Source organism: Equus asinus, chromosome 15 (assembly GCF_041296235.1).
Source record: "Equus asinus isolate D_3611 breed Donkey chromosome 15, EquAss-T2T_v2, whole genome shotgun sequence".
NCBI lineage: Eukaryota > Metazoa > Chordata > Mammalia > Perissodactyla > Equidae > Equus > Equus asinus.
In genome coordinates, this window is record NC_091804.1 from 2251858 (window position 1) to 2322925 (window position 71068).

A 71068-nucleotide genomic window follows, 5' to 3' on the forward strand; every position below is an offset into this window, starting at 1 on the left:
GGGAGCGTTGCAGACGCTGTTTTGTCCCTGGCCTACTTTGAAGTTGCAACAATCAGACTTTGTGTCAGCTCAAGAATAAAGTGACCATAGAACTAACATTTTTCTACTTTTTGGTGGGACAAGGTCTACAGTGAGCAAGTAGGAGGAGGCAACAGAAGCAAGGACTCAGACCTTGCCACCTCTACCATCTGTCCCCAAGGCTGTTGCCCTGGCCTGACTCCACCAGTGACTCACAAATGTAAGTGTCCAAACAGATCCATGGCCAAGACAGGGAATAATCACCCAGCCCCCACATAAAGTGTGTTGCAGCTGACCCAGCACGTGCTCCTCTATGCCCTGCCCTGGTTCCCAAGAAGCCATCTGAGATAGGCAGGCATGTTCTCCCAAGCTGAAGATGAGCTGACCGAGGGCCTTAAAACTAGGAAATGGCAGAGTTGGGATAAGAATTCCTGTCATCTGAGCTGGCCTGTGGGCTGCACCCCTGTCCTTGCAAGTGTCAGTGGCCTGGGCCTCAGAGATAATGGTGTCCATGTGGTGACCACAGAGTTGACCCTGCTTCTGACTTCACTTCCCACTGGCCAGTGGGGCTCCCGTGGCTCAGCCGAGACTTTGAAACTTACTTTCCTCTGCTCAACACGGCTGAGAAGGAAATCTATTAGCTGGGATGGGTCACAGGTAGCCAGGCATTCCCTGCCAGCAGAAGTGGTAAAACATGGAGGGAAGGGGCCTTCCTCCACTCACCCTCTGCTTCCCACCCCAATCCCAGCCCCACAGCCAAGGGCGGCAACCCAGACCACACAGCTCCCCTATTCATGCCCCACTGTCCCAGCTCCCTCTGTCCTCCATTCCTTGTGGCTTCCTGGGCTCCTGTCCTTCTGTTACCAAACCAGATTTGTTTTTGCCCACTGCCCAGAAAGCCAAACACTGAGACAATGAGATTGCAGCAGAGAGAGGGTTTACTCACAAGGCAGCCATGCAAGGAAGCGAGAGCATGAGTCTCAAATTTGCTTCTCAGAAAAAAGGGCCTCAGGGATATTTCTGGGATGGGGGAGCAAGGTGGTCTGAAGTGTGGAGGTAGGTGATTGGAGGTGAGGAGAGGTAAGGTCATTGAAGATCTGCACAAGAGTAGTCAGACTCCACGCCTCTTCACAGGATGCCTGTGCACACAATGGCGCTGTTAGCGTGATCTGAAGGTGGAGTTTTTAGCCTCTTGATGTCAAAAGGTCGCCTATCGGACATCTGCGGACATCTGCACGGGCCCATTGATGGGTTGGTGGTCTCAACCAGCCTGAAGCGGACAAGGATTCTAATTCCTGAAAAACAGCTCAAAACACCCATTTCCATGGTGATCCAGGCTCTGGGCAGGTGTTATCTATAGGAACCTAGGGGGAGTCAGACAGCATGTTGCCTTAACAGCACAGTTAACAGTGGGTGGATTAAACAGCTAAAAGCTGTAATCAGTAATTGCAAAAAGGAAAAAAACTTTAATTCCTAGCTAGCTAATCATCAGTAGCTGTTTGAATTTCATTTCCATGGTCCAGACTGGGCCCCCGGGGATGTGGCTAAGGAGTTCAGAGGCTGTCAGTCACTGGCCGGTGGCCCTGACTAAGAGCAGGGACACCACCAAGGGGGTATGAACCCCAGGATGGAGGTGCTTCCTGTGTGACTGGGTCATGGTGTGGAGCAGAGGAGGACCTCGTGGGAGAAAGTAAAATGGCTCTGGGCAGGGGCGGGAGTACAAAAGGCACTGCCCACTCCCTACCTCCAGCAGCATTGCCAGGCCTGTTGAGGGCCTGTTCAGGCACCAAAGTCACCTCTTCTTCCCAACATGGCCACCGGTCAGTCCACAGGAGAGGACTGCCCCTCAGGGAGGATCTGAAGAGCCGGCCTCATCGGCCCTGGGCGAGGTCGACGGCAGTGAGTTGACTCAGGCCCGGCATGTCCAGCAGAGAGCTAGTGAACAGGGGCAAAAACAGACTTTTATCATTTCCGTTTTGCTCTACAGAAATCAACAACCAATATCGAAAGTGAGGAAAATGCACTAAGTAACCAAAGCAATTGTACCAGTTATGCTCAAGTGCTCGTTATGGCCCATTGATTCTTTGAGAAAGGGGTGGGTTTTGTGGCAATAATCACACAGTTAGCACTGGCTGGAACAGGGAGGCCGGGGGAAGCTGGGAAGCGTTCTGAACACACCACATTGAGCAGCCGGTCTCAGTCCAGGAAATCGGGGCAGACTCCACCAGAGACATGAGGGGAGCTGACAGAAGTGCTATTTACCAAGGAAAACCAACACGGGGTGGAAAGGACCCAAGGTCAGCAGAAAGGTCACGTTTCCCACCCCTCAAGGTGGGGCATCCCAGTGTGGTCTTGGGTCTGCTGCCGGCCAGTCCTCAGGCCGCAGTCCCAGGCTTCTCCTGCTCTCCTTCTCTCTTCCCACGTTGATGGCCTCCCTCTCAGGGAGCCAAATCGTTACTTGCACGTACCTGGGAAACAAAATGGCTCCCTTATTTTATTCACCTCATCTAGTTCCTTAATTTATTTTCCTACTTGATTTGTCAGCTTTGGAAAGAGATTTCTCAGTCTTCTCCTCTATTTGTAACTTGGTCGTTTCCATAATGTTTGGATTAGGTGTCATTCAGTGCCATCTTATTTGTATTTTCTTGGTGTCTTAGAACAGGTTTTCTAGGGAGAGAGTTCTCCTTCACTCCAACACTCTGTGCCTAAATCCCATTATGCCTGATGTTGATGCTCTCTCTCCTGCTTTAACACATCTTTGTCCATCAGCAGGTTTTCAACACGCAGAATTAGATTGTGCTATATGTGTCTCTTACGAATATCCTATGAGTTTGATAATTGTTAACAAACAAAATCAACTGAGTAAATTTTAAAGATCTTAGTGACTTTTTTCAAGGGTTCATGAATTGGGCCACATCCAATCTAGAAGATAGAAAGGAGCTGCGAGGAGTTGGACAAAATGAAAGATGTTTATAGGCAGAAGGGAGCAGGAACAAGGCGTAGGCAAAATGTCAGTATGTTGTTGGAAGCCCCTTTCCTTTAGGAGACGGCTGGAGTCTGTCGGGCAGATCACCTACCTGGTGCTGATCAGGCACTTTCTGATTGAGTCCATTTCTGGGAGAGCCCAAAGTGCCATTAGACTAAGTCTTAGTTTGGTGACATGGGGCTTAGCATAAGCAACCCATCTTGGGCGTGTTGTCTTGTTTTTAACATTATCTTGTAAAATATAAGAGTTTTCATTTTATCAGTTTACAAAATCCAACCGTATTTTGACTTTCTTGGTTTGCTGTTTCTGTGTACCATCCTTTATTTCCTGGGTTTGTCTGGGGCGAATTGTTGTCCTTCCTACGGATTTCCCTCCCAAGGGTTTGTAAGTGCTACTGATTTTTCTGTTCTACTAACACTGCTAAAGTTGGTAGATTATGTATTTACTCTGATTTTTTTCAATGCATAAATCAGCATCTGCCCAACCAGAAATGCCTTTTAGCCAGTTTGACATCTGCCACGGGAAACTGCTTTTTCTCCTCTCTCTGTGATGTTTCCCTTTTTTTCCCACAAAAGCTAATTTATCTCTTTTTCTTTTTCTTTTTCTGAAAGCAATTTGTTATTAAAGTAGGAGCCAAACCATGGGTTGGTAAATTCTCCATCATGAAAAAAAACCACCGTAACGGAATCTAATAGTTTACTAGTACGTACCACCACCAAGCTTTCTGTTTAATTTTGTTTTTAAAATGGTAATGACATGTGCAAAGGCTATTTTTAATGGATCTGCTCTGATCGAATCTCCGGCCTGGCTTGGTGTCCTGGCCACATTCTGGAACGAGTGTTGGCTTTCGGGCGGCTTACTTGGATAGTAGTGTTGGTTTTATTCAAAACCAAAGTCAAGGGCTAATTTCACAATTAGACATGGCTTTTATGGGGGTCCTGAGGTTTTGTCACTTTATCTGTGGCACAGGGCCTAGCCCCTAAGCCTTGAAGGGTCAGATTTAGAGTCTTATCAGCTTCACCTGGCGGTCCAGCTCCAGCTAAGGTGCAGCTGACAAAATCCCCAGGGAACCTGGTCAGCAAGGCACAAAGCCAGCTTGTCCAGGCCAATGGGAGATGCAATTGGTGACCGCAGCTGCTCGCTCAGAATGTCTCTTTGTTAGGGATGCAGAAGTGTGATTAAAAACAACGAACTCTGAAGAGTTTGGAGCCAGAAAACAGGAAAGTTGATGCTCCAAGGACAGGTTGTCATTTTACTGCCTTCGGGCACCACAAGTTCAGAACCCAAATGCTCCCATCTGGTGATGGGTAGCAGTCAACAGTCTGAGTACTCACTCTTCCCAGGGCAAGGGCCAAACACGGCCTTCCCAGTGCCACTTTCTCTGGATGCCCAGCTGACCTGGGTGCTCCTGACAGCTTCCAGGCCCCTGAACAGAGCCGATGTTTGTATCCGTCAAAGACAATCTTTGACCCGCTAATATTTTTGTGTTTAGCTCTTGTACTCTTGACGCCCTCCCCTCCATAGCAAGTGACAGGCCTGTGAGGATGCCCATCCCAGAGTCTCCCCGAGTTAACCTGGTGAGGGCGGGGGCACAGTGAGGGAGGGCAGAAGTCCTGAATCCCATGGGACATACCTGGTGCCTTGGAGGGTAGAGAACTCTAGGGGAGTCACATGGAAACTGTCAAAGGATAATTTTCAGAAAGTTACAAATCAGATCCACTTACATAGAATGAGCATCTGATTTATTCAACTCTGTAAAGAAAGACCCAACAGGGAGACGATGCCAGCTCAAAGGAGAATTGAGGAATAGCATTACCGGGCTTGGAGAAAGAATGTCGAGGGGAAATTCCTAGGTTAACTACAAAATTGATTCATTTTTCTAGAAAGTAGTAAACCCGTAAGCTCTGGGGCGACCTTTTCTACTAGACAGGAATCGTTTGCACCTCTGTTGGACAAAAAGACCCACAAGTTAACACATAACTTTAGAGTCTGGCCTTCAATCAGTAATAAAGAACGCACCAAATAGAAGAACATTTCCCGGATAATTCAATAATCCTTGTTAGCCCTGTTGAACAATGTCCAAAATGGCATGAAAATCACATGTTGACTTCTCTGTGCTTTTTTCCAAGTTTCAGGTAATTTTTTTCTTAACAGAGATACAGAGGAGAGCAAGGAGTGAAGAACATGGCGCTGGGGGAGGGAGAGTGGAGCAGCCCCCTTCACTGAGCCCCGGCTTCACTCCCAGAGCTCGCCCACCATGGCCCCCACTGCAGAGGGTGGAGATGGAGCCCATGGCCACTCCGCACACTTCCTGCACTTTCATGGGCCGCCCCCTGTCCCAGGTCTGACCCTCTGTCCCTGATGCCTTTGAAGACACTAGACATGCATCTACTGGGTCTAAATATACCAATCTCACAGAGGGGGAAATATCCCCTCCTAGGGCCCATGAGAAATGACTGCATGTCCACCCCTAGTACCTCCCATTCCAGCAGGCCCCCAGGAGCCAGGCAGTCCTGACGCTCTCCCAGGCATGGGGAGCAGACCGGACTATGAGTAAGTTCGGTGGTGAAGGCACCACAAGCAGGAGCGGGCAGAGCTGGGACAGCACTCACGTCTTCTGGGACCAGGGCCAGGTTCTACTCTCCACTCAGCCCACCTGGTCCTATCCCAGGTCCGATGCCCTGAACTCCCTGCCGCTGCTGTGCACGTGGTGCCGGGTGCCCGGCCCTGGTCCTGGCAGGCCCTGCCTCTGACCTCGTTTCCCACTAGCCTGTAGGGTCTCCATGGCCCAACCCAGGATTGTGCTAAATGGACTCCTTGTCCTCACATAGCATGGCCATGACTGGTCACCAAGTGGATAGGCCATGTGTCCCTGCAAGAATGAGGGCAGGGCAGAGGGCACGGACTCCTCATACCAGTCCTGAGCCTGGACAGCATCTGAGGCTACCCAGTGCGTCTGGTCATGCCCCATTTCCTTGAGCTCCATGACCTCCCCTGTCCGCAGTGCTCCTGTGTCCCAGACGGAGACAGCCAGTGCTTGGCCTCCAGGGTCTGTGGACAGGGAATGGGAAGAACCTAAGGGAGACTGCAGGTCTCGTGGCGGGGGCTCCTCTCTGGAAAAGGCGAGAAAGGTTGTGTACCTGCGAGAAGCTGTGTGTGTTCCTGTAACACCTTAGCAAAAAAGACACGAAATCCAGCAAGGGGAAAGTGAGACCTGCCTTGTATTTTATTTCATGTTTACAGAGAGAAAATAAAGGAGAAGAGATTTGGAGAGACAGTTGAAAGGAGACGAGGTTAAATTAAGTTTTAATATAAGTTAAAAGATAGTTAGACTTCTGCACATTGAGGCACATATACCACATGCCTCTGGGCCCATGCAGGAAGCCAACCTGCACAGAGCACGGGTGGGTAGCCACCTCCACCCCCAGCGCGCCCAGGCTGGTCTCGCACCGCCCGATGCCTGCCTGCTCCAGACGTTGATTCCTTGTCATTCCCCCCCAGCTGTCCTTCCAGCTGTCCACGAGGAAGGACAATTCTAAGATGCTGGTCCAAAACTGTGATCTTTCCTAAGGCGCTTACATTGTCCCACAAACAGAAGAGACCCATGGAGCTGTAAACGACCAGCTCCCGGAAGGCCCTGGAAGCCGGGTTTGCTGTCTGGGGCTCCCACGTGGGGCACTCCCTCAGTGTGTCCGGGCCCCAGGGAGAGGGCGGGGGTATTTTTGATGGAGCCCTCCTGGCCTACAGGAAAGAATAGTTTTTAATCAGGCTAAGCAATTAGGCCCAAGTAACATAAAAATCTGTTTGAGATCCAAGTCCTGGGTCCCTTCAGTGAGGATCTTGAGAGAGAAAGAGGAAGCAGAGCAGGGGTTCATTGGAGGAAAGCAGGGTGTGGAGGTGGGTGGGCCAGAAGGGACAGTCAAGTTGGGGCTGAGGAGGGGAGCAGACAGAGCCAGAGGAGAAGCAAAGGCTTTGCAAGGTGAATGCTGCCTGTCCTCCACCACCTCGAGTGGTGTGGTGTTCCCAACGGTGAAACACCAGCTCGCTAACTCTGAGAAAGCAGACAAAAGGATGGCCTTTGAGTTTCACGGCCTCCTTCTGTCTGGGGCAGAAACACTGCAATCTCTCCCGTGCACCAGGCCCTGCGAGGTAAACCTGGCCCATTTCCCGACACTTGAAACACAACTGGCCTCCTGAATCGTCCCAGCACCCCTTTCGAAACAGACACATCTATCGATTTTTTAAATTTTTAACTGTGGTAAAATACATATAAAATTTACCATTTTAACCATTTTTAAGTGTACAGTTCAGTAGGTGTTGAGTGTATTCACGTTGTTGTGCCACTAATCTCCAGAACTTTCTCACCATCTGAAACTCTCTATCCTTTAAATAATTTCCCATAAGACACATCTATTTTCTTTTTTTTTTTTTTAACAAAAATGTTGATTGCTAACATTTCTTTTTGGTGAGGAAGATTGGCCCAAGCTAACATCTGTTGCCAACCTTCCTCTTTTTTCTTTTTTTCTCCCCAGAGCCCCAGAATATAGTTGTATATCCTAGCTGTAGGTCCAGACACATCTGTTTTTAACGACTACTTTCTTCAAGAGAATTTTATCTCCTACTATGGTCTATGTTTGCCTACTTCTTTCTCCATCTCTCCTGTCTCACACCACACACATGAGTGTACACATGCACACATGTACACACACAGACACACGCAAGCAACACAGCTCACTCATAAGGCTGTATCGCCCTCAGCCCTCTCTCTGTGACTATTGTTGACAACGACATACGAAGAAACACCAACTCCACCAATTCAAAGAGACCTCGCAGAGGAGGACTGCTGCTTCTGCCAAGGGGTCTCCAGGCCCAGGGACCCATCCACCTAGGACTCTCAGGCAGGAAGAAGTCTTAAGCCAAAGGAAGCTTCCAGAAGGAAGCTAAGTTAGCAACTACTGGGTTTAAACCTCTAGAAGTGGTTGTTACCCAATGAAAAAAGGATTCCTCCTTGGATTTGCAGTGGGAAATGGAGCCAGACGTCACCCCATCCTTTGTACTCAGTGATAAACTCATTCCTGGTGGGGAGCCATCAAGCTGACCAAAGGCGAGGAGTCTCCCTTGAAGCCAGGAAGGAGGAATTGGACATGCCCATCTTTCACCATCACCTAATATGAAACTAGAAACCAAACTGGCAAGCAGAAAGGCATGCATGAGGAAACGTGTTGGTGCACCATTGTCTCTTCATAGAGAAAGGCAGACACAGCGGTGAGTGTGCTCCAGAACCCCCTAGGCATCCGCACACTCCTTCTTCATCACGACGAATTCACCATTCCAGGGGAGCGCTCCCACCACAAAGCTGCACATTACTCTCTGAAAAAGACCACCACCACAACAAAAATTAGTAGTGTGACAAAAGAAAAAGAAAAAATTGTTCTGTTGCTAGGTATCAGCTCAGGAATATGCTGGAAGATGGGTCATCACTCATCAAGGAAAACTCCCAGAAATCTGCTAGCTAGAGGCTGCAGACTGTTCCATCAGCAGTTACCCATGGGAGTCTCTGTGCCCACATCATCCGCAGATAGACAGCAAATTCTAACAATTTCATATTTTGGTGGGAGATCACCTTGTAAACTTGATTTTATTTTTAATTATCTTTAATATTTTCTATAATGTAAATGAAGCAATTCTATGTAGATATAAACTAACGTATGTTATCTTAATAATTAAATCATTCCTTTTGTTCTAATAACAAGTCAGGGTAAGAACAATTTAGAGGGTTCTAGAGCCTAACACACCTTTAATTTCAAAGATTTCTTCTCTCTCTTTCAAAACATCATTGAAATGACAAATGGAATATTTTATGTGTGTGTGACAGATGGATGAATGGGTGGATGGCTGTTGTGTAGATGGGTGGATGGATGAGTGGGAGGATGGGTGGATGGGTGAGTGAATGAATGGCTGGCTGGATGAATGGATGGGTGGGTAGATAGAGAGATGGGTGGATGGATGCTTGGATGAGTGGATGGATGAATGGGTGGATGGATCATTAAATAGGTGGAAAGATGCATGAATGGATGGATAGATAATGGATGGATGGATGGATAGATAGATAGATAGATAAGCAGGCAGATAGTAGTCCTGGAAAAACAGCAGAAGATATCTTAAATAATTGACTGGAAATATTGAGGTACTTCCAGGAACGATGAGGCAAATGGAGTCAGAGAGAAGGAAGTTTGGTCTCTGATGAGTATTGAACACATGCAAAGGGGGACTATGGAGGCCTCCTTTCCCCACAAACCCACAAAAAAAATCCCAAATTAAGATGGTTTTATGGGTAAATTACATCAAACCTTGGGAACCAAAGGCTCCTTTGGTTTTTAAACTGATCCAGAACACAGCAAAAGATGGAAAGCCCCCATCCATGGAGTGGGCTCCAAGAAGCATGCCCCCCAGGCACTCAGAGAGAGCAGAAATTTGCTGTTAAAGAGATGGGAATGTCAGGTGTGCACATGGACACCAGGTTCAACAAAGCAGTCCAGCCAAAGGAATAAGGAATGTTCTATGCTGTATCCATGTGGGGTTGCCCAGACAACTTGATAAAGATGAACATTCACCAAACAAGCTTACACACTTGTTATCTACGTACCTGTCATCACTTTCAAAAACCTACAATCTGCTAATGTGGTTGAGAACTAACCACTGCCAATCAAATAAAGTTATAAAACCACACATACACAAAGACAAGTGTACCATATTCCAAACATCTAAGAATGGCTCAACATTAGGGAATCTATTATTTTAATTAACCACACTATGGGTCAAAGAAGAAAAGATATTCAATATACTTAGTAGAAGTTGAAAGAATATTGGATAGAAGAAAACCTTCTGAATTTTAAAAATAACTCCAGATAAGAGAGAATTGGGGGAAGTTCAGAAATCAGTACTTGATGCAATAATTAATAGTAGGATATAAATACTGAAAACATTCCCGTTAAATCCAGGAATAAGAAAAACAGTCCAGCATTCTTACTTTTCAACATTATTCCAAAGGCTCAGAAAGAAAGAAACAAAGTTTTCATTATTGATAAATTTGTGCTTAAAAACATACGCCATAAAACCAGGGTGTCCCTGGAAAACTTACATACAATCAACGAGCTCCTTGAGAATAATTCTCCTCAATTCTCTTTAATATTTCCTACAGACAGGTAAAAAGCAACAACTTTCCCATAATCCCAAAAAGCCTAGTAGAAAATATAAATTTAAACCAACCATGCTTTTACCAACGGTAAAAGATAAAACCGCTTAAGCGTTTGTCCCGGCAGGTATCTACTATTAACTGGACCTGATGAGACTCGCTCAGTTTGAGCACACAGAGGTGGCGTGAGTCAGACATCACGGGAGCGCACTTCACTAATGGTCCCTTGCGATCTCCTGTGCTATGGCTCTGTAAAGCAGTGGTGCTCAAAGGAGGGTCCCGTGGCCAGCAGCAGCATCACCTGGGAACTTGATAAGAATGCAGATCCTTGGATTTCACTCTGGACCTATGAATCAGAACCTCTGCAGATAGGACCCCGCTGTCTGGGTTTATCAAGGCCTCCACGTGATTCTGCTGCTCACTCACGTTGGAGAAGCACTGGTGTAAACAAAGGGGCAATGCCTTTTGGTCAAACCTGCAGAAAGCCTGGGGCCGAAGCACTTGGATGGACAATCCGAGGCTCTCACTACCTCTACCTCTGAGGTCAGAAATACAGGGTTGAGGCCAAAAGTCCCTGGACCAAGCCAGCCCTTTGGTTGGGAGACTTTGGGCTGTTCCCTGACCTTCATGGAAACTGGGCTGAGCCCGGCAAGAATCAGCTGTCAGCCTGGGAGGATGGCGACACAGTCTGGCCTAGACACTGCTTATTCTCCAGCACCCAGAATAGCACCTGGGGCAAAGTAAGCTTTGATGGGCCGTGAGTGAATGAATTTCCTTTTGTGCCTTCATAAGGATGAGCAACTGTGGGGTCAGAAACAGCTGTGTTGTTCATCCAGGTCTAAGAGGGCAGATTTTCAGTGACTACGTGTTAGCAGATTTTCCTGCACCAAGAGGCCAGTGTTGATGGAGCCCTTGCAATAGGAGTGACCTTGTCAGCATCTTGTCCCCAGAACAAGAGGTGAGGAAAGACTCAGAGGGTCCGCCACATTCTGCTGCCCTGCACCCTCTGCTCCAAAAACCACAGGGTTGACCACTTCTGGCGCTAAACACTGGGAGTAACCCAGACCTCAAAGAGTGAGTCTGGACACTCTGTTCTCTCTGGGGTTCAGAGCAGCCAAGACCATCACAGACAGTCGGTTTGTCACCTACCTTTTCCAGCTTGATGTTTTCTTGAACGATACAGTTTTCGTTATTATCCGAAAGCTTTCTGCAATTGCTGCGGGCAATTTCAACATCGATAAAGTATACCAAACGATCTGTGACCTGTCAATTAGCAATCAGGCAATTTTATTCAAAAAAGTTTTATTTTACTTTAAAAAGTTTTAGCAAACACTAAAAGAATCGCTCTCACTCTCATCCTCTCTCCCTTTCTCCTCCTCCGTCTAAACATACTTTTAGGAAAAGGCCTCTGACATCCGCTGCCTGGGTTCCTTTGCACACTCACACCGATACCAGCTGCAGCCACTACCTAAAGCTGGATACGCAGGGAAAAGGCTCCTTCAGGGTGTGCGGCCTCCTTGAAGGCAAAACCTTCTAAGTCCATTTTCTGTCCCAAAGTCCAGGGCACGTGCTCAGTGTGGTTGGGAGGAGGATGAGGCCACCAGAACCATCGGCTCTCCTGGGCCCCAGACGTCACAGGTCCACATGCACCAGGAGGGAGGGCAGACCCCTCGGCCACATAGGACTCTCCTCTCTGATTCCTTTCCCACCTCCCCTTTCAGATCCTGTCATCTGGTGACATCTCTTGCCCTTCGGGGCTACCCCCCAAAGCCCTGCCCACCACCTCCACAAGCAGTCTTCGAGGAATCCGTCTTCTGTTCTCCATGGAGCATGTAGTAAGCAGAGCAGCAGTGGGTTTACATCAAGGCATCCGTGTTCACTGATTCGTTCATGGTCAAACACAGGTAAGGCTACTCAGGACGTCCATTTACGCCTGTATTCATCGATTGTGAAAGATTACAGCAGGAGATGAAAGCAATGTCTGCAAGCGGGGTCCAGGCCACCTGGGCTCACCTGTTTCTATCAGGCCTTTCCCCAGTGCTTTCTCCAGGTCTGAATGAAGTTGTATTACATTTTAGCTGTGTTCCAAGGAATAACCAGGGACACTCTGGCCTGTGTTGTGGGGAGAAGCTGGTTAGAAGACATCAAGAAGTGACCAATAGAAGCTCCCCTTGGATTAGAGCCAGGTTTGTACTTAGGGAACCTCGAAACCCCATGGAGGTGAACCTGGTCACCAATAGAGCTTCCTGTGGTCGTGATACTTGCTCACCTTCACCAGGCACTGTTCACCGGGCTTTGCACGCGATATCTCCCCAGCCAGCACACCAGCCCTCTGGAGACAGGCTGTCACTCTTGATCTTTATCAAGTGAGGAAACTGAGGCACGGAGGAGCTAAATAACTATCCATCCAGTACGCAGCTAACCCAGAGCTCAAACCAAGGCGTTCCTGCACTAGAACTTGCATCCTAACCTCCATGCTTCACTCCCCTCCCTGCTAATCCAGCCAAGGGAAGGCCGAGGACTGCTCTGTGTTGATTCCTGGTAAACGCGAACCAGAGCTGTGCGAAGCTGGAGGCCATGTGGTTACATGGACATCTGCACTGGATCCTCACAACCCCTTTCTAAAAACAAGTCAACCAGAGTGATAGTTTTAAAACCCAAATCTGATCACCTTGATGCTAAGAACTCCCAGACCTGGTATTTTTTTGGCTTTTCAGTGCTCTAAGAGAGAGCCAAAGTCTTGCCCAGCCCCACGAGGCACTGCATGGTCGGGTCCCTGGCCAGTCACATTGGCTCCTTAGAGTTGCTGAAATGGGCCATGTGCCTTCCCACTAGCAACTTGCTGTGCCTGACTGCTCTTCCCCACCCCCATGCACCCCCAGAATCTTCCCTGGTCCCCTCCTGTAGCAGAGGCTGTGAGTGGTATGCCCCATGCTGTTCTCAAACACATTGCCAGTTCTGGGGGTCCCTGCCCAAGGGACTTCTTGCCACCAGTAGGAGTCAAGGGCTCCCAGAGCAGCTCTTAACCAATGACGGATGGCAGTTTGTGGATAAGGAGCCCAGCTCCTCACCTGCAGGGGGGACAACTCCATGGCGGGCTCTGCACCCTTCTCCCTGAGGCCCCAAGGTACACGGAACCCAGCTGCCCATGGTGGTCACCTGGTCAGTAACTCACCCTGCTCTGGCTGCCTCCCTGTCCTCTCTTACTTCCCCTCTGGCCTCCCGATGCTTCCGGGATGGCCTCCCGATGCTTCCGGGGATAGCCTCCCAAATAAACTACTTTCACCTGAATCCGAGCACAAGGGCTTGCTTCTGCGGAAACCCAAACACAAGCATTTCCCGCCTCCTTCACCTGTTTAACCCGTCCCTCTTCAGGTTGCATCCTCAATATCACCCCCTGGAGAGGTTGTTCTCAGCCTTGACTGCATATTGGGATCACCTGGAAGGTTTTAATGCCTACTGAGACGTGGGTCCCAACCAGAGACCATTTATTGGTGGCAGTGCAGCCAGTGGCGGTGAGAAACACTCTCTGAGGAGACCTCCCCCAATGCCCGGGCGCCGCACACCGTGCACCACAATAACACCAGAGCACACCTTCCTGGGTTAGCAGTTTTTCCTTCTAATTGAACTGCCGGCTCCCTAAGGTCTGTGATCACTTCTGTCCACCACGTTGCCCCATCTACAGCTGCTAGCATGGAAGGGTTTGTGAGAAATTTGCTACATGCATGTGCTACTTGGTACCAAAGAAAGCAAGCTGTGAACAGGACTAGGGATGTTACAAGAGCCAGAATCTGTTCCTTTATTTCAAAGGGCCAAGGGAGCATGCCTCCAGGTGGACTGTGGAGGGCACCCAATCCATAAAGGGTGCTGCGCCATCCACATAAGGCACTGGAAATACGGTGCTGACGGCTCACGTTTTCCCAGAGACATGGTCATAAGCGTCAACACGTAAACCGGCCTAGCCCCTGCTGACAGAGGCAGCGTTGAGAGGGTAAACGCTGAAGTGAGCTCTGCCGACAATGACTGACTGTTGAGTGTCTTTACAACTCATTCCTATGTGTTTCATGATGTAATTACCAGCCACACCACAACTAACTGACTGAGGCTGGGACAGGCAGCGGAATTCCAAAACCCAAGGCCTTTGCTCAGACATGGCAGTCAGGGCCTCATGCTGCCAACTCCAGGGGGCGTCACCCACACTGGAATCCAAGTAAGCAATGCTTCCCAGCAGCGGGCAACTCATGGCCCATGAGGAATGTGATATTTCTATAAACAGAAAATCACAATGCCTCCACTTCCCCTAAAGAAAGGTTGAATTCAAAGAATTAAAGAATATTGGAGGAGGCACCTTATTAGCTTATACATTAAATAGCACCTCGTGTTGATTTTCAATCTCACATTCCACATTATGTGGCTAGATTGAGATGTTGCCCATGGCAGCAGTATTACAAAATATTCATGGCGCTTAATTGGTCCCCCAACCTTAGCAAATACAAATCATGAACATTTGATTTGCAGTTTGGGGTTTAAATGAGTTAATATACGTAAAGTACTTGGAACAACAGTCCAAGCAGATATAGAAGGTGCACTGACGTTGCGGTCACATGCAAGTACACAAAGTACCTATCCACTTGAGCACTCCCATATTCAGGATTTCTGTCTGTCAATGTTTTTCTCAAATGCCCACTCTTTCAGCCTGGCTTCAGTCGGAGGCACCATATGCAAATATGCATATTTGGAGAGAACACCTTTACCTGCATCTTGACTTGCCCAATCTTGACCACCTGGAAGACGTACTTGTCCTCACTCTCTTTGTTGTACTCTTGCAGGGCAAACCACAGACATTGCCTCACGTTGGCATTTGAGGCACTGATGATGTTTAATTCCCTCCATGCCTTAAGCCTATTCTTTTCTGGGTCTGTGCTGGCCACCAGGGCCACCAGAATGGTGAACAGGAGCAGGCTGGACCCATGGGGTCTGGTCATGGTCCCTCCGTCCAGGGGCACAGGCACGCCTCCTCTGTTCTCAGGGCTGGAGCTGCGGGTGGCATGGGGTGACCACTGCTGCTGCTGCCGTAGGTTCAAAGATCTTACCACTATGGCATCAGCGCAGCCAGATTCAAGACAGAGCCATAAGGGTCACCCTATAGGGCTACCCCTGTCCTCCAATGAGACCCACCCATGAGAAGCCAGCTAAGGAGTCTCTGCTCTCAGCCTCCCACCCTCGTCATCCTGTGTCGTGGCTGCAGCTGCAGGTCCAGGGAGAGCGCTTAGAGCCAGATGCGCCGACACCTACCCTGTGTGCCTCACGGCCCACTCCTGTCTCTGCGCCTCAGGCCTGAGAGATGTGGCTGGGAAAAGTGCCGCAGCCCCAAGGTTTCCTGGCTCTGGTCCTCTGTGGACTTCCAACCTGCCCCACCCCCCGGCTACTCCTTCCTCCTCGTGGAGTTGGGCTCTGACCCACACGCAGCCAGTGGGTCTCCCAGCTCTCCAGCACTTTCAGCCAGTGCCTATGCCATGGTCCAAGGGCCCCCTTGCCTCTGATCTCCGGTCTGTCTTCACCCTCTGAGTCCTCGCCCCTGCAGTGAGGTCATACTTTGTGATGTAACCCAACACCTGTGACCCTGCCTCAGTGAGGCCACCACTCACCTGCTGGCCACTGGCCTTCAGTCCAGGCAGCTCACACACAGCAGGTAAGTGCCTCCTGCTTCTGCCCTCAGAGTGGAGGGCCCCTCAGAGGCCGCCTGTGTTGTGACTCTGGCTTCCTAAATGTCTGGCTTCTGGAGTCCCTCTGTTTGGGCTAATAGCACCTCCCTTCAATGTCCTGCCAGGATGTAGGCCACATAAGCCACCCTGATGCCTGGGCCTATACCTGAGTGGGAGGGCGTACATGCACCCCTGGGCTCTCAGACATTCTGCGTCTCTGTGAACATCCCAAGTGGGTGTCCAGCAAGTTCCTGGAGGGGCAGAGAGGTGGGCATTTGTCCCAGAGTGCAAAGATTGATGGATGGGCTCTTGACCATGAGGAGAGATAATGTACAGGAAACAACAGATGGTCATAAATCTGCCAGGCAGGTTGTAAAACATGGCAGGGTATGAACACACCACATTGTATTTGAACTGTCTGCCTATCGATAGATTTTTTTTTAGTTGTTTCTCATTTTCAGCTGTTATAAACTGTACTGTAGTGGCCAATACTTTTCCAATACCTTTGCAAAATTACACAGATATTTCTGTATAATAAAAGACTAGATGGAAAATTGATGCAAAGGCTTTATACAAATTTAAATCTAGTATATATTGCCAAATTGCTAGTCACTTACTAGTAATGTATTCATGATCTTAAAATTTTGCTGCATGTTAAAAGCACTTGGGGAGTTTTAAAAATGCCAGGGTCACTCTCACCAGCAGAGTGAATTTCTGGGAGAGGGTCCCAGAAGTCAGCATATTTCAAAGTTTTAAAGTTCCTGCAGGTTCCCACGCACAGCCAAGTTAGAGAACCAGTGTACTGTATCTGTGTTTTCTGAATGTTAATGTGCATGTGAACCGCTTGGAATCTTGTTAAAATGTAGATTCTGATTCCATGGGTCTGGGGCAGGGCCGCAGATTCTGTATTTCTAACCAGCAACTCAGACCACAACTTGACAGTCCTTTCTTCTCCATATCTTTGCTTCAGCCGAGTTACTGTTTCTTAATTGGATAGGAGAACAATTATGTTTCCTTGATTTGTATTATTGGTCAAAGTTAAGCATCTTTCCATGTAGACTCAGTAGTTTTCCTTCCATTACTGTCCTGCCCACTCTTCCTAGGGCACAGTCTTTTCTTATCAGTGTCCAGGGCTGTGGGGATGCGTTAGCGAGATTAACGTTCCATTTTACATATGTTCAGCAAGACTTTTTCCCAATTTATCTTCCATCTTTGGAATTTATTCATAGTTGATTTTTGTTTTTAATATTTTCCATAAAAGAATTTTAAATTTTTATATAGATAAATATATCCACATTTTCCTTCATAGCTTCTAGCTTTTACGACAACTTTTATTTTAAAAAAGCCTTCTTGACTTAAAAAAATTAACCCATTTATTTTATTTATATTTTCATAATTTGTAAAATAATCAAATACCCCTCACTTCTGGTGAGCGTGTAAACTGGTACTATCTTTTTGGAAAGCAAGTTGACAAAGCACATTAAAACCCTTAAAAGTAGCCATGTTCTTTGACCCAGCAATGCCACTTTAAGTTATCTCAAAGCTATAATAGAAGTTAAATTTTTTCACTGAAAGATGTTGACTGCAGCCTTACTTAAAAGAGCTAAAACCTGTTAACATTTAAATAGCCACCTTTAGTAAAATATATAAATGCGTTACAGTATGAATAAAATGAGCCTCTTACATTACCTTAAAAACTGTGTATTTGAGGAATTCTCAATGGTGTCAGAAAATGCTCATGAAAAAATAAATTAGATACAAGATGCAAAACACTAAATATGATCCAATTTTTTGTAAATAAAAATATTTTATTAAAAAATGCAGGAGAATCTTGACCATACTTGGACTGCGTGAGCACATCTCCAGCAGCCTCTCCCCCCTCACCAAGCACCACCTCAGGGCCTCGCCTCCCCCGCCAGGCGGGGCCTCCCCTTGGGGGCTGGCTGTTGCCTCTTCTGGTGTTCCTCCCTCCTCTCCACGCAGTGGCTCACGCCACCCTGTTTGTCAACACAAATGTCATTTCCACAGAGCCCCCGCCAACCCAAATCTATAACACCTCTACCAGCTATTCTTCCAGCTACTCCCAACGACTCTTCTAGCTGCTGGCCTGGCAGCTCTTGTTTTCACCTCCCTGTTTATTCCCTCCACATCATTTATCCTAACCTGCAGTACTTTATTGGTGAATTTCTTTATCCTATGTCTTTCCTCTCAAGAAATAAAATGGGCTTTCTAGGGACAGGGAACCCTTTCAACTGCTCATCACTATGCCACCAGAGCCTGGAACAAGGCCCAGCATGGAGTATATGTGAACATTTTTTGAGTGAATGAACAATGGTTTTGCTTTGATGAAAGAAAGAAATATTAATTTCTGATTTTTCTTTATATTTGTATTTCTTCAAATTTCTATATTATATATGCATTACTTCAATAATTAGGGGAAAACATCCTTAGCATGGTTACGATGGTATGTAAATAAAAATGGGATTAGATTAAAGAGCAGTTCATGTGCTTAAGACAGAAGGTTGAGGAGGAGCTAGGGGTGTGAGGGCCATGAATGGGCTGCACATGACTTTGATCATTTGTCACCTCTAGGGAGTCAGCCGCATGGGCTCCTCCATCCCTTTTGCCTCCCAATCCCTCTGCCACTGGGGTCAGGATGCTTCAGGCACTATCCACACAAGGCTTGACTCAGGGGAGACCCTGGTTCCGGGAAGCAGATCCAGCTCTAGAGACTGCAGCAGCCTCTTCCTAGGGGCCTGTGTTCCCATAGAGATCAGGGCATGTAGGTCCCGGTTCCAATTCTATTGTAGCCAAGGGTGGCCCTTAGGCCAGGGACCTAATCACTTAGGAAGCCAATATCCATATCTGTAAAACGAAGACAAGCCTTCTCTGACCCCCGATGGTTCCCATGACCCAACGAAATCTGGGTGATTGGGACCCCTCAGGAGGGGTACCCATGTAGATTGGGACATGACCTGAGCCTTCACTGGGTTTCATGATACGAGTCATTCATTGCCCCTTAGGCCAAGGGGCTCATGACGGACAAGCCACAAGACAAGCCACAAGACACAGCCCAGCAGACATGGAGCCTGCTTCAGAGGGTCTTCAGTGCCAGGAGCCCCACCACTCCGGGGCCCACTGAGTCTGGACTGCTGGAGTAACTCCACCACCTGCCCCTCACCCTTTCCTAATTAACTACCAAGACCAAAACACCTGTTGGACTTTCTCTGACTCCAGGGTGCATTTGAGTCTTTTGTTCGCTTGCTTTTTTCTTTTCTTATGAACCCTAGCTGCCCAGAGTTTGGCTTAAATGTCATGCTTTCCTTTGTTCGTGACACTCCCAGCACTGGTCTATGCATGGCTGTACAACACAATGAACACCCATGAATCCATCACGCAAACAAGAGCTAGAATATTATCATATCTGACACTGTGTGCTCCTTCACTGTCCAGGGTGCCACCAGAGGCAACAGGAAAATGCAGGAGTGTCTCTGTTCTGATAAAACTATTTACAGAAACAGGCAGCGGGCCAGATCTGGTCTTTGGGCCATAGTTTTATCATTCCCACTTAGGGTAGTAAGTTGAACCACAGGGAATTACCAATATTGGACTGGTATGGATCTACAAAAATAGTGACTTCAAATGGTTCAGCCTAATTGTACTCCTCAGGGATTTAGTTATTTTGGCCGCTAAGTCCACATTCCTCCAAGATGTCTCAGGTGCTCTGTCTGGAATTGTGACCTGGACTAAGGCTCTATATGGGATGAATTTAAGGAAGAGAAAGGTGATGCACCCCACAGTATAAAGGCTAAAGGTACCCTGAACCCTTGTAAATCACCTCCTTTGCTGCCACTCCATCAACCACCGCCTGTAGTGAGGGATCCACCCTTGAACCCTGATGAGGCGATCTTGAGAAGAGGCAGTCCCCATAAAATGCAACTCATCTGTGTTGGTTTTCTATTGCTGCTGTAACAAATCACTACAAATTGAGTGACTTAACACAGATTTATTATCGTACAATTCTGAAGGTCAGGAACACGAAACGGCTTCACTGGGCTGAAATCAACTTATGGCCATGGCTGCATTCCATTTGGAGACTCTAAAGGAAAATGTATTTCCTTGCCTTTCTAGCTTCAAGAGGCTGCCTAAATTCCTTGGCTCGTTGTCCCTTCCTCCATCTTCAAAGCTAGGCATGAAGCATCTTCAAATGTCTCTCTCTCCCTTTCTCTTTCAATCTCTCTTCCCTCTGCTGCTTCCATCATCACATCTCTGTCTCTGACTCTGATTCTGACCCTCCTGCCTTCCCCTTATAAGTCCCTTTGTGGTTACATCGGACCTACCCAGATAATCCAGGATAATCTCCCCATTTCAAGGTCCTCAATCACATTTGCAAAGTCCTACATGCAAAATGCGTTCACCCCACCTCAAGATTCCCATAGTTTCAACCCATTACACCACCAAGCCAGGAGATGTGAGTGGGCTATGCAGCTGTCTGAAAGCAGCTCCTTGACTCCACTGCTTTTCATCAGCTCCTCTTGCTAGAAGGAATCTGGCCTTGCCCTGTCCTTACCCCGGCGCCCTGGTACCTGCAGCCTTGGGAATTGCTGCCAGTTTCTATGGTGAAAAGGTAAGTAATAATTACCACAAAACAAGAGTCACCCCAGGAGTCTCATATGGTTTTTGTTTTGTTATACTTTGCTAGTTACTGGAATTTAAGTTTCCCTGTCACTTCTATAGTCTCTCTAGCATTGATCCGGGGAGAGAGCCAGCAGCCCATTCTAGTTCACCCTCTTGGCAGGAACTAGGAGCCACAGGGGTGAATAAGCGTGAAAATCACTCTCAAGTTAAATGAGCAATAACCACAGAACAGAGACAGAATGGAGCCAGCAAAGAAACTTCAATTTACTCATTGAAAGGTAGGGCAAATAAAATGAGAAAAGAAATAAAATAAAATGAAAAAATGCAGTAAATGGGAAATACTGAAGATGGCAGAGAAGACATCTAGTATAACAGTAATCAAAGTAACTCACTAAATATTGAGACTCACAAATTAGATTTTTTTAAAAGACCAACAGCACGGTGTCTATGAAAGATACATTTAAAACAAAAAGACACAAAGAAGATAAAAATAAAAGGAGGCAAAAATATTTCGGTAAATATGAAACGGAAAGAAAATAAGAGCCATCAATCTTAATAGATGACAAAATGAGGTTTAAGGCAAAAAAAAAGTCATAAGGAACTATGGTGGGCAAAATTCTAACATGACCCCCAACATATACCCCAGGTGATACATATTCTGTATAATCCACTCCCATTGATTATGGGTGGGACATAGGAATATGATGGGATATCATTCCCATGACGTGGTTGGGTTATATGGCAAAGAGGAAGATATTTTGCACAAGTAATTAAGGTCCCTAATCAGCAAACTTTGAGATAATACCAAGATCAATAAGATCAAATGAGTCCTTTAACATAAGGTCTAGAGAAGAGTTTCACTTCCAAGATGGCAAAGTGAGGAGCTCCATGGGCCCATTTCCCATGGGAATGCAAGGAACCCAGACCCCAAAACAATCCAGCAAAAGAAGAACAAAGTTGGAGAACTCACACTTTCCAATCTCAAAATTTATTACGAAACACACACAAAATTATTCCACAGTAGTCATAACAGCACGGTACTGACATAAGGATAGATGTATAGATCAGTGGAGTAGAATTGAGAGTCCAGAAATAAACTGTCACGTTTCTAGTCAGTTGATTTTTGACCTAAGACAATTCAATAGGGAAAGAAGAGTTTTTTCAACAAGTGGTCCTGGGGCAACTCAATATCCACATGATGAACAATGAAGCTGGACTCCTATCTCACACCACATACAAAAATTAGCTCAAAATGGATTAAAGACCTAAATGTAAGAGCTAAAACAATAAAACTCTCAGAAGAAAACATAGGTGTAAATCTTTGTGAGTTTCAATTAGGCAATGATTTCTGCAGTACGATACCGAACGCATAAGCAACCAAAGAAAAAATAAACTGGACACAATCAGAATGAAAAACCTTTGTGTTTCAGGGGACACTATCAAGAAAGTGAAAAGATAACCCACATAATGGTATAAAATTTTTGAAAACCATATATGACTTAAGGGATTTGAATCTAGAATATACAAAAAACCATTACAATTCACTAACACAAAGACAACCCAATTAGAAGTTGGGCAAAATATTTGAATGGACATTTCTTCAAAGAAGATATACGATGGCCAAGAAACACATGGAAAGGTGTTTCCCTTCATTACTCGTCAGGGAAATGCAAATCAGAACCGCGATGAGCTGCCACTTCACCCGACTAGGATGACTAGGGTCAAAAGATGGACGATAACAAGTGTTGTCGAGCTTGCGGGGAAAGTGGAATCCTCATAAACCCCTAGTGGGAACAGAAAGTGGTGCAACCACTTTGGAAAACAGTCTGGTAGTTCTTCAAATGGTTAAACACAGAATTACCGTATGTTCCAGACATACCACTCCTAGGTATATACCTAAGAGAAATGAAAAATTACATCTACAGAAAAACTTACACACAAATGTTCACAGCAGCATTATTCATACTTCCTGAAAAGGGGGAACCAACCCATGTGTCCCACAAATGAAGAATGGATAACTATAATGTGGTATATGCATACAATGGAATATTATTGGACAATGAAAAGGAATGAAGTACTGATACACACTACAGCATGAATGAACTTTGGAAGCATTGTGCTAATTTAAAGATGCTAAGACACTAATATTGTATGATTCCATTTATATGAAATGTCTACAATAGGCAAATCCATATGACAGAAGGTTATTTGCTGGTAGGACTGGGGTGGGGAGAGATAGGGAACTAGAGAGTGGTGGCTAAGACGTGTGGCATTTCTTTTTGAGATAATGAAAATGTTCTAAGATTGAGGCTGGTGATGGATATAGAATTTTATGAATATAGTAAAAGACACTGAATTGTGCATGTTAAATAGGTGAATTGTATGGTATATAAGTTATATGTCAACAAAGGTTTTTTTTTAAAAAGAAAAAAAAAGCTAATCTAGAGGTAAGAGTCAAGAAGCAGCAGAGACCCTTGCCGGTTGGCCTTGAAGAAGCAAGCTGCCATGTTGCACAGAAGGTCCTGGGGCAGGGAACAGCAGCCAGCCTCTAGGGCTGAGAGCCTCAGTCCTACAACCACAGGAACTGGACTCCGCCACCCACACATGAGCCTGGAGGAGGACCCCGAGCCTCAGAGGAGTCCTGGCTAACACTCTGATTACAGCCTGGAGAGACTCTGGTCAGAGCATCCAGGTGAGTCTGACTCAGAATGTGAGATAATAAGTGGGTGTTGTTTTAAGCTGCTAACTCTGTGGTTATTTGTTACGTAGCATAGAAAACTAATATAGGAGTGAAAATAGACAAAAGAAAAAATAAGACAAGAAGATACAATCATCAAACTCTTTGTAGGCCCAGCAGGGCACTGTAACACACACTAGCAAGAAATGAGAGAACCGCAGGGGAAAATAGATAAGTGTTCAGCTTTTTATCTGATAGATCTGAAGCCAAAAACACAAGCAGAGATGAAAAGACCTAAAGAACACATTAACAACCTTTAGTATAAAATGCCATACCCGACGTTAAAATTCACAAATTTAGGGATGTTTGTTCAACAAAAGATACCATTAACAGGAGCCGGCCCTGTGGCGTTGTGGTTAAGTTTGTGCTCTCCACTTTGGTGGCCCAGGGTTTGCCGGTTAGGATCCTGGGCGTTGACCTGTGCACCACTTATCAAGCCACACTGTGGCAGGCATCTCACATATAAAATAGAGGAAGATAGGTATGGATGTTAGCTCAGGGCCAATCTTCCTCAAAAAAAAAAAAAGATACTATTAACAAAAGTCAATTGACAGATGGCAGTACAGACAAAGACATTTGCCATGTCTGAAACTAACAAGGAATTAATGTCTAGAACAGAAAATCAAAGTGGAGATGAACCTAATCATCAATAGAACTTCCTGTGTTTCTCAAAATCTCTGTTGTGAAGGACCAGTTCATTATTATTATCATTCCTATACTTACCTCAGAGCGGACTGGTAACAAACAGGTGGGCACCAGTCCACAGACCATACTTTGAAAGCAGTCACTTAGAAAACTTAAGAAAGGCAAAGATATTATCAGAAAAAAAAAAGCAATCTGAAAAAATGAATTAATGTTATGAGTCAGGAATTCTCTGAGAGGAAAGCTAAGAGACTGAGCTCATTGAAAAATGTTCACACCCATTGGTAACCAAAGAAGTGCAAATAGGTACCACCAGTGAAATAGGCTACTCCTTTTCACCTACTAGCCTCTTGAAAATGAGAAAGCTCAGTGAGACTGGTGATGGACGCACAAGAGGCCTGCGTGGCTGGTGGGGATGAGTACTGGTGCCCCCATTCTGCAGGGCAAATTGAGGGTTTGCAAACCCCAAGACACAGCAAGTCCATTCCTGAGTACCAGTCCAGAGAATTTCTCAGGATGTCCACAAGGAACCTAAAGGAAGAAGTTCGGATGGAAGAAGGGGTGGGTAAAAGGGGTGGGTAAAAGGGGTGGGTAAAAGGGGTGGGCCCTCCCCCACAGAGACTGTGCAAGAGTTCAAAGCTAGACTAGATGGACAGAGAGGCAGGAAGAATCTTTTAAAAGACAATGTTAACTGGAAAAAGTAAAATTTAAGATATAGAACATGACGCAATTACATAAATATCATGCACACAAAATAACGCTACCGATTCTTCAAGAGCACCAACATCAAGCTACAGACAGGCAGGAAAATGGCTGCCCAAGAAGAAAAGAGGCAGGGAACTGGAGTAGTAAAAAAAGGATGACTGGGAAGCAAATAAACCAGAGAGGACCCTGGGGCACTGGGGAGAACAAGTGGGAAGGGCTAGGAGAGAGAAAGTACTGAGAACTGAGTCAGAGTGCAGAAAAGCGCCTCTCCTCCTTAAGGAGGTCCCCCCTAAGCAGTGTCTCCCTTGAGCGCCGGCCCCTGAGAGGGAGGGGCGCGTGAGTCTGTGCTGTCAGCTCTCTCCAGAGAATGGAAAATGTGGGCACAAGTCTGACGTGGGGGCAGCTTCCACTCCCCACCCCCCGAAGCCGGCCAGCCACAGCCTTTGTTATCACCTGTGGTCGGGCCTGAAAGGCTACAATGGATGTTGGCAGGAAGCAGGAGAGAGCCCTCAGAAGGTGCTGTCTCTTAGCAGCACATCCTCCAGCGCCATCCTAGTCTTTGGGTCACTTCGAGGAGACAGCCAGGTCCAGGAATCGGGAAGTTCTGCAGGAAAGAAGGAGGGAGCTTCTTCCGAGCTCAGGACGTCTCTCACTCACCTTTTCTTACTGATTTCTAGCTTAATTTCACTGTCGCTACAGAACAGTCTGCCTGGTATCAGGTTTGTGAATTTTGTTGAGAATTACTTTTTGGTACACAATTGATCAATTCTGAAAATGTTTCCTGTGCACTTGAAAAGAGCACACATTCACGGTCAGTATTTCACCGACATTCCATAGAAGTCAAAAAGGGCAATTTGATATGTGCTGTCCAGAACTTCTGCATCAGAACTTCAGAACCTGACTGATTTGTTGTGTCGGGTTAGTTTTTTCGTCCCTGGAGTTGTGTCTCATACTCTCTCCCTATGATTGTGGGTTTGATTATTTCTCCTTTTTATTTTTTCTGTTTTTGCTTTGAGTATTTTGAAAGAGGCGCCTACACGCTTGGAGTTGTTATATCTTCTCAGTAGATGAACACTTTCATAGTAAAATATCCATCTTTATTTCAGGCAGTGCTTCTTGTCTGAGAGTTTATGTTATGGGATATTATACTGTCACACTGACTTTTTTAGTTAGCACTGGCATAGTATACTTTAATCCATCCTTATTTTTCCAAAATCTCTGTGTTTTTGTACCTAACATGTGTTTCCTTTTTTGCTAAGATTCTTTTGCTCTTCCAACAGTCAACTAAACTTGTCTTTTAATCAGAACATTCAGTCCATTTATATCACTCTATTTACATTTACTCCTCTGCCAGCTTTGTGCTATTTTCATGTATATTAATTCTATATGTATTTTACAATCTTCGACACAATATCATTTTTGACAGTCAATGTATCATCTAGGTTTATCTACATATGTATCCTTTTGTGTATTGTTTCTTTCTTCCTACCACACTATTTTTCCATCTGGGATTCTCTTCTGCCCAGAGAATTCCTTTAGTATTTATTTTAGAATGCTTATACTGGCAACAAAAACATTCCACTTTGTTTTTTTAAAATAACTTTGTTTTGTACTCATTTTTGAGAGAGATTTTTGCTAACTAAGGAATTCCAGGCCCGTGGTTAATTTCCTTCAGCACTTAGAAGATGCATGACAGTATCTTCTAGTGTTTGTCTTAGAAGATGCATGACAGTATCTTCTAGTGTTTGTCGTTCCTATGTGAGGTCGGCTGAAAGCCTGATGGTTGCTTATTTGAAGATAAGATATCTTTTCACCTCTGGCTGATTTCAAGACTTTTCGCCTTAAATTTGATTTTGAACTCTTCCATGCTCAGCTGTGAGGCTCTTTTATTATATCCAACTTGTAGTTTGTAACATTGCTTAAATCAATGGCTTGATGTCTTTGGTGAGTTCTAGAAAATTCAGACTTTACATTTGCAGACATTTCCATCCTCTGGCCTGCCTCCTGGGTTTGGCGGGGGTAGGGGGGGAGGCGTGCGGGGGAGGTCTGATTCTCTCTTCAGCTGTTCCTAATGTGAGGTTAACCTGCCTATTGCGTTATTCACTTCTCTTATTGTATTTTTCAGTCCTAGGACTTTCCTTTTATTCTTTTTTCATAGTTCTCCTTCTTTGTATGATCCATCTTTTAATCCCTTGAATCTATTCATCCTGGCTACGTTAAAGTCCTACAGTGTCTAAATATTTTTTCAGATTTGTTTCTATTATTTATTTTTGCTCTTGACTTATCCATGAAATCTTGTCTTGTTTCTAACTATTTTTGATTGAGTGCTGAACATTCTGTGTTTTAAAAATGTAGAACTGATTTGAGGCTTTGTATGATTTGGTTAATATTTTAGATTTATCTGACAGCTATGCACAGGATAGAAGCCACAGAAAAGGTCCACATGAAATATAGACCGTTTTGGAGATAACAGGTATCATTACGTAAAGAGTCGCAGATTCTGAAAGCGAGGCGCAGCAAGGAGACCGCGGAGGAGAAGGGAAGATTGTTCAGGGTCTATGGGGTGCTGGGGGGGACCGGGGCAGATGCTGAGGGGCAGCACCTGGGTGTGGGGCACTTGAAGACAGAGGCGAGGGGCTCATCCTGACGCCTGTGGTGGTTTGGGACACTGCTTTGTTGGTTTTGATCTGCTGATGCTGGTCCTGGGCAGACACATGACCTCATAAGAAAGGACAGGAAAGCAGATACACAACAGCAGTTTCTGCAGCAGGTGAGTTTCTTCTGAAAATAATGTTTGGAAAGCATCACAGAAAGAGCTAACAAGCAGCCAGTCAGAAGAGTTTCTGAGCCTTTGTTTCTCTGCTGATCCCTGGGGATCTTTGTGTTTGGAAACCAAGGAGTTAAAGGGAAATGGGTGATAGCGGTGCTGGACTCAGTCCTTGAGCTCACTTCCAGAAAATCATGGTAAGAAACCCTGAGACTAGCTGCCAGTGCGCTGCCACAGAAATGGGAAAGGGAGCCGGGGCGAGGGTGAGCAGAGGATTTTACCACGGTGGCCTTGCAGGGGGCACAGCTCTCCCCTCTCCTCCACCTCCTTCCTTCCCGCTTTGAGGAGCCCAGTGCTGAGATCTGGGTTAAACCCCCGTTTAAGGAGGGGGGTCTCAGCAAATATATTCCAAAGATCCCTGCTCCTTCAAACCAGGTAATCGGGTAAAACATTCTGGGTTTCGTGGAAATCAGCAATTCCTGAAATACATGTCAATTTTTCTATTGTGTGCTTGTATTACAACTTTCAAATAGATTTTTACTCCCTACTGATTTGGGACCCCTGGTGACCGGGTTAATCTGGAGAGGTCTCTCCAAGATGCAATGGCACAGGATGGGCTGCTCCCAGGACTGACTGCCCTTAGAGACGGATGCGTCACTCAAAAACTACTAAGGTGGGCTCATCAATGACAACGGTGGCAGGCACAATATTCACCCACCCCACCAAAGACCCCTAGGCAGCCCACGTCCTGTGAACATCAACTCAGTGAATGGGCCGTGTTTTTAATCCCCAATTCTGTGAGAGCACAAAACAGAGGAAAGACACAAGCCACAAACAAGATACACTAACTGCAATTTACACAATTTCTAAATATTGTCGTCCCCTGGAGAACCATTTCCACACCTTGGCCACAAATGCTAATCATCTGGGATTGCATGTATGTCTGATGTTGGGTCACAGAGATTCTTTTGTGGTAGAGAGGGGGGTGTGGCCTGGTCTCTAGATTTGTAAAATGACACCCATGTGGTTTCATGGGGATGAAGAAAGGCAATGAGTGACATACGGTCAAAAGAGCAGGACCCCAGGACTGCCTGATGTGAAATGGGAACTGGAAGTGACACAGCTGCCAACTGCGAGGAATGCCACCTAGTGCTCAGGGAGGGCTGGCTATCTGTGACCCATGAACAGTGGCTTGACCTCTTGGAACCTGAGTGCTCTCATAGCCAAGGTGGGCAATAGGCCAGCTTTGCTGGTAACACAGACAAGCCCTTGTAAGTTTATATATGCTCCTATCAAAGTGCTGGGACTTGACACAAACTCTACTCATAGACAGGTCAAAAGAACCAAGACTTTGGCTGTGCCAAGGGGAGGCGTTCCAACTTGGGGAATTTTGTCCCATCAGCACTTATGGCCTCTTCACAAGAACTGGTTAAACAGGAAACAGGCACTGTCAACCAGAGACACTCAAACCAGACCCACAGGGACCCAGGAGGAGCAGGGGAACCCCTCAGATCTCCCTTCTCAAGTATTCCCCCAGGTGGCATGGCCATGGCCTCACTGTCCCAGTCATTCCCCATACCCTCCATGCCCTCCATCTCTCTGTCCCTCCAGGGCTGCTCCCCACCAGGACCCAAGAAGAGAGAGCTGCTCATCAGGGTGGGTGTCTGTCACCATGGTGCCTGTCCCAGGGGGAGTGATTGGTGTTGGTGGCCAAGGAGGCCAGGTTGGGCCCTCATGGGGGAATAAATGGCTCGGGGAGCAGGTGGGGACGTGGTGACTGGAGCTGCCAAATTCTGAGCCATCCCTGCAGTCCCTGGAGAAGACATCCTCATCAGTCAGGCCTCCTGGAGCAGATGCCCCTGATGGGGCCCAAGAGGGCAGAGCCTTCTCTCAGCTCCAGTTGCCCCCCACCACCCGTGTGTCTGGGTGTAGCCCACCTGGAGAAGCACCACCCACTGTGAGTCTGGCCCCAGACACGGAGGCGGAGGGGATGTGGGTGGCTGTTCCCCGACAGAACTGTCTGCATTCCTTTGGAGAGAAATGGATGAAGGGCATGGTGGGATTGGAGATGAGTGAAGGAACAAATGGCAGAATGAATGAATGAGCACACAAACCATCCAGTGGGGCCCTGCCAGAACCAGTAAGGGCAGCCTCACACCAACTGGGGGGTTTGCTCTACTCAACGCTCCGCACCTGCAGCCAAGGTAAGTGCTATAATGATAAATTCCCCGCCACTTGTCGCCGGCAGTGACATTCGTGGAGAATAAATGACCCGGGAGAGTGGAAAGCTGACAGGGACACAGGAAGTGCTCTCAGATGCCTTTATTCCCCCTGCCACTGCACAGACCTTTGACTGTCACCCTCCAGCAGAAAAGGAACTTCTGCCTTGAGAAGCCAGGGGCACCTTGCCTGCCTTTCCTACACACAGGTGCTGTTCAGGAGAGTGAACTGGGAAAACCAGGGTCGAGCATCCACAATGAAAGTGCAGCCCACCTGGAAAAAAGTAATCATATGACAGAAATCAGGACAATGCGACACTGAGAGCACTTAGCGTGAAGGACTGAATAGGAGCTCGAGAGCCATCAAAAACTACAAGAGGGAAGAAAGGAGAAACAGCAACTTGGGACAGGGCTTGAGAAGCTCAAGGCCCCACCAGGATGATGGGCAGGGCTTGCTGGATCCGCCCACCCAGGACAGGGGCTCCTGAGAGGGTGCCTGGTGGGGCCACCGCCTTCCTCTCAGGGGTACTGCCGGGAGCACAAGATGCTCCACGAAGGACCCCCGTTCCGTGAGTTCTGAGGGAGCCAGCACACTGCCCAGGAGACAGTCCAGCTGAGCCCCACCCAGTCAACGACAGTGGCAAACCCGCCCCAGGGGAGGCTGCCCCCAAGGCCGCGTCTGTGGTGCAGACCACTCCCACCGAGGGCATCACCCTGACTAAGGCCCTTCCCCACGGTCCCAGCCCCGTGGACCAGGTGTCAGCTCATAGGGCGATGACAGGAGGACTCGGACAGACCAGACATGGTCTTGCAGCCCTGAGACCAGAGGGAAAGGTGAGATGACCCAACAAACCACACAGTCCTTCAACCCAAATCACAGGCCCAAAGGAGCAGGGAGGCCCACGGGGAGAGCATCCTCTGCCTGAAGCCTGAGGTCTCAGGCAGCTTTGAGGCTGGGACCTGGGGGAGCGCTCCCTCCAGGCGGGAAGGTCACGTGGGGTCTGCAGGGTGTCTCTGCTCAGCCAGCCAGGCTGTGAGCACAGGCTCAGTCCACTGCTCTGCTGGAAGCAGCCCTATCTGCTCAGAATGGCCCCCTCCCTCCAGCGGAAGCCCCGGGACCTCAGGGAGAGGGGCCAGGCCCCCGCTCTGCCCAGGACGTCCTTGATGACTCTCCAGTCTCCTCCCCAGGCCCTCCTTGATACTATTTTTCATTCACAGAAGATCCGTGATGCTTTGGGTGGATCGTGTTCTCCCACCTGTTTCTCTCCTGGGCCTTCTTGCAAGGGGCAGTTGTCAATGTCTTCATCGTGTTTCTTACAGATCGTGCGGCCCATCTGCAAGTCCATTAGATAAATCCAAGTAAGATGCTGTCAAGAAGCAATTGGACAAATTACTGGGAAATACTTTGCCATAATGAGAAAAACACAGAGAACCAAATAGAAAAGTGGGCAAAAGACGTGAATGTGCGTATGCCTATAAATAGGGATAAACATATCTGCAATTTCTCTTATTTTTCTTATTGTTAATTTATTTTTTTGCTTTTTCGTCTTGATTCTCCATTTCTCTTACAAAATCATGTCTATGTGTGTGCCTACAGCATGCGCTGGAATCCTCCCCGCCGCTCTCCTCCTGCGGCCGATACCTGGCGGTCACGTGGACAGTGCCGTGAACACACAGGGTGGCAGGTTCACGGGACTTGAGCTCCAGGCACTGAGCCCGCACACGCTAAGCCAGCCCTGATGGCGTGACCGATCTCTGAATCCACGCTGGAGCAGCGCCCGCCAGACACAGCGAGCACACGGAGCGGCGCCGTCGATGGGGAGCAGGACAAGGGGCAGGGCGGCGCACCGAGCAGCCATCAGAGCGGGCTGTCCCTTCCAGGGGAAGCACCTCGACCGGGAGGTGGGGGGTCCCCAGGGCTGGGAGCACTCGGTCTCTACCCGTGGGAAATGGCTGCATGCACGGGCTCCTCCTGCAGTCTTTCGTCGAGGTGCATATTTATGAATCAGGCTCTGTTTCGTGAGTTAATTAGGTTTCGATAAGAACTTATTAAAAGGTGTGATTTCATTTCCCTAAATAGAAGTTCATAAAAATTCGGGAAGAACTCAAACAGAGAGGGAAATCACCTTGAGGAGAAGCCCACCTCTACTGGGCTGACCTGGAATTGTCTGGAAAGCTGACTTGTTTGAAGCTCAGGAATTCTGCAACTGACACCTGACACCCATTCATGCCCCGACACACACCAACAACACCCCCCACGCACACGCGCACGCCCAGCCCCCTGCAGCGTCCCCAGACCCCGAGGCAGGACCGCGGCTCAGGCGGGGGCAGCAGCAGTGGCGTCGGTGCCCGAGGGGCTCTTGGGACCTCTCCGGGCCCAGGGCTGAGATGCAGCCCAAGGAGGGGCCGAGGTCAGGAAACGGGAAAGACCGAGGGACGCCGGTGCCCTGTGTGCAGACGGGGCCCCTCGCGTCTCTTCAGGAGTGAGGTGCGGACGTGGGCCCGGCGCCTCAGAGCCCTGGGGACATCATACCGCCTCAGGGCTGCTCACTGGGGACAGGAATCCGGGGGTGGGCGGACTGACTCCTGGGTGACAGTCTGTTCCATTCAGGTGAAGCAGGCAGTGTAAGAATAAACACCAGCGGGAAAGGTTTGCATAACCAGATCTGATGACACCTACATTGTATCAGGCCCAACCTCTTCCCTGCCCTTAGGACCCTATTCCCACTGCCTTCTGCACTGTGCCAGGGGGTTCGCGGAATTGAAACCTGGTGTGTTCCGCCCAGATCTTTCCCCGCAACCAAACCTTACTCCATGTCTTTCAGTTAATAGAGTCACCCCTGGTCCATGTGCTCAGGGCACACACCTGTGGTCTGTCCTTGACTCTGCTCTTCTCTAAGACCCCACATCAGTGCACCCTACATGGACCTCCAAGCAGACTCAGAAGCCAGCATTTCTTTTTTGGTTTGGGGGGATTTTTTTTTTTTTTTTTGGCTGAGGAAGAGTAGCCCTGAGCTAACATCTGTTGCCAATCTTCTTTTGTTTTTCTCCCCAAAGCCCCCCTGTACATAGTTGTATATTCTACTTGTAGGTTCTTCCACTTCGTCTATGTGGGACATCACCTCAGCATGGCTTGATGAGCCATGCTAGGTCCATCCCCAGGATCCAAACCAGCAAACCCCCGGCCGCCAAAACAGAGTGTGCGAACTTAACCACACAGCCACAGGGCTGGCCCCAAGAAGCCAGCATTTCTTGTACCTCCTAGTGACTAGGGGACCATCCCCTGCGTGCTGGTGTCAGCTTGCCCGCAGGTTGTGGAGCCCACTGCACCCACAGGGTCCAGAGAGATGATTGCTAAAGCACCTGAGTGACTCCCTCCCATGGGTGCCATTACTCTGAGACTGTCAGGCCTCCTGGGCACTCGGGGCTTGTCCTGGTCCAGGGGCCTCTCTGTGGCTGCTTGTCCTTCTTCTCCCCAAACCCCTACGTGGCTGGGTCCTTCCAGGAGTGTCCATCACACAACGGCCTTCTCTGACCACTCCCAAATTCCTCACCTCCCCACAGCCCTGCGGCCCTTCACTGACCGCTATTGTCCCAGTCTTCCACTGTTTCACTCATGAACTTGAGGTCTGTTTGCCTCTCGTCACCAGCATAATGGTTCCATGAGAACGTGTCTGTCTTCTCTGCCACCTCCTGCCCAGGCCCGGACCCACAGTGGCTGGGCAGTCAAGGCCACGGACTTCAGGCAGGAGCATCATCTCTGCATCCGGCCTGGCTGATGGGCCCGACGAGGCTCCCTGGAGCCCGGCTGCAGCCTGCAGTCAGCTCTCCTCTGGGATGCCTTTTCTCGTTGGGCTTCTGTCTGTCGGCTACCGCCTCTCTCTGTCTTTCTCATTACTGGTCTCTCTCTGCTGTTCTCACGTCTCTCCACTCTCTCATATAGGACACTGTTTTTCTCTCCACACACCACATCTGAATGTCTGACTTTAATGCTTTCCTTTCTGCTGTCCTGCCTTCCTCTCTACCCTGTTTTTCAAGGACTCTACTCATTAAGGAAACAAAAAGAAACTTGGGACACATCTGATGATATCCTGTATTCTTAAAAAATATTCACCAAGTTAGAACGCCCATTGCTGTTTCCTGCAGAACAAGGATTCGCGCCTCCCAGGCTTGGTTTTGGGGTGAACGTGGAGCCCCAGGGAGGGAAGAGAGCCACTCACCTTGCGCTGGCTTCGCCCCACCCACAGCAGCTTGTAGGCATACTCATCTGGCTGGGCTTGGTTGAACTGAAACTTGGCAAACTCCACACACATGCGGAAGAAGCTCGTGTTCTTACCGATGTCCACAAAGCCACATCTGTAGACGTGAGGCCCCAGCACAATGAGCGCCAGAAGCAGAGGCGCCCTCGAGAACATGCTGCCCGGTGTCAGCCCTAGAGGCCAGCGGCACACGGAGGGTGGGGTGTGGCTGCTATTGGGCCGCTCTCCACTGCTCCACATCCCACACAGCCTGCCCCTCAGAGGCCTTGAGCTGCTGACCAGTGCCTCTGTGCAGCCCCTCCTCCCTGCCCCCTACCTTGTCCCTCCCATCATCACCAAATGGTAGGCAGAGCAGGGGTCACATTTTCCACTCCCTTGTCACATAAGCCTTTGACCTAGGGACATGCCAGCAACACTCTCTGTTCCTTGCACATTTCCAAGGCTGCCTCCTGGTGCCCTAGCCCGACCCTGATAGGGCCTGGGGATGGGGGGAGTCATGAGCCCATTTCCTTGCCCTCGTGGCAGTGCAGCCCAGGACTGGCAGAGTCACGGGAATTCTTAAGAATACTGGTGAGCCCTGAGTCCTGGGGAGTTGAGGTAAAAACCAGGTCTACCTCTGACCTTGGCTGTAGCCCACGACCTCAGGGAGCATCAGGAGGGTACGGGGGGGTCAGCATCAAGGCTGGGGTACCATCCTCTAACCACCTCTGGCACATGCTGACCTACTTGCCATGAGGCCTGGCTGTGCTTGGCCAGGGAGAGAGGGGTTTCTAACATCCTGAGGTGGGCAGAGAGAATGCACAGGAGCAGAGGGAAGCTAGTCCGAGGCAGGACTCTGCTGGAACGGCCATGAACAGGAACCACGGGCATGAGGTGTCAGGGCGGGGAAGGGCAGCCCTGCCTAGCCCAGCTGACATGCATTCTCATGCAGCTCTGCCACAGTCCGGTCCCGTGACCTTTGCCGCGTCGCCATGTCAGGTTCTTCTCAGAGGAACCGTGGTACCGATGCGTGCCCTGCCTGGTGCGTGAACAAGGCAAGGGGATCGGGCAGGCCAGGAAAGTGCGACATGCTGCCCGCATGCATGAGGACACTCTACTCTACAATGATTTTCCCACCTGGAGCCTAGGGAACATGGACACCTGTACACTAATGGAGGTCCCAGAAAGGAGGGGGGGCCCGGGCCTCAGCCGTGGGGAAGGACAGGCCCCGGGCTAGCACAGGAAGAGAAGGGAGTGTAGACGGAATAGAGGACACCCTTGCGCCTACCTGCCCACCTGCTCCACCTGCACTGAGATTGCTTCTCCAACCCACGTGTTATTCAGAGAAGTGCGGCTGAGTTTGCAAACATTTTTCCCCTTAACGTCTGCCTGCACCTCGCTGTGGCTAGAGAGCCTATTCTATGTGACATCAGTTCTCTGGAATTCATTAAGATTTGCTTTATGGATCAGAATCCACTCAATACGGACAAATGTGCTATCAGCTCAAAAGAATGCACGTTCTGCAGCGTGGGTGAATATTCTGCCGGGCTGTTAGGAATTCGTCAAATGAACGCTTGTTAAGTGGAGCACAGAGCGCCTGATGGCTGGCGAGTCTGGGTTCAACAGTGGACCACAAGAGAAACAAAAACAGAGAAGGTTATTACTCACAAGCCCTGGAGGAAGCCCACGGCACACGGCGAGGAGCCGCGCAGGAAAGTCAAGGCAGAGCGTAGACGGGGAGAGGCGGGGCCTGCGGACACGCCTTTATTAGTGTCCACAGGTGGGGTCCCGGGGTAAGGCAGATCAGTCAATCCAAACCCAAAGAGCGGGGCTTCCATGAGCTCCACAGGCGTCTTTTCTACATGCACAGGGGAAGCCCACAGAGGCAGGGGAGGCTGCTGACCACAGGGCTGCTGGGAGGCTGCCTGGGACCTCCCATGTGCTGTGACTCTGCCGGCTGCTGTCCAGGGTGTGTGCTTGCACGAGGGTCCTGGGTCAGTTTCAGGTCCCTGCAGGCCACTTGGCCACACAAGGTGGATGCTGAGGCAGCATTACCATGGAATAGCTTAGCTCAACATTCGACAGTAACCAAAAATCAAATTTGTTAAATGGACTCCTCACTTCTGTGTGTATCTTCTGACTTTGACCTTGCAGGCTCTATCAGTTCCCGAGAGCTCTAAGGTCGCCCAGGCTCTCCCTCAGACCCTGGGAAGTGCTGCTCCTCTTATCTTGACACCATGAATAGAACTATTGTAACCCCCCATAAAGAAGCAAAGCTGTGGCCTTCGGTTCCCAAAAGACTATGTTTCTAGTTACAGATGCAACCAGCAGACAGGCCACAGTCAGAATGGGGCACCTCCATCCGTGCCCTGGGCCCCAACAGGAAGGAGCCTTCTGGAATAGGCAGGGGAGCATTTGAAATAAGCCAGGGTCTGCACCCTAATGCTGAGGGTCCTGGCACGAACTTGGGGAACATTTGCAAAGCCCCCTGGAGCACGTAAGGTGCATCTGAGATCAAACCACAGCAAATTGAAAAAAGCAAGACCCCAGGCCTTCCCGATGGAAGTGGGAGTTGGGTTGAAGGTGTCTACCTGTGAGCAGCACGGACTGGCACTCAGGGAGGGTCTGGCTGTGTCCCTGACCAGCACGGGACCCATGAACAATGGCTCGATCCCACTTGCACTCAAGCCAAGGGCAGCTTATAGGCCAGCTTTAGTGACCACACACACGCCACTGTAAGTTTGTATATGCCCCGATCAAATAGCAGGGAGAGGTTAGAAATCCTACACGCAGCTGGTCAAAGGACCAAAGCAGGCTCAGGCCAAAGTCTCTGTGCTGGGCCCAATGGGGCTGTCCACAGCTGTGCAGGGAAATCTATCTCGTTAGTTCTTACAGCCACATCGTGGGAATAAATCAGTCAGGAAAGGGGCAGACATTCAACCAGGGACACTCAAACCAGAACCCCAGGGACCCAGGAGGAGCAGGGGAACCCCTCAGCTCTCCCTTCTCAAGTATTCCCCCAGGTGGCATGGCCACGGCCTCACTGTCCCAGTCATTCCCCATACCCTCCATGCCCTCCATCTCTCTGTCCCTCCAGGGCTGCTCCCCACCAGGACCCAAGAAGAGAGAGCTGCTCATCAGGGTGGGTGTCTGTCACCACGGTGCCTGTCCAAGGGGGAGTGATTGGTGTTGGTGGCCAAGGAGGCCAGGCTGGGCCCTCATGGGGGAATAAATGGCTCGGGGAGCAGGTGGGGACGTGGTGACTGGAGCTGCCAAATTCTGAGCCATCCCTGCAGTCCCTGGAGAAGACATCCTCATCAGTCAGGCCTCCTGGAGCAGATGCCCCTGATGGGGCCCAAGAGGGCAGAGCCTTCTCTCAGTTCCAGTCGCCCACCTACCACCCGTGTGTCTGGGTGTAGCCCACCTGGAGAAGCACCACCCACTGTGAGTCTGGCCCCAGACACGGAGGCGGAGGGGATGTGGGTGGCTGTTCCCCGACAGAACTGTCTGCATTCCTTTGGAGAGAAATGGATGAAGGGCATGGTGGGATTGGAGATGAGTGAAGGAACAAATGGCAGAATGAATGAATGAGCACACAAACCATCCAGTGGGGCCCTGCCAGAACCAGTAAGGGCAGCCTCACACCAACTGGGGGGTTTGCTCTACTCAACGCTCCGCACCTGCAGCCAAGGTAAGTGCTATAATGATAAATTCCCCGCCACTTGTCGCCGGCAGTGACATTCGTGGAGAATAAATGACCCGGGAGAGTGGAAAGCTGACAGGGACACAGGAAGTGCTCTCAGATGCCTTTATTCCCCCTGCCGCTGCACAGACCTTTGACTGTCACCCTCCAGCAGAAAAGGAACTTCTGCCTTGAGAAGCCAGGGGCTCCTTGCCTGCCTTTCCTACACACAGGTGCTGTTCAGGAGAGTGAACTGGGAAAACCAGGGTCGAGCATCCACAATGAAAGTGCAGCCCATCTGGAAAAAAGTAATCATATGACAGAAATCAGGACAATGCGACACTGAGAGCACTTAGCGTGAAGGACTGAATAGGAGCTCGAGAGCCATCAAAAACTACAAGAGGGAAGAAAGGAGAAAGAGCAACCTGGGGCAGGGCTTGAGAAGCTCAAGGCCCCACCAGGATGATGGGCAGGGCTTGCTGGATCCGCCCACCCAGGACAGGGGCTCCTGAGAGGGTGCCTGGTGGGGCCACTGCCTGCCTCTCAGGGGTCCTGCCGGGGGCACGAGACGCTCCACGAAGGACCCCCGTCCTGTGAGTTCTGAGGGAGCCAGCACACTGCCCAGGAGACAGTCCAGCTGAGCCCCACCCAGTCAACGACAGTGGCAAACCCGCCCCAGGGGAGGCTGCCCCCAAGGCCGCGTCTGTGGTGCAGACCACTCCCACCGAGGGCATCACCCTGACTAAGGCCCTTCCCCACGGTCCCAGCCCCGTGGACCAGGTGTCAGCTCATAGGGCGATGACAGGAGGACTCGGACAGACCAGACATGGTCTTGCAGCCCTGAGACCAGAGGGAAAGGTGAGATGACCCAACAAACCACACAGTCCTTCAACCCAAATCACAGGCCCAAAGGAGCAGGGAGGCCCACGGGGAGAGCATCCTCTGCCTGAAGCCTGAGGTCTCAGGCAGCTTTGAGGCTGGGACCTGGGGGAGCGCTCCCTCCAGGCGGGAAGGTCACGTGGGGTCTGCAGGGTGTCTCTGCTCAGCCAGCCAGGCTGTGAGCACAGGCTCAGTCCACTGCTCTGCTGGAAGCAGCCCTATCTGCTCAGAATGGCCCCCTCCCTCCAGCGGAAGCCCCGGGACCTCAGGGAGAGGGGCCAGGCCCCCGCTCTGCCCAGGACGTCCTTGATGATTCTCCAGTCTCCTCCCCAGGCCTGCTGTTAGATAATAGAAAATATATATTGGTTTCTGCCACAGTAGCTGGCACAGAGCTCCTAAAACCCTCATAAATTCCTAGGTAGTAAGAACACCAGGGGCATGTCTTGTTCTCATGAAGTGACTCTGGGTGGGCTGCTGGATGGCTCCTGGATGGGGGCTGGTCACCAGAAAGACTAAGCCAAGATTAGATCCTGGAATTCAGCCTCAGCCCTCATCCTCCAGAGAGAGGAGAGGAGCTGGAAACGGAGCTAATAATTGACTGCACCTACATGAGGAAGCCTCCGTAAAAATCCCACCCGCAAGGGTTTCAGGGAGCTCCCAGGTGGTGAACACACCCACACAGGGAGGGTCTGGCACCCCCTGTGCACAGGGATACAAGCTCCCGTGCTCGGGAGCCTCCCAGACCTCGCCCTGGGCATCTCTTCACCTGGTCATGCATCTGTCTCCTGTATTGTATCCTTCAATGAACTGGTAAAGGTACATAAGTGTTTCCCCGAGTTCTGTGAGCTGCTCTAGCAAATTAATCCAACCTGCGGAGGGGTCATGGGAACCTCTGGTGTGTAGCCAAACTGGACAGATGTCGTGGGGAACCTGAGGACGGGCTACTTGTGATTGGTATCTGAATGGCGGGGGAGCGGCAGTCTTGTGGGACTGAGCCCTTAACCTGAGGGATCGGATGCTGTCTCCAGGTAGAGAGCTGATGTCACAGGGAATCACTTGGTGGGAGAAAGACCCCAACACACTTGGGGACCTGAAGTGTCCAGAGCCAAGTGTTCTGTACGAGGAGTAAGGAGGCATACGGGAGGACTGTAGGTTTTCTAAGACGCCTTCCTTCACGTTACATTTTGTTCCCAGAAGGTTCGTGACACTTTGGGTTGATTTTATTTTCAAACCTTTTTCTCTCCTGGGCCTTCTTGCAAGGGGCAGTTGTCAATGTCTTCAACGTGTTTTTTACACGTCGTGCGGCCCATCTCCAAGTCCATCAGGTAGATCATGGTCCACCTCTGTGATGAAGAAATTGTAAAACAGCTGCTAAATATTTGCTTTTCACGAATGAGGCAGAAAATCAGGTAGAAAAGTGGGCAAAAGACTAGAACATGCATGTAAATAGTATATACAAATCGTGTGCAATTTCTCTATAAGCAAATAATGCACAGAAAGGTGTCCCTGCATGCGCCTACAGCATGCGCTGGAATCCTCCCCGCCGCTCTCCTCCTGCGGCCGATACCTGGCGGTCACGTGGACAGTGCCATGAACACACAGGGTGGCATGTTCACGGGACTTGAGCTCCAGGCACTGAGCCCGCACACGCTAAGCCAGCCCTGATGGCGTGACCGATCTCTGAATCCACGCTGGAGCAGCGCCCCCCAGACACAGCGAGCACACGGAGCGGCGCCGTCAATGGGGAGCAGGACAAGGGGCGGGGCGGCGCACCGAGCAGCCATCAGAGCGGGCTGTCCCTTCCAGGGGAAGCACCTCGACCGGGAGGTGGGGGGTCCCCAGGGCTGGGAGCACTCGGTCTCTACCCGTGGGAAATGGCTGCATGCACGGGCTACTCCCGCAGTCTTTCGTCGAGGTGCATATTTATGAATCAGGCGCTGTTTCGTGAGTTTACTAGGTTTCGATAAGAACTTATTAAAAGGTGTGATTTCATTTCCCTAAATAGAAGTTCATAAAAGTTCGGGAAGAACTCAAACAGAGAGGGAAATCACCTTGAGGAGAAGCCCACCTCTACTGGGCTGACCTGGAATTGTCTGGAAAGCTGACTTGTTTGAAGCTCAGGAATTCTGCAACTGACACCTGACACCCACTCATGCCCCGACACACACCAACAACACCCCCCACGCACACGCGCACGCCCAGCCCCCTGCAGCGTCCCCAGACCCCGAGGCAGGACCGCGGCTCAGGCGGGGGCAGCAGCAGTGGCGTCGGTGCCCGAGGGGCTCTTGGGACCTCTCCGGGCCCAGGGCTGAGATGCAGCCCAAGGAGGGGCCGAGGTCAGGAAACGGGAAAGACCGAGGGACGCCGGTGCCCTGTGTGCAGACGGGGCCCCTCCCGTCTCTTCAGGAGTGTGGTGCGGACGTGGGCCCTGCGCCTCAGAGCCCTGCGGACATCACACCGCCTCAGGGCTGCTCACTGGGGACCGGAATCCGGGCGTGGGCGGACTGACTGCCACTTACCTTTTGCTGCGCTCGCCGGACCTCCAGCAGCCTGTATGCATTCATTTCCATGTTGTCGTCATTGAACCGAGCCACGGCAAACTCCACAGATGCCACAAAATAATCGTGCTTCTTATAAATGTTTACAAATTCCTTTTGAATGGTCCAGACATGAGTGCCCAGCACAACGAGCCCTAGAAACAGCGGCACCTTCAGGAACATGCTGTCCAGCGTCAGCACAGAGGGCTGGCCACGCGCGGGGAAGCAGGGTGGCAGCTCCTGCGCAGCAGCCCTCCGTAGCTCCGCAACCCACACAGCCCTGCCCCGCGGAGGCCCTGAGCTGCTGACCCGTCCTCTTAGACTGGTGCGTCTGTCCAGCCCCTTCTCTCCATCCCCCTGCCTTGTCTCTCCCATTGTCACCAAACAGAAGGCAGAACAGGGGGCCACGTTTTCCACCCACTTGTCACAAAAATCTTGGATGCAAGGTAACGCATGCACACGCTCGGATCCTGCACATTTCCGGGACGGTTTGCCTGAGCTGCATCCTGACAGTTTCCCTCCTGCCGTGGCGGCCCGACTCCTGCAGGGCCTGCGGGCCCCTCGCTCGCCCTCCCCGCAGTGCAGGGATGCCCAGAAGCCCATGCCGGGTGGGGGTGGGGGGTTGCGGAGGCCAAGGCCGAGCCTGCCTGTGACCTTGGCTGCAGCCCACACCCCAGCCGGCCCAGGGAGTACAAGGTGTGTGGCCAGCAATGCGGGGCCGGGGAGGCTCCCTCTCACCTTCGCCCTGGCCCTGCTCCTCCAGAAGCCACTTCTGACCCTCCCCTCCCGGCCTGACATGCCTGTGATTAGTTTCTCTCACTTTAAAACGTGCCTTCACTTGCACCGCGACTTCTTTCTTCACCTGGGGGCTATTACAGCTGTATTCACTTCTAACCATAATCGATTTTCTAATTGTTTTTTCCCTTATTGGCTTCCCGCTCAAGTCCACCATAGGCAGAGAACATCCTTTCTATTATTTCTCCTCTTTGAAATTTGTTGAGATTTATTTTATTGCCCAGAATACGGCCAGTATTCTATATGTTTTTGAAAAGAATGTGTATGCTGCATTTTTTAGGTGCACAGTTAGCTGTCTATGTACCTCAGTATGCCATTTTGTTCAAATATTACATACATTTATCCTTTTTACTTTTTTCATTTTATTGAGTTTGCTTTGGTTTGGTTTGGGTTTGGGTCTTCTTTTCTGTCAGTTACTGGGAGATTTATTAAAATCTCTCACTATGAGGGGCTGGCCCGGTAGCGTAGTGGTTAGTTTGCATGCTCTGCTTTGGAGGCCTGGGGTTCCTGGGTTTGGATCCCAGGCGCAAATGTACACATCACTCATCAAGCCATGTTGTGGCAGCGTTCCACATACAAAATAGAGGAAGATTGGCATAGATGTTAGCTCAGCAACAATCTTCCTCAAGCAAACAGAGGAACATTGGCAACAGATATTAGCTCAGGGCCAATCTTCCTCACCAAAAAAAAAAAAAAATCACCTCACTATGTCTTCTATGATTGCCTATTCTTTTTTTAATAGGAATTAAATTTTTTTAAATTCACTTATTCTTTTTTATTGCAGTAACATTGGTTTATAACATTATATAAATTTCGAGTGTACATCATTATATTTCGATGTCTGTGTAGATTACTTCATGTTTACCACCCAAAGACTAATTACAGTCCATCACTGTACATATGCACCTAATCACCCCTTTTGCTCTACTCTCTCGCCTCTTCTCCCTCTGGTAACCACCAAGCCAATCTCTGTCTTTATGTGTTCGTTTGTTATTGTTTTTATCTTCTATTTATGACTGAGATCATACAGTATTTGACTTTCTCCCTCCGACTTATTTTGCTTAAAATAATGCCATCGAGGGCCATCCATGTTGTCACAAATGGCCAGATTTCATCCTTTTTATGGCTGAGTAGTATTCCATTGTGTATATATACCCCATCTTCTTTATGCATTTGTCCCTGGATGGGCACCTAGGTTGCTTCCAAGTCTTGGCTGTGATGAATGATGCTGCAATGAACAGAGGGATACATATATCTTTGTGCATTCTTGTTTTCGTGGTCTTTGGATAAATACCCAGCAGTGGAATAGCTGGATCATATGGTACATCTATTCTTAATTTTTTGAGGAATCTCCATACTGTTTTCCATAATGGCTGCACCAGTTTGCACTCCCACCAGCAGTGTATGAGAGTTCCCTCCTCTCCACATCCTGTCTAACACTTATTGTTTCCTGTCTTGTTAATTGTAGCCATTCTGATGGGCATGAAGTGACATCATTGTAGTTTTAATTTGCGTTTCTCTAATAGTTAGTGATGTTGAGCATCATTTCATGTGTCTATTGACCATCTGTATATCTTCTTTGGAAAAATGTCTTTTCAGATCTTTTGCCCATTTTTTAATTGGGTTACTAGTTATTTTGTTGTTGAGATATATGAGTTCTTTATATATTTTGGATATTAACCCCTTATCAGATATATGGTTTGAAAATTTCTAATCCCAATTGTTAGTTGTCTTTTCGTTTTGTTGATGTTGCCTTTGCTGTGCAGGAGCTTTTTAGTTTGATGTAGTCCCATTTGTTTATTTTTTCTATTGTTTGCCTTATCCCGATCAGACATGATACTTGAAAATATGCCGCTAAGACTGATGTCAAAGAGCATACTGCCTATGTTTTCTTCTAGAAGTTTCATGGTTTCGGGTCTTACATTCAAGTCTTTAATCCGTTTTGAGTTGATTCTTGTGCATGGTGTAAGGGAATGGTCTACTTTCATTCTTTTGCATGTGGCTGGCCAGTTTTCCCAACACCATTTATTGAAGAGACTTTCCTTTCTCAATTGTATGTTTTTGGCTCCCTTGTAGAAAATTAGCTGTCCCTAGATGCATGGGTTTATTTCTGGGCTCTCAATTCTGTTCCATTGATCTGTGTGTCTGTTTTTGTGCCAGTACCATGCCGTTTTGATTATTATGGCACTGTAGTATATTTTGAAATCAAGGAGTGTGATACCTCCAGCTTTGTTCTTTTTTCTCAGGGTTTCTTTGGCTATTCGGGATCTTTTGTTGTTCCAAATAAATTTTAGGATTCTTTGTTCTATTTCTGTGTAAAATGTTATTGGCACTTTGATAGGGATTACATTGAATCTGTAGGTTGCTTTAGGAAGTATGGATATTTTAACTATGCAAATTCTTCCAGTCCAAGAGCACGGAATATCTTTCCATTTCTTTGTGTCTTCTTCGATTTCTTTCAACAATGTCTTATAGTTTTCAGTGTACAGGTCTTTCACCTCTTTTGTTAAGTATATTCCTAGATATTTTATTATTTTTGTTGCAATTGTAAATGGGATTGTATTCTTAATTTCTCTTTCTGCTACTTCGTTGTTAGTGTAAAGAAACGTGACTGACTTTTTTATGTTGATTTTGTATCCCGCAACTTGACTGTATTCATTTATTATTTCTAAAAGTTTTTAGTGGATTCTATAGGGTTTTGTATATATAAAACCATGTCATCTGCAAATAGTGACAGTTTCAATTCTTCCTTTCCAATCTGGATCCCTTTTATTTCTTTTTCTTGCCTAATTGCTCCGGCTAGAACTTCCAATACTACGTTAAATGAGTAGTGAAAGTGGGCATCCTTATCAGGTTCCTGTTCTTAGAGGGATGGCTTTCAGTTTTTCTCCATTGGAAATGATTTTAGCTGTAGCCTTATCATATATGAGCTTTATTATGTTGAGGTACTTTCCTTCTATACCCATTTTGTTCAGGGTTTTTATCATAAATGGATGGTGTATCTTGCCAAATGCTTTCTCTGCATCTATTGAGATGATCATGTGATTTTTATTCTTCATTTTGTTAATGTGTTATATCATGTTGATTGATTTGCAGATGTTGGACCATCCCTGCATTCCTGTAATAAATCCCACTTGATCATTGTACATGATCTTTTTAATGTATTGTTGTATTCGATTTTCTAGTATTTTGTTGAGATTTTTTTTTTTTTTGAGGAAGATTAGCCCTGAGCTAACTGCTGCCAATCATCCTCTTTTTGCTGAGGAAGACTGGCCCTGAGCTAACATCGATGACCATCTTCCTCTACTTTATATGTGGGACGCCTGCCACAGCATGGCTTACCAAGTGGTGCCATGTCCATATCCAGGATCTGAACTGGCGAACCCCAGGCCGCTGAGAAGCAGAACGTGCGCACTTAACCACTGCACCACTGGGCCAGCCCCTGTTGAAGATTTTTGCATCACTGTTCATCAGTGATGCTGTCCCTGTCTGGTTTTGGTATCAGGGTAATGTTGACTTCATAGAATGAATTAGGAAACTTCCTCTCCTCTTTAATTTTGCAGAAGACTTTGAGAAGGAAAGGTACTAAATCTTCTTTGAATGTTTGGTAGAATTCACCAGGGAAGCTGTCTTGTCCTGGACTTTTATTGTTTGGGAGGTTTTTGATTATGGTTTCAATCTCCTTACTGGTGATTGGTCTATTCAAATTCTCTATTTCTTCTTGATTCAGTTTTGGAAGGTTGTATCATTATAAGAATTTATCCATTTCTTCTAGATTATCCAATTTGTCGATGTATAGGTTTTCATAGTGTTCTCTTATAATCTTTTGTATTTCTGAGCTATCTGTTGTAACAGCTCCTTTTTCATTTCTGATTTTATTTACTTGAGACTTCTCTCTTTTTTTTCCTGGTCAGTCTAGGTAAAAGTTTGTCAATTTTGTTTATTTTTTCAAAGAGGCAGCTCTTGGTTTCATTGATTTTTTTCTATTTTCTTTTGCTCTCTATTTCATTATGTCTCCTCTGATTTTTATTATTTCCTTCCTTCTACTGATTTGGGGCTTTGTTTGTTCTTCTTTTTCCACTTCCTTTAGGTGCACTGTTAGATTGTTTACGGGATTTTTCTTCTCTGTTGAGGCAGGCCTGTATTGCTATGAACTTCCCTCTTAGAACTGCTTTTGCTGTATCCCATAGATTTTTGGCATGTCATATGTTCATTATCATTTGTCTCCAGGTATTTTTTGATTTCTCCTTTGATTTCTTCATTGACTCAATCATTGTTCAGTAGCATTTTGTTTAATCTCCACATATTTATGACTTCTCTGATTTTCTTCCTGTAGTTGATTTCTAGTTTGGTAACTTTATGGTCAGAAAAGATGCTTGGCATTATTTCAATCTTCTTGAATTTATTGAGACTTGTTTTGTGGCCAAATATGTGCTCAATCCTGGAGAATGTTCCCTGTGCACTTGAAAAGAATGTATATTCTGCAGTTTTTGGATGGAATGTTCTATATATATCTACTAAATCCATCTAGTCTAATGTGTCATTTAAGGCCAATGTTTCCTTATTGATCTTTAGTTTGGATGATCTATCCATTGGTATAAGTGGAGTGGTAAAGTGCCATACCATTATTGTTTTACTGTCTATTTCTCCTTTTATGTCTGTTAATAATTACTTTAAGTGTTTAGGTGCTCCTGTGTTGGGTGCATAGATATTTACAAGTGTTATATCCTCTTGTGGGATTGTTCCCTTTATCATTATGTAGTGCCCGTCTTTGTCTCTTGTTACAGTTTTTGTTTTAAAGTCTATTTTTTCTGATATAAGTATTGCCACCCCTACTTTCATTTCTTTGCCATTTGCATGGAATATCTTTTTCCATCCTTTCACTTTCAGTTTGTGAGTATCTTTAGGTCTGAAGTGTCTCTCTTGTGTGCAGCATATATATGTGTCTTGTTTTTTTTATCCAGTTGGCCACCCTATGCCTTTGATTGGACTATTTAGTCCATTGACATTTAAAGTAGCTGTTGATAAATATGTACTTATTGCTATTTTGTTACTTTTTTTCTTGGTGTTTTAGTAGTTCTTCTCTGTTCCTTTCTTCTTCTCTTGCTCTCTTCCCTTGTGGTTTGATAGCTCTCTTTAGTATTATGTTTGGGTTCATTTTTCTTAATTATCTGTGTTTTCATTATAAGTTTCTGGTTTGTGATTACCATGAAATTCATATACAGTAATCTACATATATATAGCAATATATACCGAGTTGATAGTCTCTTTAGTTTGACCTCTTTCAGAAAGCTCTACTCTTTTGCTCCCCTCTTCCCACTTTTTATGTTTTTTATATCACATCTTACCTCTTGTTTTATATGTGTGTATCCATTACCCTCTTATCATCAAAATAGGTAATTTTAGTACTTTTGTCTTTTAACCTTCAAATTATCTTCATAGGTGGTTGATCTACTACCTTTACTGTATTTTTACCTTTACCAGATATTTTATTGCCTTTTTAAAAATAATTTTCTTATTCCTATTTGTAGTTTTCTCTTTCCCACTTAAATAAGTCCCTTTAGCATTTCTTGTAAAACTGATCTCTTGGTGATAAACTCCTTTAATTTTTCTTGTCTGGGAAATGTTTTATCTCTCCTTCCATTCTGAATGATAACCTTGCCAGGTTGAGTATTCCTGGCTGTAGGTTTTTTTCCTTGCAGAACTTTAAATATATCACGTCACTCTCTTCTAGCCTGTAAGGTTTCTGCTGAGAAGTCAGCAGATAGCCTTATAGAGTTTTCTTTGTAGGCCACTTGTTTCCTTTCTCTTGTGGCTTTTAGGATTCTCTCTTTATCTTTAATTTTGGAAATTTTAATTACAATGTGTCTTGATGTGAGCTTCTTTGGGTTTATCTTGTTTGGTGCTCTCTGTGCTTATTGTACTTGAATGTCTGTTTCCTTCCTCAGGTTAGGAAAGTTCTCAGCTATTATTTCTTCAAATAGATTCTCTGCCCCTTTGTCTTTCTCTTCTCCTTCTGGGACACCCATAACATGAACGTTAGCACACTTGATGTTGTCCCAGAGTTCCTTTAGATTGTTTTTGTTCTTTTTAATTCTTTTTTCTTTTATCTGTTCAGCTTGTGTGATTCTTCTAGTCTTCCATCCAGCTCGCTTATCCATTCTTCTGTATCATCTACTCTGCTATTGAGTCCCTCTAGTGAATTTTTCATTTCTAGTGTTGTAGCCTTCATTTCTGATTGATTCTTTTTTATATTTCCCAGTTCTTTGTTGACATTCTTACTGTGTTCATCCATTCTTCTCCTAAGATCAATGAGCATCCTTATGACTTTTTGTTTGACCTCTTTGTCAGGTAGATTGTTTATTTCTGTTTTATTTAGTTCTTTTTCTTGGGATCTGTCCTGTTCCTTTGCTTGGAATGTATTCCTTTGCCTCCTCATTTTACGTCTTTCTCTGTGCTTATATCTATGTATTAGGTGAGTCAGCTATCTCTCCTGATCTAGGAGAAGAGGCCTTATGTGAGAGATGCCTTTTGAGGCCCAGCAGTGTGCTTCCTTCTCATCACCAGTTCCAAATGTTCCAGGAATGACCCCTGTGTGGGCTACGTGTGTCCTTCTGTTGCAGCAGGGTTCCTTTTGCTGCAGGTGCCCAGGGAGCCTAGGCTATGCCTCTGGTGAGCTGATTATAACACTCAGCTTTGTGTGGCTGCTAAAGTCTCTTCAGTCACTTTACTGCGAAGGGAGAGCCCCAGCACAGTGGGCTGCAAGATCTAATGGCACATTCCTGTTGCAATTTTTCTATTAAGTGAGTAGGCCCCCAGTGTGGCTGGTTGCTGAGCTCAGGGCCTTACAATTCCTGTAGGCCTCCAGCCTGGAAGCCTGGTGTCTGCTGTCTCAGGATTGCAGCTGAGTGGGGCTAGCCCCAAGCACAGGAGCACCCAATTATTTTAGGCTTTGGAAGGTGGGGCCAATCCCCTATTTGGCCGTTTGAGAAGCACAGGTCTTCTGCTGCTGATAAGTCCCACCACCCACAGGTCTGCACACACCATCAACAAAGTCCTGGCCCATGCACACATCCTGAGCCTCTGGGGCATACCCAGTCATCCCACTGCAGAGAATCCACCAATGCACATGCCCTTCCCCACAGAGGCAGATTCACTCACCCAGCTCCAGAGGTTCCAGACACTCTGCCTATGCAGACCCACAAGTTTCCCAAGCACCTGCTTTTGGGTGGGGCCAGTCCCTATGGTGGGCTGTCTGCCCTGGCTGAGCTGGATTCAATCAGTGCTCTAGTGGGTGGGGCAGACCCCTGAGCTAATAGGCCAGGAGAAGAACTCTGATGGCACCTGCCAGCTTCTGCATCAGCATGCCAGCAGTAGGTCACAATAAAAGCTGCCACCACTGTCTCAGTCCCTGGGGAGGTGCTCCCAGCCTGGGGAGGTCTCACCTCTCACCTAGATGCACCCAGAGCCTATCAAGTGAGTCTCTTTTCAACAAAGGACTGTGCACCTTTCTTTCTGGTAATTTTAGGTTGCTTTCCAAAATGGGTGAATTTGTGCATGGGCCCTTTAAGAGCAGGCTTTTTTCCCTTATGTTTGATAGCTCTTGGGGGAATATTCCCTGCTGTAGTTAATAGACAGAAAAGCCACGTATTATGACACTTGTCTTGGTTGTGCTGAGCCCAAAAGCTGCTCATTGTGGTAATGCTCCCCTGCTCAGATCCACTGCTCCCACAAGGGAGGCTGTGTACCTTAAGGTTGCTCCTGGCCAGATGTGAAGAGCTGTGGCTGGAAGCTGCCTTTTTTTTTTTTTTTTTTGAGGAAGATTAGCCCTGGGCTAACATCTGCCAATCCTCCTCTCTTTTCCGAGGAAGATTAGCCCTGAGTTAACATCTGCTGCCAATCCTCCTCTCTTTTCTGAAGAAGACTGGCCCTGAGCTAACATCCATGCCCATCTTCATCCACCTTATATGTGGGACGCCTGCCACAGCATGGCTTGCCATGCAGTGCCATGTCCACACCAGGGATCTGAAGTGGCAAACCCCAGGCTGTCAAAGTGGAATGTGCACACTTAACTGCTGCACCATTGGGCTGGCCCCTGGAAGCTGTCTTTTTTGTCTCCAGGAAGGAATTTCTGCCTCTTCCACCTCAGTCAACAGTGTCCCTTGTTGTGGGGGTTCTTTTTATCCAGTTTTCAGTTCTCTCTCAGGGATAATTGTTCCAAGAGGAGTTGTAAATTCATTGTGTCCATGAGAGGAATTGAGTTCAGAGTCTGCCTATGCCACCATCTTGACACCATCTCCTCTGCCTATTCTCCTTTTTCTCACAATTCTTGCATTAGGTATTTTGAGACTCTGTTGTTTAGTGCTTAAACAAATAGAACTATTACACCTTTTTGGAAGTCAACCATTTTATCATTATGAATTGTACCTTTTTATCCCAAAGAACACTTTTGCTCTGAGGTCTACTTTGATGTCAGACTAGCTGCATCAGCATTGTTCTCATGATACATTTTATCCATCTTTTTACCTGCAGATGGTATTTTAATAGTTCAGATGTCTTTGAAGCAGCAAATAGTGTTTTAAATTAGTCTAACAGTCTTTCATTTGAAGGATTTATTCCATTTACAAAGACTCATGTTACTGATCACTGATAACTAATATTACCATTACTGATATGTGAGGGTTTGAATCTACCATCTTTTTTTTTTTTTTTTTTTAAAGATTTTATTTTTTTTCCTTTTTCTCCCCAAAGCCCCCCGGTACATAGTTGTATATTCTTCGTTGTGGGTCCTTCTAGTTGTGGCATGTGGGACGCTGCCTCAGCGTGGTTTGATGAGCAGTGCCATGTCCGCGCCCAGGATTCAAACCAACGAAACACTGGGCCGCCTGCAGCGGAGCGCGCGAACTTAACCACTCGGCCACCGGGCCAGCCCCTGAATCTACCATCTTAATATTTGTTTTCTATTAATTTCATTTGTCTCTGTTCCTTCTTTTCTCCTTTATTGCCTTCTTTTGGATTATGCAAGATCTTTTTACTATTCTATTTCTTCCTCTCAGTGGCTTTATTTGCCATTCCTTTTACTCTTCTCTTAGTAGTAATTCTAGCAATTGTAACAAATATCATTGATTTATTTGAGTCTACAGTAAATTAGTACCACTACCATTTCAAGGATGGCAGAAAGACCTTAGAATGCTATTACTCCTAACCCCAGCTCTGCCTGGGTGTTATTGTTGTCATGTGTTAAATTCTACATATTTGAAAGCCCATAAGACAATGTGATTGCTGTTTTATACATTCGTTATTCATTTGAATTTAGCAACATAGTTACTCTCCTGCTGGGCATCATTCCTTCAACACTACTTTGCTTCCACTGGGATCCTTTCCCTTCCCCCTAAGGAACTCCCTTAAGAATTTTTTTGGCTGGGTCTTGTTGTTATATCTTTTAGTTTTTTTAAAAAACCATCTACTCACTAAACAGTTCTACTTCCATGGGTGCCCCTGTCCTGGAGGTTCAGCTGAGTCTCCCTCCTCTCTCCTCTCAGTGTCCTCCAACCATTCTAACATATGGACCTAAGACAATAAATTTTTCTCTAAGCCCTGCTTTGGCTGCATCTCAGAAGTTTTGCTATGTCATATATTAATTATCTTTTAATTCAAAGTATTTTCTTATTTCCTATATGATTTCTTCTTTGACCCTTAGATTATTTAGAAATATACTATTAAATTTACAGGCAGCTAGAGGTTTTCAAATTAAGTTTTTATTGCAATTATCTACCATGAACAGAGAATGTACTCTGAAGCATTTCAATCTTTTGAAACTTTTGAGATTTCTCTCTTTTTGATTGTCTGAAAATATTTTTATTTTGGCTTCTTTTTTTTTTTTTTTTTTTTTGAGGAAGCCTGGCCCTGAGTTAACATCCATGCCCATCTTCCTCTACTTTATATGTGGGACACCTACCACAGCATGACTTGACAAGCAGTGTGTAGGCCCACACCTGCAATCCGAACTAGTGAACCCTGGGCCACCAAAGTGGAACGTGTGAATTTAACCACTGCTCCACCAGGCTGGCCCCTATTTTGCCTTCACTTCTGAAGAACATTTTTGCTAGCTATAGAATTTTAGGTTGATAATTATTTTATTTCAGTTCTTTGAAGATTCAAAGCAGGGCTTCTGAAAGTGGTCTGTATCCAGCTGACTTTTACTCATGGGATATGACCCTTCATGGTCTCAGCTAACATCCTAGGATCTTAACCACAGCCCTTCTTCTTGGCAGATGCTGAACCCCAGTGTTTGTGCCCCCAGTTGAAGCAAAGAAAATGCCTTTTCTCCAGTGGTGTTGAATGTCACCTCTTCTCACTCCTCCATCACACCCCCAGTGCCCTCCCACTCTCTCCTCTCTCCCCTCCAGGTCTTTCTCTGAGTCAGGCAGGATGGGGGCGAGACAATTCCACAGGTGACTGTCCATCCCCACGTGTCTCTCCCAGGGACAGTGAATAACACCTGTAGCCCAATCTTCATCATGAAGACTGGGCTGCATCCACAGGTGGGGGATTTTAAGCATCATGGCGCAGGTAGGGACATGTTTGTTGAGTTGTGGCCTTCTGAGGTCATCTGTGGTCCTGGTAAAGGTTTTCTTTCAACCCAGTGGCCCCCTGTGTAGTACCCCTAGTGGATATCTAGATGGACAGAACTACCCTCAACAACCCTCTCTGTCCTCTCAGGCATGGGTGTGGCCCCTCTAGAGAAGGCCTGGTCCCTGTGAGCTCAGTGGCCTGAGCCTGAAGCAGAAGTGACATGTTCCTTGTTTCCTGGGATTCTCCTACAATCTTTGACTTTCAGGAGATTTATGTGAAAGGAAGAAAATTTTGGTTCCATTTGAAACAGCATTGGATTTTGCAACCTGGTTCCACCTTAAAGCATTCTTCAGTCTGACTGTGACCTCTGGTCCAGGGTCCATCACTGTCCCTGGAAGAGTCAGCAGGGCCGTTTCCCCTCTTCCCTATGGAAGTCAACACTCCATAGGCAGGACATGTGGTTAAACCCACTGGAGGCTCATGGACAAAGCAGAGAGCTACCTGGGTCAGGGTCCCTGGGGGTTCTGCTAGAACCCAGCAGTTACTGCCTTGGGATGGGGCTTAGGACCAAACAAGTATGTTCACACCTATGTCCACAGCAGCATTAGTCATAGAAGCCAGAAGGCTGAAGCAATTCATGCCCATCAGTGGACAAATAGATAAAAAAAATATTACATATCCATACAATGGAATATTATTCAGCCTTAAAAAAGGAAGGAAGTCTTGCCACATGCTATGATGTGCATGAACCTTGAGGACGTTATGTTAAGTGAAATAAGCTAGTCACAGAAGGACAAATACTGTATGATTCCACTTATATAAAGTATCTACATAGTCAAATCCATACAGACAGAAAGTAGAACGGTGGCTGCCAGGGGCTGTGGGGCAAGGGAGGAAGTGGTATTGTTTAATGGGTACAGAGTTCAGTCTGGGAAGATGAGAAAGTTCTGGAGATGGATGGTGGTGATGGTTGCACAAAAATGTGAATGTACTTAATGTCACTGTATTGCACACTTAAAAATGATTAAAATGGTAAAATTTATGTTTTGTGTATTTTACCACAATAAAAAAAAATCAGTGACTCAGGGGAATTCAGAATCACAGAGAGAGAAGTGCATGGTTCTGAAAGGCATGCGGCTCCCGGTGGCACCCACCTCTGACACCCTTCTGTCAGCAGAGAGAGCGGAAGGGAAGAGAGCCCCTCCCCAAACCCAGCCCCAACTGTGAACTGCTCTGTCTCCTCCAGTCTCGCAGCTGGCCCCAGTGTCGCTGCCTCTTTCTAAAGCAGTGGTGTTGCCAAGAGCACGGGAGCAAATGCTGGCCACTCTCAGAGCTGCATCTCGTGTCTCAGGATATCCAGTTCCTGCCCGGGTGTCCAATTCTTGTTATCACATTTGAGACAGGTCGTTCCCAAGGAACCATCAAAACTCAGCAGAATACAGCAGAGTTATCACCTGTTATCAGAATACTTATCCTCTTGAAAGCTCTAAAAAGTACATCTAGTTAGCAATTTTTTTTTAATCGTGCAAAGAAGAGGCCTTTTCCCCAAACATTCATCCATAAATCAGAATCAGGATCAAGCATTAGTGTGATTATTTCATCATTTGAAAAATGATAGGCATTTCCTTCCCAACATCTGACAAAGCAGTTTTGTGTGTGTGTGTTTGTGTTAGGGAACCTTGCTAGAGGGGAATGTGGGTGCAGGAAAAGACAGAGATGCCAGCTAACGCTGTTCAAATGCCCAAGGAACCAAGGCCAATAGGCCTCTGCTCTCCTGCGTCATCGCACGCCTCTGACCTTGTCCCTGGGATGATAAACCAGTGGACAAACGTGCTTGTTACAGGGACGTTCCTGTTCCTTAGGTCTCAAAGAGTCTTGTTGTCACTATTTCAGAAGTCAGGAGGGACTGAGACAGCTAGCAAAGCGCCCACTGAAAGAACAAAGCTTCCCTTTCTCTGGGGAGTGGGGCCGGGGCCAGGGCCTGGAGCAGAGGTGGGAGGTTCATTCACTGAGGCCGATAGGCACAGACCAGGAAAGATTATGGACAGGTTTCTGCACTGGGAGAGCACTGACCAGGATGCCATGCTAGTGGGCACATCAGACAAATACAGATTTAGGGAAATTCTACACTATCGTGACCCTTCAAAGGTGTCAAGGTCTTGAAAGTCAAGAGAAGCCTGAGAAACTGTTCCAGATGGAAGATCAAATGCGACCTGTGACTCTGCATCCTTTTGTTGCAGGGGCACTTGGGAGAAGAGGTTGCTTGTTCTGGGAGGCCCAATACACAGGTGCTGGTGGTCTGTGATTGGCTGGGGCTGGGGCGGGCTTGCCCATCCTTAACCCTTGACCGGGTCAGGATTAGGCAGGAGGAAGCCTCGGTGTTCACTCCCCTGCCTTCTAGGGCGGCGCTACAGTTAGGGAGGAGAACTACCTGTTTGTAGGAAGTGCTCACTAACATATTCGGGGTGATGAGGCATCATGCCGTCCACTTCCTTTCAAATGTTTCAGGGGAACAGTTAATTGCATCATAATTCTACCATTTCTATAAGATTCTTTTAAAATAAAACTTATTTTTAAAAACTCAGCGGGACTGGGGTACAGCAGTCCCCTCGGGACGTGGAGATGAGTGAGAGAAGGGAGGATATGAGCCGAGGAGGACGGGGCATTGTCCCAGCACGGGGGGACACCAACTGTAGGGATGTGTGTGTCCCAGTGCGGTACTGTGACCCGTCTCTCTGCATTCAGCAACAGGATGATACTTTGTGGCTTCTAACAAAGAATCGCACATTACTGCGGCCAGAGGTCTTAAACATACACGAAGGCCTCCTCCATGGAGACAAGAAAGCTGAGATGCCGAGCAGCTTGCTCCGGCCACAGAGACTGGGCTCCTAATTGCCATTGCTCTGTGGGGCCGCTTCTGGCTTAGCCAAAGTCCCCCAGGGCCATCCGAGGGAGACTTAAGCAGAGCTTCTGGCTGTCCTTTCTCAGGCAGGTGAAGGCTCCACGGTCTGTGAGGACCATGGCATGGGACAGCCACATGGCAGGGCCTCCTGGTGCCCAGGAAGCACGGTGAGAGAGGCAGAGAAGGAAGCCAGTTCAGGGGATGCTAATAAGCTGTGACTGCTGAGGGCAACTGGGGCTCCATTCCATTGGGGACATCTGGGAGACAATCCAGAGCACATGCCTCAGAAGTGGCCCATCTGAGGGCAAGCAAGCCAGGATATTGAGTCCCCAGCTCCTGTCTGTCGTGTATAGAGGCTGCTCCCAAGTGCATGACTTGCCTGCCACTTTTCACCTATTCCATCTTGGGCAGGCATGCCCTATGGCCAGAGAAAGCCTCAGGCAAAGCCACAGGGCACACAGTGGAAGGCCTGTGGTGCATCCACAGCGTCTGCCACACTCCCCTCAATGGGGAACGTGAGCAAGAGGAGATTGAGTCTGGTCAGTTATGCTGGAAGGCATGCTCAGAGTCCTCTCCACTCTGTTCTCCTGGGGGTTGGCCCTGTCCTAGGGCTGGCAATGCCCTGGATAGCTGCACTGACCCAACCCCATATCCTTGCCCCACCCACTGCAAAGGGAGAATGAGGGCTCTTCTAGAAGTGCCTGTGGAAGAGGAAGAAGAGGTTCCTTGTTCTGGGAGGCCCAGCACACATCTCCTGAGGCGCCGTCATTGGCTGGGGTTGGGGAAGGCGTGTCTGTCCCTGCATGTAAACACACAGGGCTGTGTCTCTACTGATCAGCCTGGTTCAGTTGGAGACCATCCCTCACGGGGCTGGGCTCAGTCCCTCCTATACACATAACTGGAGACAAGAGAGAGGATGAGTCCCTAAAGAAAGTTGGAATTCTGCTTTTTCCCTGAAGATGTTCAGTGGGAAGGGAACAGGAGTCTTCTATACTCTCTTCAGGGTGGTCAATAGCCAGAGAAATGAAGAACAGCCTGAAGCCCCAGGATGGAGGCCTTTTAGATGTAGAGCGTTTAGTAGAAAAGAAGCTTAAAAAAAGTGACAAGGGTGTTCTGGTTCCAGGGAAGGTAGGGTAAACACACGGCACCCTGACTCTCCCAAAGAATCAACTAGGAAACCCAGACTGAACGCATGGAGCAGCTACACAGGGGCTCTGGAACATAAAGAGCAGCAGACGCACTGGAGAAGAACGTCAGAATTTGAAACACCATGGAACCAAGTAGGGTTTTTCCATTCCTTTTCCTCTGGTATCCCCCAGCCTGGACTCAAGAAGCCAGAAACCCAGAAGTGGGCACCAGGGTGCAGAGAGACAGAGCTCTGGGAGAAGGCCTCTAGTCCTGCTTGAGGAGCAGGAAAGGGGACTCATGAGTACAGAGACGGTGGGAGCAGCCCCTGTTTTTTCTTTTCTGAGCTTTTCCATGCCCCAGCCCCCAGGCAGTCTCATGGTGGCAGCAGTGACAGCAACAGCAGTGGCATTGGAACCTAAAGGCACATAAAATGTTGAAGGAGGAGAGCTTTCCTCTCTGATCAGAGCAGCTGTGAGTCCAAGAGGGTAGGGCAAAACCCAGTTGCTTTTTTCCTATTCTGTGGCCCCAGAATTGGGTGTAAATGTGGGCCTGCAGGGGAGGGGAGGTCCAGGAATCCAGACAGGACTGGAGAGATCATGGGGAGTGAGGAGCTCAGGAAAGCAGCCCCTAGGCTGAACCCTAAACTGTACAAGTGTGGATCTAACCCTAAACAGCACACCAAGGACTTATAGAAAGATTGTCAACTAGCCAGACTGGCCCCTGGGAGACACCTTCAATACAGATTCAAATAGCACTGTAGAGGCTTTGACACAGAACTGACACTGAGACCAAAACTCATAGGAGGCTGGTCAGAATTTGCAACCTGAACCCAAGTGGGTCAATTGCCTGCTGAAACAAAAACATCAACATTCCGCATAGCATTTAAGCAAGATACACAGTTTCATAACACGACTTTCAAGATGTCCAGGATAAGATCCAAAATTACTCAGTATATGAAGGATCAAGAAAATTTCAACTCTTGTGGGAAAAAACAATCAACAGACACCAATGCTGAGATAATTCAGATGTTAAAAATATCTGACAAAGACTTTCAAGCAGCTATTATCAAAATATTTTAGGAAGTAAGGGTGAGCCCACTTGAAATGAGTGGAAAGGCAGGAAACATCAACAAGAAATAAAAATATATAAATAAAAAGCAAACAAAAATTTTACAAAATACAAAAATTAAAGACCCCTTGACTGAATTCAATAGCAGATTGAAGATGTCAGAAGAAAGAGTCTGTGAACTTAAAGATAGATCACTAGAGGGGCTGGTCTGGTGGTGCAGCAGTTAAGTTCACATGTTCTGCTTTGGTGGCCTGGGGTTCACTGGTTCGGATCCCAGGTAAGGACGTGGCACCACTTGGCAAGCCACACTGTGGTAGGTGTCCCACATATAAAGTAGAGGAAGATGGGCATGGATGTTAGCTCAGAGCCAGTCTTCCTCAGCAAAAGGAGGAGGATTGGCAGCAGATGTTAGCTCAGGGCTAATCTTCCTCAAAAAAAAATAAAGATAGAACACTAGAAATTATTCGTTATGAATAATAAAGAGGAAAAAAAGATTGAGAAGAATGAATGGAGTTTCAGGTGCCTATGGAACAATATCAAAAGGTCTAACATTCACATCGTTGGACTCCCAGAAGGAGAACAGAAAGAGCATAAAACCAAAAAAAAAAAAACTGGAACAGATAGCGGCTGAAACTTTCCCAAATTTGTCAGACATAGATTTAAGAAGCTCAGTGAATCCCAAATAGATAAGAAAGAAATCCACATCAGGGCGCATCATAATCAAACTGCTGAAAACTAAAGACAAAGAAAACACCTTGAGAGCCACTAGAGAAAACACGTTTGTTTGTAGAAGAACAAAGATTTGAACAATTGCAAATTTCTCATCAGAAATCATAGAGGCTAGAAGGAAAGAGAACAAGACTTTGAATGCTGTAATATAAGAACTGCCAAACTACAATTCCATATTCACTGAAAATATATTTTAGGAATAATAGTGACATAAAGATGTTATCAGATGAAGAAAAGTTGAGATATTTTATTGTAGCAGACCTGCAATAAAAAGAAGAGCTTAAGGAAATTTGTCAACAGACAGAAAATGATACCAAAAGTTAACTTGGAGCACCAGGAATAGAGGAAAACAGCACAAATATAAATATTTGGATAAATATAATAAGTAATTATTCTCCTCCTGAGTTCTTTAAAATACATGACAATTAAAAGCAAAAATTAAACATTTGTACGGAGTTTTCAATGTACATAACAGGTAAGAAATTCTAACATAGAAGGGGGAGGATAAAGAGATCTATATTGTGGTAAAATTTCTACATTCCACCTAAAGCAGTGAAATGGTGATGCTGAGTTGTCTTTTAAAGGTTAGAAATGTATATTACAATCCCTACAGCAACCAATGAAAAACTACACAAAAAAGATGTAGGCAAAAGCACAATAGATAAATTGAAATTAAATGCCAAAGAAATGTTCAAACAACCCAAAAAAAGGCAAAAAAGCAAAACTAGAGAATAAAAACAGAGATAATAAACAGAAACAAATAATAAAACAGTAGGCTAAATCCAAACATATCAATAATTACATTAAATGTAAGTGATCTAAATTCAAAGAGATTGTCAAAATGAATGAAAATATGACCCAACTATATGCTCTCTCTATGCACACACTTATTTCTTTTCTTTGTAATAATAGCCATCCTGACAGGCATGAGGTAATATCTCACTGTGGTTTTGATTTTCATTTCTCTAATAATTAGCAATGTTGAACATCTTTTCATGTGCCTGTTGGACATCTGTACATCTTCTTTGGAAAAAATGCCTGTTCATATCCTCTGCCAAGTTTTGATTGGGTAGTTCATTTTTTTGTTGAGCTGTATGAGTTCTTTATATATTTTGGAAATTAACCCATTATCAGATATATGGTTCACAAATATTTTCTCCCTATTGGTGGGCTTTCTTTTTGTTTTGTTAGTGATTTCCTTTGCTGTGCAGAAACTTTTTAGTCTGATATAGTCCCACTTGTTCATTTTTTCTTTTTTCCCCTTGCCTGAGGAGAAATGATATTCAAAAAGATGCTGCTAAAACCGATGTCAAGAGTGTACTGCCAGGGGCTGGCCCCATGCCTGAGTGGTTAAATTCGTGCACTCCACTGTGGCAGCCCAGGGTTTTGCTGGTTCAGATCCTGGGTGCAGACATGACACAACTTGTCATGCTGAGGCAGCGTCCCCCATGTCACAACTAGAAGGACCCACAACTAAAATATACAACTATGTACTGGGCAGATTTGGGGGAGAAAAGCAGAAAGAAAAAAAAGATTGGCAACAGTTGTTAGCTCAGGTGCCCATCTTAAACAAAAGTGTACTGCCTATGTTTTTTCTAGAAATTTTATGGTTTCAGGTCTTATATTTAAGTCTTGAATCCACTTTGAGTCAATGTAAGTTTGAGTATGGTGTAAGATAATGGTCTACTTTCATTCTTTGGCATGTGGCTGTCCAGTTTTCCCAACATCATATACTGAAGAGACTTTCCTTTCTCCCTGTATGTTCTTGGCTCCTTTTTCAAAAATTAGCTGTCTATAGATGTGTGGTTTTATTTCTTGGCTCTCAATTATATTCTATTGATCTGTGTGTCTGTTTTTGTGCCAGTATCATGTTGTTTTGGTTACTATAGCACTGTAGTATATTTTGAATTCAGGGAGTGTGATACCTCCAGCTTTGTTCTTTTTTCTCAGGATTGCTTAGGCTATTCGGGGTCTTTTGTTGTTTCATATAAATTTTAGGATTCTTTGTTCTATTTCCGTGAAAAATGTCATTGGGATTCTGATTGGAATTGCATCAAATCTGTAGATTGCTTTAGATAATAGGGACATTTTAACTATGTTTATTCTTCCAATCCATGAGCACAGAATATCTTTCCACTTTTTTATGCCTTCTTCAATTTCTTTCAATAATTCCTTATAGTTTCCATTGTATAGGACTTTCACCTCCTTGGTTAAATTTATTCCTAGGCATTTTATTCTTTTTGTTGCAGTTGTAAACGGGATTGTATTCTTGACTTCTCTTCCTTCTAGTTCATTGTTAGTGTATAGAGACGCAACTGATTTTTGTAGGTTGATTTTGTGCACTGCAACTTTACTGTACTTGTCAATTATTTGTAATAGTTTTTTCGTGATTTTTTTTGGAGTTTTCTATATATAATCAGGTCCCCGACAAATAGTGACAGTTTTACTTCCTCCTTTCCAATTTGGATCCATTTTAATTCTTTTTCTTGGCTAATTGCTCTGGCTAAGACTTTAAATACTATGTTGAATAAAGTGGCAAGAGTGGGCATCCTTATCTTGCTCCTGTTCTTATAGGAACAGCTTTCAATTTTTCACCATTGAGTATGATGTTGGCTGTGGGTTTGTCATATGTGGCCTTTATTATTTTGAGGTGCTTTCCTTCTATACCCATTTTATTCAGAGTTTTTATCATAATGAATGTTGAATCTTGTCAAATGCTTTCTCTACATCTATTGAGATGATCATTTGGTTTTCATTCTTCATTTTGTCAATGTGATGTATTGCATTAATTGATTTGTGGATGCTGAACCATCCTTGCATCCCTGGAATAAATCCCACTTGATTGTGGTGTATGATCCTTTTAATGTATTGCTGTATTCAACTTGCTAATATTTTTTGCTGAGGATTTTTGCATCAATGTTCATCGGTGATATTGGCCTATAATTTTCTTTTTTTGTGTTGTCTGGTTTTGATATCAGGGTAATGTTGGTCTCACAAAGTGAGTTAGGAAGTGTCCCGCCCTCTTTTATTTTTTGGAAAAGTTTGAAAATGATAGGTATTAAATCTTGGAATGTTTGGTAGAATTCATCAGAGAAGCTGTCTCATCCTGGACTTTTGTTTTTTGAGAGTTTTTGACTACTGTTTCAATCTCTTTACTTGTGATTGGTCTATTCAGATTCTCTGTTGCTTCTTGATTCCATTTTGAGAAGTTATATGATTCTAAGAATTTATCCATTTCTTCTAGGTTATCCCACTTATTAGCATATAGCTTTTCATAATATTCTCCTGTAATCCTTTGTATTTCTGTGGTAGCCACTGTAATTTCTCCTCTTTCATTTCTAATTTTATTTATTTGAGCCTTCTCTGTTTTGTTCTTAGTGAGTCTAGCTAAGAGTTTGTCAGTTTTGTTTATCTTTTCAAGGAATCAGCTCTTAGTTTCACTGATCCTTTCTATTGTCTCTTGAGTCTCTATATCACTCATGTCTGCTCTGATTTTTATTATTTCCTTCCTTCTACTGATTTTGGGCTTTGTTTGTTCTTCTTTTTCTAGTTCTTTTAAGTATAGTGTTAAATTGTTTATTTGAGATTTTTCTTGTTTTTTGAAGTAGGCCTGTATTGCTATAAATTTCCATCTTAGTACTGCTTTTGCTGCATCCCATAAGTTTTAGTATGCTGCATTTTCATTTTCATTTGTCTCCAGGCATTTTTTTATTTCTCCTTTGATTTCTTAATTGATCCAATAGTTGTTCAGTAGCATGTTGTTTAGTCTCCACATATTTGTGACTTTTCCAGCTTTCTTCTTGTCGCTGATTTCTAGTTTCATACCATTGTGGTCAGAAAAGATGTATGATATGATTTCAATCTTCTTAAATTTATTGATGCTTTTTTTATTTCCCAACATATGATCTACCTTTGAGAATGTTTCATGTGCACCTGATAAGAATGTGTATTCTGCTGCTTTTGGATGGAATTTTCTATATACATCTGTTAAGTGTATATGGTCTGGTGTTTCATTTAAGGCCAATGTTACCTTGTAGATGCTCTGTCTAGATGATCTATCCATTGATGTAAGTGTGGCATTAAAGTCCACTACTATTAGTGTGTTGCTGTCAGTTTCTCCCTATAGGTCTGTTAATAGTTGCCTTATATACTTTGGTGCTCCTGTGTTAGGTGCATATATATTAGTAAGTTTTTTGTCTTCTTGGTTGAATGTCCCTTTAATCACTATATAATGCCCATGTTTGTCTCTTATTATCTCTTTCGGCTTGAAGTCTTTTATGTCGATATAAGTATGGCTACACCTGCTTTCTTTTGTTTGCATTTGCCTGGAGTATCATCTTTCATCCCTTCACTCTGAATGAATTTTTCCCTTGAGCAGTCAGATAGTCTGATTTCTGGTGTCCTGGACAGTGGACAATGGCCACTGACTTTGGTTCCAGAACAGCTTCTAGAAGAGATTGAAAAGCCTACTCTCTAAAGAGATTGAAAGCCTAAAATTCCTTTAGCATGTTTAATCTCCTTTTTCCCTGCAGTTAATAATAATACTCTTTCTTTCCAGATGACTCCATGGGCATGGACCACTGAAAAAGCATACTTGGAATCAGTAAAAATGGACACTCTCTTGTCCTTACCTAAATAGAGGACTCTTGTCAGAGCTATAAATTCTGCTTTTTGCACAGAGATACCTGGCAGAAGGGCTTCTGCTTCCAGGGTCTTTTGATGGGTTACCACTGCATCTCCAGTTTGGCATTGTCCTTGCTTCATGAAGCTGTTCCATCCGTGAACATCTCAAGGTCTGGGTTTTCCAATGGCAGGTCTGTCAGATTAGGACAGCTGGAATAAACTTGTTTAATTATATGCATACAATCATGTACAGGTTCTTCAGGACTAGTGGGAAGTGGAGTGGCTGAATTTAAGATTGAGACTGCTTTCAGAGTGATGCTAGGTGTTGAGCAGTATGGCTTGATACTTGCCTAGCCTCCCGGAGGCAAGCCAGTATCCATCTTCTCTTTTGTTCCAAAATAAGAAGCACACAGTGAGGAATGTGGGCAGTGGTGGGCTGACCCAAAGTAAACTTCTCTGCTCCTATAACAAGTCACAGGTGGCTGCCACCTGCCTCAGGCAGACAGGCCATCCTTTAGTCACCGTGTCCAACTGTTTCCAGAAATAGAGCTCAGGCCTCCTCATGGCACTGAGATTCTGGGTCATTACTGTGAAGCTAACTCCTTGCCTCTCATGAACAAACAGGTCAAAGGGCTTTCTAAGGTCTGGGAGGCCTAGAGCAGAGGCAGTGAGCAGCTTCTCTTTCATGGTTTGGAAGGCTCTATGGCATTCTTCAGTCAAGTTAAGGAGTTCACTCTCTCCCCCCTTGAAAGCCTCATAGAGGGGCTTGGCTATCAGTCCAAAGTTGGGGATCCAGATACGGCAGAATCCTGCCATGCCCAGGAATCCTCACCGTCATCTCCTAGTAGTGGGCACAGCCACCCTAGTCAGTGCTTCTCTCCTGTCTGGGAGTAGGCTTCTCTGCCCCTGGGGCAGTTTGAAACCCAGATATTTATCAGACAGCTGAGCGATCTGGGCCTTTTTCTTGGAGACCTTGTAGCCTTGCTTGGCTAAGAAATTTAGAGTCAGAATCGTGTTCTGGTCTGAGATCTCTTTGGTCTTACTAGCGATCAGGATGTCATCTACATATTGGAGAAGAGCTCCCTCTTTCAATTGGAGACCTCTCAAATCTCTGGCTAAGGTTTCACTAAAGATAGTGGGGGTGTTCTTAAAACCCCAAGAGAGAATGATCCAACAATATTGTTATTTGCCTCTAGTTTTGGGATCCTCCCATTCAAAAGCAAACAGCTCCTGTGAGTCAGGAATCAAAGGTATGTAAAAAAAGATGCATTTTTGAAGTCCAGATCTGTAAACCCCCTGAAATCTCCAGACAAGATGGTAAGCAAGGTGTAAGGGTTGGGCACAATCACATGGATATTTTCCACAATCTGGTTAATTGTCCTTAAGATTTGCACAAAGCAATACTCCTGTGTGCCTGGATTTTGCACCAGTAAAACTGGCAAGGGCAGATGAGGTCACATTCGAGAAGGGCAGTTAATAGAGATTGAATACCTTGCCTAGCATGTTCCTTTAGTGAGTACTGTCTCGAATTTGGAATTTTTGACTTGGGATGAATTTTAACACGTATAGGCACCGCTGTCTTTCCTTGGCCTGGCTTCTCATCTGGCCACACATCTAGTCTTACTTCTTATAGGATTTCTTCAGGAATCTCTGTTGGAGATTCCTTAGGTGGCAGCGATAATGCTGCTGGAGGGTGCAGGCCTGTTCAGGTGGTCCCTTAATGTCCACTTGTCCAGGCAGAAAGGTCACTTTGGTGTTCAGTTTAATTAGCAAATCTCATCCAAACAATGGAACAGGACACTCGGGCATGTATATAAGAAACTATGTTTTATGTATGTTTTCTTATTTGACAATCAAGGGTTTGGAGGAATGAAGGTTTCTCCTGAGACCACCATCACTAGCATTGTCGTTTCAGAGAGTTTAGAAAGCCAAACATTCAAAACTGAATAAGTAGCTCCTGTATCAATCAGAATGTCCAAAAGTCTGTTTCTCACTGTCCTGGTTACCTAGGGCTCTGCGTGGGAAATCGTGACAGGATCAGTGAGGTTAGAAGGAGCCCCTGAGCCCCATTATTCCTTTTTTTTTTTTTTTTTGAGGAAGATTAGCCCTGAGCTAACATCTGCCACCAATCCTTTGCTTTTCGTTGAGGAAGATTGGCCTTGAAGTAACATCAGTGCCAATCTTCCTCTACTTTATATGTGGGACACCTGCCACAGCATGGCTTGACAAGTGGTGCATAGGTTCATAGGTCCGCACCCAGATCTAAACTGGTGAACCCCAGGCCACCTAAGTGGAATGTGTGAGCTTAACCACTGCGCCACTGGGCCAGACCCTGGGCCCCATTAGTCTTGATCACTATCAGTTTCCTGGGGAGCTTTTCCAGGGCGCATACCTATGGGGAGTGAGGGATGCAGCTGAGCAGAGGCAAAAGTTGGGTTGCTATGTAGTCGCAACAAAGGCCTCAGCTGGTCCCTGGAACTCTGCAGCGGGATGGCCCTGCAGAGATGTCCCCCCTGGAGCAGGGGGCCAGGTCTTTGTGCCGCCTGAATAAATATTCCTGGGCTTCAGCAGAGCAAAAAGACACACGAGAACAGGTATTTCTGTCTGAAATCTCTTTCAGCAATTGTTCATCCCCTGATTACAGATAGTGTGGAGTTCTCAGGGGTGATTAAGATTGCCCAATGACAATATACAGAACCTTAAGACAAAGAAAAGCAAAGAACAAACAGCCCTTTAAAAGGATCAGAATACCCCTTAAATGCCTACTACACATGTAATAATTTTTCTCTGGTGTGGGAGAGGGGGAGGTGGAAAATAAATTGTGATTAGCTATTGTTTCAGATTACACCAAGACCTAAGCACTCCTTTCTCCAAATAGTAAGTTTTACGTACTTGCACCAAATGGAAATCTCAGCGTAAAACTTGCACAAGCTAGCCGCTGAATGCTGTTGATAAGAACAGAGGACTTACCTGGTCCACCCACTTCAAATAAGGTGATCAGCATACTGGATTCACCCGCCTGGCTATGGCCCTCTGAGAGGCTGCCCCCTGACTGGGGAGCTGACCTCAGTTCTGCTGTCTGCTGAGTTTGCCTTCTCCACCAGGTGCAGCTGGGTCAGGGTCACCTGGAGCCTGGGCTCTAGCATTAAGGAGTCTCATAGACTCTGGGGCTGAGTCTAATGAGCAAAGCAGTGTATCCAGAGCCAGTGGGGCACCCATCTGGTATTGGGACCCCCTGCAGCTTTTGTAGGGAGTCAGGGCTCACAGCTAGAAGAGCACCCCTTTTTAACAGAAATAGTAATCTCTTGAGGAATATACTAAAGGGTAAAAGATTATGCCACCCCAACATATGCCACTTTGATTTGAGAATCATTTTGAACTGAAGACAACTGAAAAGAAACAGCCACAAGAAAAGTTCTCTGCCCTCGCACTATTTGCCTAAAATCAGGACATAAATTCGTAAAGGTGTCCCCCTCCCCTCTCTATCAGAAGGGAGAGAAGTTAATCACCAGAAATACCTCTAGACCTTATCAGCCACCAGAGGAATTTACATAACAAACCTTACTGACAAGCCCTTCTCTATCATAGTTTCCTCCCCACCACCCCTATATATTTACCTTCTCCCTGCTTGCCTCCCAGAAGCTCAAAGCCCCTTTTCTTTGTCTTGAAAGTTCTCTACAAATGTATCATTCTTTGTTAAGATGCTATCAAAGCCCAAGTTCTAACCACCCTTTTTGAGTTACTCATCACTGGGTGCTCCCATGTGTATGTGCAATGCACGTGTTAATAAATTTCTGTTTGTTTTTCCCTGTTAGTCTGTCTTTTGTCACTCTAACTTGCGGGGCCCAACTCAATGAACCTAAGATGCGTAGAGGAAAAATTCTTTACCTCCCCTATCATACCTTAATGTACTTAAGCAACCCCTTATTGGCACCCATTTAGGCTGCCCAGCGTGTTTTCCATTTTTAAAAAGTAAGTGAACAAGCTTATTGAAATACCTACTGTCTTAGCTTTCTCTTCCGTGAGACAAGGACTTTAGTGCACATGGATTATTTAGGAGATCGTTCCAGCAAGCAGAGGGGGGAATGGGGAGTGAGACGGGACAGGAAGGCAGGCAGTACAGGTGTGTTAATGAGCAGGTGACCACAGTGGTGACCTGGGACTCAGTCCTGCTGGGTACCGTGGAAAACTATAGAACACATGGCTCTGAGTCAGCCCCCAAGAGGCAAGAGAGAGCTGGAGTATTTGTACACCAACACCCCAGATGCTCCAAGGGCATCGGTTCCCCGTCACTGACAGCCTGTCCTCCACAAAAGGGCAGAGCAAGCCTTAATGAGGCACTGGGGAGGTTTGGCTATATTGGGAGAGGCAGCTGGGCTTCTGTTAGTGTGGTCATCTGGGCGGCTCAGCTGTTCCAATAGGGAGCCACCATGTGCCTTCCAAGCTGTGAAGGAAGACTTTGTTACGTTTGTTCCCAGATTAGTGAAAATGCATTTGAGCTGCTTATGAGGGGTTTGGGGAGACCAGCAGGGTTTGTAGAAAGGGTGTTCCCATATACTGTTGGTAGAAGCATGAATGGGGAAGTAGCAGAAATGATGCTGTAAATGCAGCTGTCTCTCGAATTTGTCCCTTCTTTGCTAGGCCACAGAGACCACTGCCAACGTGCAAGCTGCAGTCATGGTGAAGCTGACTGTGCGTGGGGACAGGCCGGAGTGGACACTGCACAAGCAGGTAAGACATTACAAGAGTGCAAAAAGAAGCCATGTGGAGCGGGCTGGGAGGTGGCCGTGGGAATGCATTCTGTGGGAACAGGAATTCATTCATTCATTCATTCATTCATTCATGTGTTCATGCGTTCATCACCCAATATATTTTTGAGCAACGACTCCGTGCTAGGCCCTGAGAATGCAGCCATGAATAAAACAAAGTCCCACTCTGTGGCAGTTCCATGCCGGGGATCTTTGAGATGTGTTCTGAAGAATGACCCAATGGGTTGTGGTGACTGCCTGGGCACAAAGGATGAGCAAGAGGAGAGAACCAAGGGTGAACCAGTGTGTGTGTGTGTGTGAGAGTGTGTATGTGAACACTGCCAGCCATTCATTCAATGTCAAGAACTGCACTAGGTGTCAGGGATGATGATAACAATAATGATAATAACAGCAATAATAGTCATAATAGCTGATGTGCTGAACACCGTTATAAACCCTTTGCCTGAGTTATCTCATTTAATCATCTGAACAATTGCATAGATGGGAACTATTTTATACCCATTTTCAAGATGAGAAGATTGAGGCACATCAAATGTATGTAACTTGCCCACAATTGCCTAACTGGTAAATGATGGAGCCAGATGTGAGTCCAGACAATGTGGCTTGGCTGTCCTGAAAGGCGTAAAGTCAGGTGTCAGAGACAGATAGGAAAAGCAAGAAAGGAGGACAGCTTTGCATGCTTTGATGGAAAGATGCCCAAAGGAGTGCCATCCTTAGCAGCCTGGGCAGAAGGGAGGGCCAAGAGATCAGAAGAAATGTCCTGGAGGATATGACCCTTGATCAGAGTCCAGGAAGATGAGTAGATGTCAACAAAGTGAAGAAAAGGGGAGCGTATTCACCGGAGGGGAGGCTCCAGGGCTCAGCTGAGGCAGGTATGCGGGAGACCTAGGCAGGAGGCTACATGTTCTAGGGAAGGTGGACAAGGGGGTCCCCTGCCTGAGAGCTCAGCCTCTCCTCTGTGGCCCAGCCCTTCCAGTCTGCCCCCAGACCCACAAAACAAAACCTAGCTAAATCAAAGTCCCAAAGGATACTTGAGCCACCTTCAAGGGTTTGGGACCATCCTGTCTGAGAAGAGTCCTGATAAATGTGACTTCCTCACTCTCACCATAAAGCAGGCATCTGCTCATGCTCCTAGAAGATGGGCACCTGGGCGGCCACCCACTGATTCCCCACATCCATCTGCTCTGAGTCCAGGGAGCTGTTCTGTTGGCTGGAGAGACAGTGCTTATGGGAGATAAGGAATGAATCAACTGGTGACGAGAGGCATCCCCCTGAACTACAAGGACCCTAAGAGGCGTTAGCAGGGCAGGAACGCTCATCAGTTGCAGCCAGAGAGCTTACAAAATCACTGGAATTGGCAAGCATGTGAGGAGTTTTAGACACCGCCAATCAAACTTCCTCAGTGTGTCCATCAATCTGAGACGACAGTTCGGCGGTCAGATAACACCTTCTAGCAGAGCAAGTCCAAGCACGTGGCCCCAGGCACATTAGGTGAATCCATATAAACTTGAGGCTAAGCATTCTGTCCAAGGTTGAGCAGGAAGCCTTTGTGATAGCTGGCAGTTACCATCCCTTCCACTTTCAATCTCAGCATCTAAACCAACTGTCAGCAGGATGTGGAAAGCTGGCTGCCAGGAAGAACAGACTTTTTTAATAAGATAAATGTGCTAGAGAAGTCCACCCACAGATGCATGTCTCTTAGCAAGAAACTCAATGGTCCGTGTTTCCCATGAAGGATCCACACAGGCGGTGAAACAGAAACAATGAATGAGAGCTGGGTGGACCTTGGTGGCTGACTTCGGGCTTCTAAGAGACAGAATGGGAGCCCCGGAGCGGTAGTGTAAGGGGAATGAAGACAATGAGCTGATCCTGGGTTTCAGGAGTTTCCCATCACAGTGGGATTTTCAAAGAATTGGCAGCAACCAGGTAGAAATATAGGATCTGACCTCAAAATAGGGACCTGGAACGAAGGCAAATACATGGAGGTCGCCTCCATGGAAGCATCGAACATGGCCAAATTCTTAGCAGCTATGAGTGTAGGAAAGGGGTTCTTAATTCAGGTCCCATGCCAGGGGGCATGATTTAGGGATCTATAACCCCCCTAAGGTCATGTGCAGCATTTTATATAAATGTTACTCAACACGAAAACCGAATTTTTGATTGAGACAGATTTCAGAGTGAGGTTTAGAGAAGAAGGCAGACCTCCTTACAATAGGCGAAGACACAGAAACAGCTCCCCAGTGGTGAGAGAATAAAATGGTCAGGGGTTGGAAAGCAGAGGGGAAGTGTTGAGGGAGGTGGTCCGACTCTCTCCAGAGCCATGAGCAGTGGCTGACTCACACTTCCAGCCGGGCAGCCAAAAGACACCAAGCTGAGGTGGGAGCGCCACCAGGAGGGTCCTGCACTAGGCCAAGGGAAACCAGAGGATGCCCTGGCTGAGGAGAGGGCAAATGAGCAGCTGGAAGAAAGAAACACTGTGCCGTTACGACAGGCAGAATGACATCCCCAACGATGTCCCTGTCCTGACCCCTGGTACTTGTGAATAGGCTGCCTTAAAGGGGAAAGGGGCTTTGCAGATGTAAGTAAGTTGAGGATCTTGAGATGGGAAGATTATCCTCAGTTGTCTGAGTGGGTCAGATGTAATCACAAGGGTCCTTGCGAGAGAGAGGTGGAGGCAGGGAGAGGTTGCAAGATGCTCTGCTGCTTTGAAGAGGGAAGAAGGGGCCATGGGCCACGCAACACAGGTGGCCTCCAGAAGCAGAGAAAGGCAAGGAAAGTGGTCTTCCCCAGTGCCTCCAGAAGGAAGGCAGCCCTGACAACGCCTTGAATTGGGGGCTTCTGATCTCCAGAACTGTGAGATCATTCGCCTGTGTTCTTTTAAGCCACTGTTGGTAGTAACCTGTCTCAGCAGCCATAGGAAACCAACACAGCAGCTGAGAGTTGCGAAGGAGTGGCTCCCTGCAGTGGAGGCTCAGGGAGCCAGGGAGGGACCCGCAGGACACCCAGCTTTAAAATTCCACCAGGGCACCGGCCCGGTGGCGCAGCAGTTAAGTTTGCACGTTCCGCTTCTCGGCGGCCCAGGGTTCACTGGTTCAGATCCCAGGTGTGGACAGGGCACCACTTGGCAAGCCATGCTGTGGTAGGCATCCCACGTATAAAGTAGAGGGAGATGGGCATGGATGTTAGCTCAGGGCCAGTCTTAGCAAAAAGAGGAGGATTGGCAGTAGTTCGCTCAGGGCTAATCTTCCTCAAAAAATAAAAATTCCACCAAGTCCAGAAGCACTGCAGCTGGAGCCAAGGAGGAACTTTCCAGTCCCCGTGCACCCCCCCTTCTTCTCCTAGTCTCAGCACCAGAAAGGTCCTAAGACCTGTGGTTGGTGAGATGGGGGAGGCGGAGTAGATGGGGGAGAAGAAAAAGAAGTAGTCCCTCCCGCTTGCCACACGCAGGCCTCCAGGAGCGGAAGCACAGCTGTAAGCCACATTCAAAGCTCTGAGCGTCCGGAGAGACTGACGCCTTAACTACTGGATTGA

The 71068-nt window shown here is 46.8% G+C and overlaps 2 protein-coding genes across 2 annotated transcripts; both read right to left on the bottom strand.

The window, feature by feature from the left end:
• Positions 1–8290: 8290 nt before the first annotated feature.
• Positions 8291–15184, bottom strand: LOC106841780 (cystatin-8). Its single transcript, XM_014857966.3, has 3 exons — positions 14954–15184; positions 11349–11462; positions 8291–8374 (listed from the first exon to the last, which is right to left on the bottom strand). Exons 1-3 carry the CDS (start codon positions 15182–15184, stop codon positions 8291–8293), a joined length of 429 nt encoding a protein of 142 aa, XP_014713452.1.
• A 14522-nt stretch (positions 15185–29706) lies between these two features.
• On the bottom strand, positions 29707–34105 carry LOC106841793 (probable cystatin-15). Its single transcript, XM_014857981.3, has 3 exons — positions 33833–34105; positions 30869–30979; positions 29707–29886 (listed from the first exon to the last, which is right to left on the bottom strand). Exons 1-3 carry the CDS (start codon positions 34025–34027, stop codon positions 29812–29814), a joined length of 381 nt encoding a protein of 126 aa, XP_014713467.3. The 5' UTR covers positions 34028–34105; the 3' UTR covers positions 29707–29811.
• Positions 34106–71068: the final 36963 nt, after the last annotated feature.

Bases quoted from the DNA above. Each gene is read 5' to 3' on its own strand.
- LOC106841793 (XM_014857981.3), bottom strand. From the start codon at position 34,027: ATGTTCTCGAGGGCGCCTCTGCTTCTGGCGCTCATTGTGCTGGGGCCT. The intron at 30,980-33,832 runs GTGAGTGGCTCT...GCTTCTTGACAG, and splicing joins TGGGGCGAAGCCAGCGCAAG to CATCTTACTTGGATTTATCT. The intron at 29,887-30,868 runs GTGGGAGAACAC...ACTTTTTTCCAG, and splicing joins AAGGCCCAGGAGAGAAACAG to GTGGGCTGCACTTTCATTGT.
- LOC106841780 (XM_014857966.3), bottom strand. From the start codon at position 15,184: ATGACCAGACCCCATGGGTCCAGCCTGCTCCTGTTCACCATTCTGGTG. The intron at 11,463-14,953 runs GTAAAGGTGTTC...GCTAATTGACAG, and splicing joins TTGGGCAAGTCAAGATGCAG to GTCACAGATCGTTTGGTATA. The intron at 8,375-11,348 runs GTAGGTGACAAA...GGTCTTTTTCAG, and splicing joins AAAACATCAAGCTGGAAAAG to AGAGTAATGTGCAGCTTTGT.